Below are 72,089 nucleotides of genomic sequence, written 5' to 3'. Positions count from 1 at the left end.
GGGATCTGGTCTGGAAAAAAGGGGTTCCAAGGATTAAATTGGAGAAATTGCAATTGCCCAAAGACGAAGGGGGGGGGGGGGGTCGCGCTGCCGAATGCCTGGATATATTACCTGGCTGCCCAGTGCCAACAATTTAAGGGGTGGGAAGACACAGAGACTTGGGGTTCCAGTGCACGTTTATTGTCATATATGGGGGGAGGACACAACCCACTAGAGAGTCTGGAAGCGCATACCTTTAAGAGATTGGCGAGTGCTAAACCAACGTTACCCCTGATACATAAAGTATGGTGGCAATGCAAACAGATCCTAGGAGTGGGAATGTGCACCAAATATACTCCCCTATGGCATAATCCGGTCCTGTGGGAATTATACCAATTAGAGGGCATGCAAAAATGGGAGTTGGCAGGGGTTAGACGAATACAACACTTGTATGATGATAACGGGTTGAGATCATTTCAGCAGTTGAAAGACCTATTTCCACTAGAGCACAATATGTTTTATCAATATTTGCAGATCCGTCATGCCCTACAGGCGCAGGCGCATGTGGTGGACCTGACGGTTTGTGCTCTTGGGGTCCTGGAGTATGTGGGACGGGCTGACACGACCAAAGGCCTGATCTCAATGGCGTACAGGAGCTTGCTGTCCAAACACCTGGGAAACCCAATGGTGCTGGTAAAAGCGAAATGGGAACAGGATGTTGGTCCATTGACTGAGGAGGAGTGGGAGATATTAGCGTCCACATGTCACTTATCACTCAGTCTGGCGCAGAGGAGATCCCAACTCTCTTTCTGATACATAGAGTGTACCGCACCCCGTGGGTATTAAAACAGATGGGTATTAGAGCGGATGCTAAATGTCCTAGGTGCACGGAAGAGAAGGCGGACATTCTGCATATGTTTTGGTCATGTGAGGCTCTGAGGACCCTATGGTGGGAAATATTGGATCTGATAAAGCAGGTGTATGGTCGGGAATTGGCGGCAGACCCTAAAGTTATGTTGTTGGGAGCGGTGGGAGAAGTGGAGAGTGACAGAATGGCAAGCCTGGCAATTGCCAAGATATTATACCAAATGAGGAAATGCATTGCTAAACACTGGCTGGATGAGGAACCACCAGGGATGAGGGAAATTGTAGGAATGTTGAACTATAATATCCTGATGGAGCATAAGATATTTTCTAAAAGGGGCACGGAAAAAAAATTTGAGAAACAATGGAGCAGATGGATGGCCTGCCCTGAGGTGCTGACACCTGAACTGAGCAGAATAAGGGCGAGAGTCGTATGAGGAACTGGAGGTGATAGAGTCTGGAGCAAAAAAAGGGGTGGTGGGAAACTTTGATAAGACAAATGTGCTCTGACCAGGAATGGTACTAGAAACAAAGGGCGGAGATATAGTGGGGGGCCGTGCGGGGAGGGGGGAAAGGGGGGAAGTTGGGGATTTTCTGATATGCTGTCACTATTGTATACGATGTTGGTAAATTGTAATGTGAATGTTATTATGTTATTTCTTTTCTGTGTTCGTAGCAATAAAATTGGTTTGATTTAAAAAAAAAAAAAAAATCACATCCCAAAACCACATGCGTTTTTTTTTTACCACGACTTGGGTGTATTTTTTTGATGTGGTTGCGTTTTTTTTTCACTGCATCAAATAGCGGTGAAAACAGTTTTCTGATGCATTTCTATCCACAACATGTGAATGGCCGCTAAGGCTTCATGCATATGGCAGCTGCATGTTGAGTCCCCAGCCACAGGGACTCAGTGTGTTGCAATATGGTGCGCTGTCGCGTTTCGTATGTTAGAGATATTATTTCTTAAAAGCAATGCAGATAGGGAAGAATATCTCTGAAGTACTGCGTCCATTGGAACATGGCGTTTTTTTTTTTTATTTGTCGGATTTGAATTTAACCCGACATATGCCTCTGTATCATTGGCTCCACAGTGATTATATGTGCATTATGATTGCACATGTGATATTGCTCGCAATGTAAGTCTATAGGATTGAATGACATCACGTGTGCATGCAGTCACGAGTCTGCGATTTCACAATAGCAACCATGTTGCATTTTTTTTGCACTTATCGCACAAACCTAATTGAAGTCCCAACCCCTGTTAACTACTATTGCGAGTAGCATATCACATGCAAGTTTGCCCTGTGATTGCAAGCAATATGTCTCTATGGAGCCCCAGTTTAAAGAGGCTCTGTCACCAGATTTTGCAACCCCTATCTGCTATTGCAGCAGATCGGCGCTGCAATGTAGATTACAGTAACGTTTTTATTTTTAAAAAATGAGCATTTTTGGCCAAGTTATGACCATTTTCGTATTTATGCAAATGAGGCTTGCAAAAGTACAACTGGGCGTGTTGAAAAGTAAAAGTACAACTGGGCGTGTATTATGTGCGTACATCGGGGCATGTTTACTACTTTTACTAGCTGGGCGTTGTGTATTGAAGTATCATCCACTTCTCTTCAGAACGCCCAGCTTCTGGCAGTGCAGACACAGCCGTGTTCTCAAGAGATCACGCTGTGTCGTCACTCACAGGTCCTGCATCGTGTCAGACGAGCGAGGACACATCGGCACCAGATGATTCTGCAGCAGCATCGGCGTTTGCAGGTAAGTCGATGTAGCTACTTACCTGCAAATGCTGATGCTGCTGCAGAATCAACTGAAGCCTCTGGTGCCGACACGATGCAGGACCTGTGAGTGACGTCACAGTGCTGCACTGCCAGAAGCTGGGCGTTGTGAAGAGAAGTGGATGATACTTCTATACACAACGCTCAGCTAGTAAAAGTAGTAAACACGCCCCGATGTACGCACATAATACACGCCCAGTTGTACTTTTACTTTTCGACACGCCCAGTTGTATTTTTGCAAGCCTCATTTGCATAAATACGAAAATGGTCATAACTTGGCCAAAAATGCTCGTTTTTTATAAATAAAAACGTTACTGTAATCAACATTGCAGCGCCGATCTGCTGCAATAGCAGATAGGGGTTGCAAAATCTGGTGACAAAGCCTCTTTAAGACAAATCCTTATAGTAGAGATATTTATAATGTACCAGCAATTGTTCCTGTGACCTTACAGATAAATGTGTCTCACGTAGTGTTTTTTCCTCCCGTTGGAGGTATACATCGGGATGAGTCCCTAAGTATACCTCCAAATGAAGATAACTACATATCCCACTGTATAGGCATAGTGTCGGATACGTTACCCAAACACCAGAGGTAGAGCACTACTTGAAGAACTGTGCCCAGGTAAGCTCCTGACGTCACTGTCCGTGTATAGACCGTGATGTCAAGAGCTACAATGCTGGAGTCCCCTGGCCAGAGCATCGCCCAATGTATACCTCCAACGGAAGGTTGCAAAGTAGCCCACTGTATAGAAATACAGTGGTATATGTCACCCGAACCCCCCAGGCAGAGCGCTACCTGAAGCGTGGTGCCTGGGCAAGCTCCTGACATCACTGTCCATATAGTAATGTCAAGAGCATTAGAGAGTCAGAGTCCCCAGCCAGAGCACTGGAAGTGCTCTGGCTGGGGACTTCAGATATCACCCGCAGCCCTATATCCCGTGACCAGAAGTACTTTATAGCAGCCGGAGTCCCCAGCTGCTATCTCTGCCCGGCAAAGCTACAACACTGGAGCTTCCCTGGGGTAACCCCTAGTGACAAACTGGCTACTCCCAGGGAAGTTCCAGTGATGTAGCTTTTCCAGGCAGATATAGCAGCAGTTGACTCCGGCTGTAAAGATCTTGGAGTAGTGGGGGATAGGGCCGTCGTGCGGGCAGCCTCTGTAGCATCAGGAAACTCCAGCGCTTACTATCCATATATGGACAGTCCCCTCACTGGAGCTTCCCGGCGCCTTAATTTAACAGAGACCTGTGATTGATGCAATATAAAGGCATCAGTTACATATAGGCCCCCCCATGTTAAAAACACATATACCGCATGGTATGCGTTTATTTGCATGATGGAAAAGCGTAGTCTACAATGTTATTCCATTCTTCTTCAAAAATAAAAATGAGAGAGTACATTGACGTATACCAGCCCAAAACACTGTTTTGACCTCCATCGGGCTATTGGAGCCCTAAGGACACTTTTAGCGCGTATGTCGGGAGCTTTAAAATCGATGTACATGTTAAACGTTGGGCCAAAACGCTATATAAACTAAGCCTAAGCTTGGTCACAAAATGCTACAACAAAAGGTAGTGTGTGGACCATCAAAAGTAAATTCCCAACAAATGCTTTAGGACATTAAAGATTTATTTTGATATAATCACAGATAAGTAATTTAGCACAGCGTACAAACCCACACCAATCATTAACCCATTCTCTGACCAAATAAACCTCATCCAGAACAGGTTTCTGAGTGTCTGTTATAGGGATGTCACAATACCAGAATTTGGACTTTGATACCGATACTTCGTTTACTATTGCGATTTCTATACCAAAACGATACTTTGGCAACAGTAATAAAAAAAAAAAAAGTTCTTCCATTTTCTGATGTGAGGCGTGTGGTGTGATGATGAATTTAACCTCCATGTGCCTCACATTAATAGTAATTAACCCCATCATGTTTCTGTTATAATGAGTTAATGTGTGAGGTACATGATGGGGTTAATTACTATTAGGCATCATTTACACGAGCGTAATATACACGCGTGCTTTTCACGCGTGTCGTATGCACCTATATTAGGCTATGGGGCAGTGCAGACAGTCAGTGAGTTTTGCGTAGCGTGAGTGCGCTGCGTAAAACTCACGACAAGTTCTATATTTCTGCGTTTTTTGTGCATCACGCACCCATTGAAGTCAATGGGTGCGTGAAAACCACGCAGGTCGCACGGAAGCACTTCCGTGCGAACTGCGTGGTTCACGCAACAGCTGTCATTCTCTGAATGTAAACAGAAAAGCACCACGTGCTTTTCTGTTTACAAACATCCAAACGGAGTGTCAAAATGATGGCGGCTGCGAGAAAATCTCGCAGCCGCGCATCATACACTGATGACACACGCAGCTGTTAAGTGCCTTTTGCGCACGCAAAACGCAGCGTATTTTGCGTGCGCAAAACGCACACGCTCGTGTAAATCAGGCCTTAATGTGAGGCACATAGAGGTTAAATTCATCACACCACAATAAATGATAGAAAGCAGTTTTTATTTTATTTTTTTACAGCGTACACATCATAAATGACGCAAAAAAATGGTTGTGCAGGTTATTACAGCCGCGCCAATACCGAATGTGTGTATATTTTATGTATTGAGACTTATTTTAATGTTTATTGTAAAAAAAAAAAAGGCGTATGTGTATTTTTTAAAATGTAATATTACTTTAATGTACTGGCATATATCAGTTATATGCCAGTATATTAGCCTGTGTATGTATAGTACACGGGCCGTTGTTAGGACATACCTAAGTATTCCCTAACAGGAAATATGGTAAGACAGCCCTGAAGTCCTTCAATAGACACTGGGCTGTCTGCCCATATATGGTATGGCCCTCGTTCGCATCACAGGAATCCCCCCTTCTCATTTTCCCCTGAATGCTGCAGTGCGCTTTAATCACAGCATTCAGGGGAATAACGGCGGAGATGAGAGGTTTCTCTGATCTCTGCCGTTATAGAGCGGGGCTGTGGCTGTGTAATACAGTCATTGCCTCGCTCCTGACATAAGGTGCGCGCGGTCAGCATGAGGTGATGCAGCCGGCGCTGCGCTACTGAGCGGCGGTTCAGGAACAGAACACGGAGGTGTTTTGCAGTGCGCCCGCCATGTTCTGTTTTCAGTGCCGCCGCTCATTAGTGCAGCGCTGGCCGCATCGCATCATCCTGACCCTGCGCACTTGTTATCAGGACTCAGGAGCGCGGCCATATTACAGAGCCGCAGCCCCGCTCTCATACATTCATGTGTTACAATACTGAGCTGTGCAAAATACATGAAACAACGGTATAGAACCGTTTGGGGATGCAGAGTATCGAAACAGTATCGAAGTTTCGATGCATCGTGCATCCCTAGTCGGTTATAGCAGTCATTAGGCCTCATGCACATGGCCGTGCCCGTAATCACGGCCCGCTATTGCGGGTATGGCCGGCCGCCGCATTTTCGGGCCGTGCTCCCATACAAAGTATGGGAGCACGGCCCGTAAAATACGAAAAGTAGGACATGCTCCATAATTCCCGGCACGGACACCTGTCCGTAGCGATATCCTGGCGAGTCCGTAATTGCAGAGATTTTTTACGGTCGTGTGCATGGGGCCTTAATAAGTGCAGCATTGCATAGCTGCAGCAGAAGTACAATCGGGCCAGGTTCACACAGTATAGTTTTTCAATGCACAATTGCGATTGGATCTCTCAATAGAAGAGAAGTAGAAGTCTTTCCTCAATACTTCTCTGTAGGAACTAGTCGTAGTTAGGGAAAAAGTGATGCATCGAAAACTGCCCTGTGTTAACTTGGCCTGTGTATAGAAAAAAAACAAAAACATCTCACCAAGGCAAAGTACAGCACAAACCGGTGGTGGACTCCTACACGTCCAGTGCTCTGAATAAAAAAAAATACTCAGCAATTTAGTTATACTTTTCAATAGAAAAATAAAAGAATCATCCTATTTCCACTCAAAGGATTTGGGAAAGAGCTGCTCAGAAGAAAAGTGGAAATAACAGAAAGAATTTGATCCCACAGATTGTCAGAACAACAAAGATTTAGAAACTTGTGACGATTAAGTGAAACCAAACAGACGCGTAGAGTCATAAAAAGTTTTTTTACGAATTACAAAATCCTTCCTGTGCACATACCACATCTTGACATCTTCATAGTTTTGTGGCCAATCCTGAATAGATCAACATATAGCACTTCAGAGCGGCTGGTCATCTTTATTGCCATTAGCTTACATAAAATATACAAATTGTGCTCCATTATTGGGCCTAATACTTGAGCAATGTGCTCTACAAGAAAGTTCGTAATGCCCTTAACCCCCCCCCTTGTAATTTCAATAAAATCTGATTTTAGCACTGTAGCTCAATATTCTTCATGAAAGAATTCTATATCTAGACTCTCTTATGCAGAGTTCACACAGTAAATAGTAAATACAATACTATTAAAACCTCATAATTAGTGCGACGAGGGACCGGAATGTATATGTACTCACATACTGCAGGGTGTATACTTTTCGGTCCCAACATATCCCCTTTAAGGCCAAGATCACACAGTTTTTGGCTCTGTTTTTTTTTTAGCCAAAGGACAGGAGTGGATGCAAAAGAAACGAGATGCATCAGTCTGTTTTTATAGCTTTCCTTCCCTCTGGATCCACTTCTGGCTTTAGCTAAAAAAAAACAAACTCAACACTAAGGGAATGTTCACATGCCCTATTTACGGACGTAATTCGAGCGTAAAAAGACGCCCGCGTCAAAACAGTGCATGTCACTTCTTGAGACGTAATTGGAGCCGGTTTTCATTGGCTCGAAAAACACGAGTACGAGCAATTACGTCTGAAATTCAGGAGCTGTTTTCTCCTGAAAACAGCGCTGTAATTTCAGCCGTAACGGACGTGCACGTGTGAACATACCCTTAAAAGTGCATCATGACGTGGTGTGTGAATCCAGCCTTAAAAAGACCCTTCAAAGCCTGAAGTTATCTAGCAGTTTTACTTTTCACTCGCCCATTTACAGATTTATTATAACGCATAATACATAAAAAAAGCGTTCATATGCTGCCAAAATTAGAACTATATACAGCCAAGCTGACAGAAGTCAAATAAATTCAATCAACATAGCTGGAAAGCAAGGTGCAAGTCTAAGGCCTCACGCACACAACTGTTTTTGCGTCCGCATATCATCCGCAAAAATGCGGATGAGTTGCGGGCCCATTCATTTCTATGGGCCCATGCACACGACTCTTGTTTCCACGGTCCGTGCATTGGCCGGGAGCCCAGACCGCAAGAAAATAGAAAAGGCCTTTTACGGGCAGCATTTTCGGTCCGGGCTCACTGAAATCAATGTGTGCACGGTCCGCGAATTGCGGACAGCCGCATAGGACACACCTCGGCTGTCCATGCCGTAATCACGGGCTGTGCACACTGCTACGGTCGTGTGCATGAGGCCTAAACGTAAGCACATCGGGAGATGGTGCCAACCTTGGGCTGTTTTGTGGCATATAAAATTACTTTTCAATAGGGACTTTGAGGTTTATTAGAAGGCTTGTGCTATTTTCACCTCCCCTAATTTTACATCAATGTCTTACTGTACTGCGACTCCGTTTTTTTCAGCATAGGCATTTGTTGTTCAATCCAACAGCAATATATGGCACATATGCTTAGGGCACCATAACTGCACAACAAGAGACCACATATTTACCACATTGTGCAATTGGGATTCTTAAAAATCACTCTATTCACTACAAAGGCACATTTGGTGTAAATTAACCCTGTGGTAAAGAAACGGAGGGTGTGAAAGTAAGCTCAGACTGAGGAGAACGTTTGTAGCCGCAACAGTGCTTCAGCGAAACGTGGCGAAAACAACCACAAAAGACATGCGATTTGTTTTTGATGGACTGAGGCTTATGTTTATCAATAGCACACAGTTCAGGGCAGTTCTTTTTTCTGTGTCTCCTTTAGGCTCCGTTCACATCTGCATTGCCATTTCCGTTGCTCTGCTCAGTCATAGGAGCAAAACAATGAAAATAACAGGAGTGACCGATACCTCGCATGACAGACACGAACGGAGCCTGAAGAAGTCCTTTGACTTTATTGGGTTCTGTCGTTTTACCAGAAAATATAGCGATGCATGTTGCGCTATTTTTTTCAGAAGTTTTGACCGGAACTGCGACAAAGTTTTCTAATGGAGCCTACAAGCCTAACACAACGTTATTCAAACATGGATCAAATTAAGAAACTGGGTTTTCTTTAGGCTTTTGACTTCTATATGGAAAACAAAACCAATACAGATGACCGCATGCTGCATATTGAAACGCAGACATGATAAAAACACACCTAAATAAATAGCAGCATTGTCTAACATTAAAGGGGTATTCCCATCTCGGACATTAATGGCATATCGACAGGATAAGCCATAAATGACTGATAGATGTGGGTCCCACCTCTGAGACCTCTATCTGTATCTCTAGAATAGGGTCCCATTAACCCCGTCCTACCTTCTCCCACTGTTGCTGAGCTCAGCTAGATCCATACTCCCGGCCACATCGTAACTCAGTGGCTGTTGACTAGCGACAAAAGGTAGGACGGGGTATATGGAGCCTCATTCTAGGGATAGGTGCGGGTCCTGCATCTATCAGACATTTATGGCATATCCTGTGGAGAAGCCATATCCTGTGGAGAAGCCATAAATGTCAGAGATGACATTTCCCCTTTAATAAAGTATTCGGGACCTACCAAATATGGAAATACATTTGTGTGATTGAGGTCTAATTTTTCCCATATACCATCCTTTAACTGTTTTTTTTTTCTTTTTTTAATCAAATACACTCATTGATGTTCATGGTTTGTGATAATTAAGATAAAAAGAAAAACCATGAATCCCTTCCCGTAACTCATAGGGTGGCAAAAAGTATTAATACTTGTGTATTCCCTAAAGACGAACAATATGTCCAGGATAACCCCTTAGGACTTTTCTATGAAATATCGTCGCTACCGTCTCCCCTAATTTGACTGTCACCACTGATAGAAGTCAGAAATACTTCTATTTATAGGATGGAAGAGAAGGTTGGGTGAACCGCAGGCAGCATGGCAAGGCAGCAGTGTATGTTAGAATGGGAAATGTAAGGGTTTGTATACACATTTACCCGATAGGCTCATTCACATAAAGTGCTAAAAACAAGAAACGCTCCCAGAGGGGGAAGGTTTTTTTGGGGAATGGACTTTAAATTCACCTGTGTGAAAGAACCTTGAAAGTGTATTGACCAGCATGTTACAGTTTATGGCTTTCTGCACACATAGATTTGTTGCAGATTTTATGTGCAGATTTGTGGGCGAACAATCTGCAGCAGTATTTTAAAATCTCATCCGCCCGCTGCTTTACATTTCCCACATGGAAATCCGAGCATTCTCATTCTGTTCACCCTTTTCAATGAAGGGGTGAAATTCGCAACAAAATCCACGCATAACATTTGAGAATTTTGCTGCATAAACGCTGCAGAAAATGCTATGGAAACACTGCAGAAAACTGCAACAAATCTGCTGTGTGTGGGTACCCTGAATACATAATATGTATATCACAAGTGGAGCACCTTTAATTATCTTGTACTGAGCCCAAATTGTACTCCAGAGCTGCATGCACAGTTTTCCGGTTTTCAAACCTGAAATCTCCCAGTATTACTGGCATGTCCGCACAGAGCTTGTACTGGTGTCTTGCATTTTGGTATATAGAAAGTAGGGAAGGGACAGTGGGAAAGTCGTGTGGTTGAATAAAATGTAAAAAAATAGACGTTTTATTGAGAATTCTATAATTAAAAAGAACAATGTTCGATGAATAATTAGTGCCGATGTCCCCTCACTCAGCACTGGAGACAGATTAGGGTCTTATAATAAACATACTCTGTGTATGTAAATAAATCTTTGACGGGTTGCTCCGCTGCTGGGCTACATATTACAGCCCGGTGGAGGAAGCTCATGTGCATGGAGCAAATCAGAGGATTATGCCATGTTCTACAAATATATTGGGCACAGTGCTTAATCCTCGATTTGGTAATATAGGTATACGAATAGCCCACAATTCCAACTTGGCATCAAAGGGTTCATATTGACCCTTGCCTTCAGGCATATACCTGCCACGCGTAGATTCAATAGACATTATGCCAACATTTTTACTTGACCTCATTGTCTAGTACAATCCGAGGTGGTCAGGATTTACCTACTGAGGACATTAAGAATTTGTCATACATCAGTTACAGGCATCTAATATTTATTTACATACACAGAGTATGTTTATTATAAGACCTTAATCTGTCTCCAGTGCTGAGTGAGGGGACATCGGCACTAATTATTCATTTAATTGTTATGTAACGTCTATTTTTTACATTTTATATAACCACACGACTTTCCCACTGTCCCTTCCCTACTTTCTATATACATATTTACCTTGGTGGTGTACACCTAGTGTGGTTCGCTCTGCTCTAAATATTAAAATTAATTGTAAGAGGTCATTCAACTATTACAGATCTCTGATGTGTCTTGCATTTTGGGAAATGTAGTCTTTATACCAGGCCCTGTACAATCATCTGATGTAGGAGAAGCCTTTACTACTGGATTATAGCTCAGATAAGCTTTAGGGAAACAGCCAAACTGTGACTGCAGCTCTGGGCTGTAAGAGTGCAGTCACACGTGCAGATTTGCCTTTTATTTCCGCAGGGTAAAAATATGCTGCGAAAAAGCTTACTGTATCTAAGCCTATGGGAAAAATATTTAGCAATGCAAAATTGAGAAATTTTGCAGAATATTTTTCCCATAGGACATTGTACAAGTTTTACACTGCAGAAATACAAAGCAAATACGCCAACACCACTCTTAGGCCGGATTCAGACAAGCGTGTTCGGTTTGCGATATAGGGTCCGTATGTCGGCCCGGACTGAACACACTGCAGGGAGCCGGGCTCCTAGCGTCATACTTATCTATGACGCTAGGAGTCACTGCCTGTCCGCGGATCTAATGTCCTGTACTGTAATCATGTTTTCAGTACGGGACAGTAGTTCCACGGAGAGGCAGGGACTCCTAGCATCGTACATAAATATGATGCTAGGAGCCCGGCCCCCTGCAGTGTGTTCAGTCTTGGAAATGTGGCCGACATACGGACCGGACACGCTCGTGTGAATCCGGCCTTATACTGTTACTAAGGGCTCATTCATACTTCTGTATATTGAATCTATGTTAATTCCATTTCAGTGAATTAAAAAAAATGTAGCAAATACATTAAAAATAGTTTTTTTCACATTTTAGTTTTTTTTTTTTATACGTGCGTTTTAAGCGCATGCTGTTTTTGTTCAATATGCAGCATGTTCAAAGAGATCCGTATTGGTACAGTTTTTTAGGCCATAGAAGTCAATAGGTTAATTTAAAAATAGCATGTTCCGTTTTTGCATAGTTTAGCTGTGCGTATTTGTTCAGGCTTTTTTACATCCATATTTGAGCAACAGTCCAAAAAAACAACCAAAAACCAGAACAATTACCAATAAAAAAAAAAAAGCAACCCGACAACTTAAACAAAATAAAAACGGATATAATACAGAAACGGAACAAGTTGTAAAAAAAAATATGATCTGTATTGCGCATCTGTATATAATCCGTATTTTCATACGCAAGTGTGATGGAGGCTTAAGGATCAGCACAAGTTAAGTAATACAATGTACAAAGTTAGGCGCCATGCACACAAACGTGCCTTTGTGGCCGCAAATCTGTGGGTGAATTGCTGCCCCATCCATTTCTGTGGGCCCATGCACACGACTGTGGTTTCCACGGTCCGTGCATTGCCCGGACCGCAAAAAGATAGGTCATGTCTTATTACAGCCTCATTTTGCGGTCTGGGCTCATTGAAATGAACGTACACGGCCCATGATTTGATGGTGGCCCGCGGATGACACTCCGCGGCCGACCAAGCCGCAAATCACGGGCCGTGCACACCACTACGGTTGTGTGCATGAGCCCTAACTAAACGGTTTATATAGATTATATCTATACATAAACTGAATTGGTGTTCAAACATGTACATACACATTAAACCTAAAATGACACTGAACAAAGCCGAGCTAGCACTGCATATGGGTTAGGCTGTATTCAGATGTTGTGGTTTGATGTGTGATTAAAACTGCATAAAAAAAAGGGCATCTGAAAACCACACGCGTTTTTACCTTGATTTAATGCGCTTTTTCCAATGCGGTTGTGGTTTTTGCACATCCAAAAATGCATCCAATCGTGGGAAAAACACATTCGGTTTTAACATCTGAATACATGCCAAGTGTCAGTTCACACTGATTTTTTTGCTGCTGATTTGGATGTGGAAACAGTGTCAGAATCAGCGCCAAAAAAACTTCCAAAATGGCCCCCCCCCCCCCCCCATTGATTTCAAGAGGCATTTTTCTTCAGACGGCTTTTGCCTGCTTAGGGGTGGAAAAAAGCGGCATGTCCATTCTTGCCGTGATGTCCGACTTTGACCTCCTGTTGAGATCAGTGGGAGGCAGGAAAAATCTGCGCTGCTTGTATCGGAGAGGTTTTCACAGCGGTTTTTTGCATTAGCTTCAATGGCCGTTGGTGAAAAATGCGGCAAAAAAGCGCAGAAATAAAGCGCCGGCAGTTTAAAAATTCCTGAAATGAATTCTGATGCAGATTTTTTCTGCCTGCAAAAAACTGTGTACAGGGCCTAAGGCCTTGTTCACACAGTACACAATTGCTGCAGATTTTGCATGTATTTTTTTTTAAAACCGAAAACCTGGAACGGAACCTAAATAGAAGAAATATATAAAAGAAGGTCTAATAGGTCTGCTCTCCTGGATAGAATTCTGGTTTGGGCTTAAAAAATGCAGGAAAAAACTGAAGCAAAACTGCACTGCGTGACCAAGGTCTTATACGGACTTCGATAATCACAGCACACGGCTCAGCTAGATGCACAACATAAGCCATTAGTTTCTCTGCACACTTCTGATGTGTTCATCTTAGAATTCAATAAGCAATCGTCAAACGTAATCTTCACTAAGGCCACTTTTACACGGGCATATTTTGCATCAGTATTTGTAAGCCGAAACCAGGAGTGGGTCCAAAACACAGAAGAGTTACAAATCTTTCCATCATACCTTTTCTCTGTTCCACTCCTGGTTTTGGCTTACAAATACTGAAGCGAAATATTGACCAAAGTAAGCCTTATAGTGTAAGAGGCCTAAGCTTCAAGTAATGATCAGGGCAATATATACAAGCTCTCACAAAACCCTTCATTATGTGCAAATACTTAATGAGAAGAGGGAGAAGAAGCTATGCTAACATAAAATTAACCCCACATCTCCTGCTGCCCCATCATAGCCTTCTGCAAGGGGCAACAACAGCATTTCATCCTCTTCTTCAACTCCTTCCAGTCTTTCAGCATCCTCCCCAAACCTCTCGCTTCTCCTCCCATTCGAAAGATCCTCCACACCAAGGGGATGCAAGACCCTTTCCCGCACCACTTGCATCATCCCCATCATAAGTCCAGTCCTATCCTCCACTTGGGAGGTGTGCTGAGAAGAAGCGGAAGGCTCAGTCATGGAAAAAGAATGACCAGGGGAATCCAAAGGAGTCTTCATTGGTAATAGTGGAGCAGAGGTATGATCACTGCTTTCTGTTGCCAGCTGCGATGGTCCAGTGCTTGGATTCTGAGGTGGTTCAGTTTGGGTCCCCTGAGTTCGGGGAGGAAGAAGACCCCATCTGCGAAGTCTTCGGAGAAGGCGCCTAACAGGGCGTGGTGGGCGGCGCCTAGGAGGTAGTTCATTTAGCCCACCAGCAGGAAGGGGTGGTGTCTGATGTAAAAACTGCAGCAGACTGCGAAGGTTTCCCATGAATGAGCCCTATGATAAGAACAGAATGGAACATTCATGATTACCGAATAGTATTAATTCATTTATATTAAATGAAATAAAATTGGGGATAACAGAACAAGAGAAGGACCTGTATTTTCTGGTTAAACATAAGCTAAGCAGCAGTACTCAATGTCAAGCAGCAGGTGCAAAAGCAAATAGGAGCTTGGGGTGTATAAAAGGAGAACCGGTGATGCAAATGTTAAATTACCACTTTATAAATCCCTTGTAAGGCCACATCTTGAATATGGAATTCAGATTTGGGCTCCACATTGTAAAAATGATATAGGAAAGCTGGAGTGGGTTCAGAGGCGGGCGACTAGATCATTAAATGGGATGGGAGGCGTCCCTTAGGGTATGTGCACACACACTAATTACGTCCGTAATTGACGGACGTATTTCGCCCGGAAGTCCCGGACCGAACACAGTGCAGGGAGCCGGGCTCCTAGCATCATACTTATGTACGATGCTAGGAGTCCCTGCCTCTCCGTGGAACTACTGTCCCGTACTGAAAACATGATTACAGTACGGGACAGTTGTCCTGCAGAGAGGCAGGGACTCCTAGCATCGTATATAACTATGATGTTAGGAGCCCGGCTCCCTGCACTGTGTTCGGTCCGGTACTTGCGGCCGAAATACGTCCGTCAATTACGGACGTAATTAGTGTGTGTGCACATACCCTTACAATGAAAGACTAGAAAAATTGGGCTTGTTGAGCTTGGAAAAAAAAAAAAAAGACATCATAGAGGGGATCTTATTAATATGTAGAAATATATGTGTGGTCAATACAAGGAACTAGCACATAATCTGTTCTTTCCAAGGACTTTACAGAGAACATCCATTGCGTGTGAAAGACTTTTCAGACATCAATATACGAAAGGGTTCTTTACAGTTAGAGTAGTCAAACTATGGAATGCCCTATCCCAAGAGGCAGTAAAAAAGGGCTAAATGTTTATTTATGGACGAATGGCATTGAGGGTTAGAACTAATCTAGTATTGTAAGACGTCTAATTGACTGAGAAAGGTTGAACTTAGATGGACCGGTGTCTTTTTTCAACCTATTCCATCTTTTAATCCCTCCCGTCAAAACAACGGACACCACAAAGGAACCTGACGGACCTCATTGTACGTGTGGTTCGTTGGGAGTCGGGGGTATCCGTTGTACGACATACGACACTTGTTGCTTTCTATATAAACCGAAACCAAGAGGCAGATGTGAACAAAACCGGTAAGCTATCCAGCTTTATATGTTACAGGATGTGACAGGTCCAATTTAACCCCTTCCCTCATTTCCACCTACATGCACGTCGGGAAATGCAGCCTGTTTGGGCATTCCCTCGTGCGTGTACGTGATGGCAATTGCGTGGGCACAGAAGCTGTGCCCGCACGATCACAGAAGGAGCCCAACTGTGACTGACAGCCGGGCTCCCGCTGCAACGGCCGAGATTGAAGAAACCTTCAATCTCAGCCGTTTAACCCATTAAATGCCGCGGTCAATAGCGACCGCAGCATTTAAATCTTTTGACAGAGGGAGCTCCCTCTGTCACCCATCGGCAGTCCGCGAACGCCAACAGGTTGCCATGGCAGTCTAACAAAAGCCCCCAGGCCTGCCCTGGCTATATGCCTATTAGGCCATGCCAGAGACACAGCCTAATTGATTGGCTGTCAGTTTTAGGCTTGGTTCACACGACCTATTTACGAATGTAATTCGGGCGTTTTATCCTCGAATTACGTCCGAAAATACGGCTCCAATGCGCCGGCAAACATCTGCCCATTCATTTGAATGGGCTTTACGATGTTCTGTGCCGACGGGCATTTTTTTTTTACGTGCCGCTTTCAAAAGACGGCGCATAAAAAAGACGCCCGCGTCAAAGAAGTGCCCGTCACTTCTTGGGACGTAATTGGAGCCATTTTCCATTGACTCCATAGAAAAACAGCTCCAATTACGTCCGTAATGGACGCAGCGGAAAGCGCCTGCAACATGCCATTACGTCCGAAATTCCGGAGCGGTTTTCTCATGAAAACAGCTCTGTAATTTGAGCCGTAATCGACGCTGCCGTGTGAAGATACCCTTACACTGACAGTATACCAAAGCATTATATCTGCGATCAGAAGATCGCATGGTGAAGTCCCCTAGTGGGACTTAAAAAAAAAAAAAAAATGATTAAAAAAGTTAAATTAAGTTTTGGTACTGCTGCGATAGTAACTACACAAAGAATAAAGTTAATACATTAATTTAACTGTATAGTGGACACCGCACAAAAAAAACCATAATAAAAGTTAATCAATAAGTCCCGTGCACCCCAAAATAGTAGCGATGAAAACTACACCTTGCCCCGCAAAAAACAAGCCCTCATATGGCGATATCAACGGAAAAATAATAAAGTTACGGCTTTTGGAATGCGGTTATGCAAAAATGTATTTTTGTTTAAAAGGTTTTTTTATTGTGCAAGTGTAGTAAAACATAAAAACCCGAAACATATGTGGTATCGTTGTAATCATACCGACCCATAGAATAAAGGTAACATGGTATTTATGCCACATGGTGAACGGCATAAAATTTAAAACGCGAAAAACAACGCAGGAATAGTTTTTTTTCAAATCCATCCCCCCCAAAAAGTTAATCAATGTAACATATGAACCAAAAAACGGTGCCATTGAAAAACACAACTCGTCCTGCAAAAAACAAGCCTTTATACGCCTATCTTGATGGAAAAATACAAAAGTAATAACTCTTGGAATGTGAAGATGAGAAAAAGAAATAAAGAATGCTTGGTCATTCACATTATAAGTGCCCTCCTACATAAGGAGATGGGCGCTGTAATGTAGGTGACAGTAATGCTTTTTATTTTAAAAAAACAATCTTTTTTCACAACGTTAGGAGCGATTTAAGTTTATGCTAATGAGCTTTCTTAATGCCCAAGTGGGCGTACTTTTACTTTCGACCGAGTGGGCGTTGTACAGAGGAGTGCATGACTGACCAATCAGCATCATGCACTCCTCTCCATTCATTTACACTGCACTAGCGATATAGTTATATCACTATGTGCAGCCTCATACACAAAACCTAAAATTACTACAGTGTCCTGATAATGAATACACATGAAATCCAGCCTGGATGTCATGTGTACTCAGAATTCTGACACCTCTGACTCTTTTCTGTGAGATTTACAGCAACGGATACGAAATCTCGTTTATCTCGTAATCTCGCGAGATCTTACGAGTGGCTTGCCGGAATCTCACAAAGAAAGAGTCAGAAGTGTCAGGATTCTGAGTACACACGTGCAGTGTAAATGAATGGAGAGTAGTGCATGATGCTGATTGGTCAGCGTCATGCACTCCTCTGTACAACGCCCACTTGGTCGAAAGTAAAAGTACGCCCACTTGGGCATTAAGAAAGCTCATTAGCATAAACCAAAATCGCTCCTAACGTTGTGAAAAAAGATCGTTTTTTTAAATAAAAAGCATTACTGTCACCTACATTACAGCGCCCATCTCCTTATATAGGAGACAGGGCACTTATAATGTGGTGACAGAGCCTCTTTAAAGGCCAAAATCGGTCTGGTCGAGAAGGGGTTAATGATCTTCTAATTCATTCATTCATTCACTTCTTCCGCCACACACCGGACACAGAAGAGCTGTGGTACCGAGGTGCACATCATGTTTGGCTGTTTGTTAATGAGGGAACAAAAATACTGGCATCTTTGCAAAGCGACTACAACCTTACTAAAGAGCATTAAAAACGTGCAAGTCATTTCAACATAGGGGAGATGCTCTTTAAAGTATATATATAAACTGTTCTTTTTGGCTAGTCCTAAATCACACCTAAGATAAAGAGCTGGTAAATTCAGGGCAAGAACATATCCAGCGACCACTAGATGGAGAATGGAAAAGATTCATTATGAGAGACACAACATGTTCCAGGAAACCCGGCTTCTCTTCCATTACAGGTATAATTGGCAGTTATTAGGATGATTGGTAGTGTCAGTGTGGGACACTCGCTGAGAATGACTGGCTGCGTGCTCGTCTTTCTTTTTATCCTCCGGTGTGGGTTTCTATTCTGAACAACTCTCGTAGGTGTTCATATTTATGCCTCCACAAAGTGAGCAATCACTCTGCGCCCCATCCTTCTGTTATTTCCTGTCCATCGCGCTGCCCACTTTACATTTTACTGCTGTTTTTAACCCCTTCCCTCTTTGGCCACTTTTGACCTTCCTGACAGAGCCTCATTTTTCAAATCTGACATGTTTCACTTTATGTGGTAATAACTCCGGAATGCTTTTACCTATCCAAGCGATTCTGAGATTGTTTTCTCGTGACACATTGGACTTTATGTTACTGGCAAAATTTGCCCGATACATTCAGTATTTAATTGTGAAAAACACCAAAATTTAGCGAAAAAATTGCAAAAATTTGCATTTTTCTCAATTTAAATGTATCTGCTTGTAACACAGGCAGTTATACCACACAAAAATGTTGCTAACTAACATCCCCCATATGTCTACTTTATATTGGCATCGTATTTTGATCATCATTTTATTTTTCTAGGACGTTACAAGGCTTAGAACTTTAGCAGCAATTTCTCACATTTTCAAGAAAATTTCAAAATGCTATTTTTACAGGGGCCAGTTTAGTTGTGAAGTGGCTTTAAGGTCCTTAGATATTAGAAACCCCCAATAAGTCACCCCATTTTAAAAAACTGCACCCATCAAAGTATTCAAAACAGCATTTAGAAAGTTTCTTAACCCTTTAGACATTGCGCAGGAATTAAGGCAAAGTAGAGGTGAAATTTACAAAGTTCATTATTTTTTTCCAGAAATTAATTTTGAATCCATTTTTTTTGTATCACGGAATGTTTTACCCAAGAAATGCAACTCAATATTTATTGCCCAGGTTCTGCAGTTTTAGGAAATATCCCACATATGGCCCTAGTGCGCTAATAGACTGAAGCACCGGCCTCCGAAGCAAAGGAACACCTAGTGGATTTTGGGCCTCCTTTTTATTAGAATATATTTTAGGCACCATATCCGCTTTGAACAGGTCTAGTGGAACTAAAACAGTGGAAACCCCCCAAAAGTGACTCCATTTTGGAAACTACACCCCTCGAGTAATTTATCTAGGGGTATAGTGAGCATTTTGACCGGCCAGTTTTTTTGCAAAAATTTTTGGAACTAGGCCATGAAAATGAAAATCTACATTTTTTAAAATAAAATGTAGGTTTAGCTAATTTTTTTTCATTTCCAAAAGAACTAAAGTAGAAAAAGCACCACAACATCTGTAGAGCAATTTCTCCCGAGTAAAACACTACCCCACATGTGGTAATAAACGATTGTTTGGACACACGGCAGGGCTTAGAATGGAAAGTGCGCCATTTGGCTCTTGGAGCTCAAATTTAGCAGGAATGGTTTGCGGAGGCCATGTCGCATTTGCAAAGCCCCTGAGGTGACAAAACAGTGGAAACCCCCAACAAGTGACCCCATTTTGGAAACTATACCCCTTGTGGAAATTATCTAGGGGTATAGTGAGCATTTTGACCCCACAGGTTTTTTGAAGAAATTATTGCAAGTAGGCTGTGAAAATGAAAATCTACATTTTTTCAAAGAAAATGTAGGTTTAGGTATTTTTTTTCATTTCCACAAGGACTGAAGGAGAAAAAGCACCGCAACATTTGTAAAGCAACTTCTCCCGAGTAAAACTATACCCCACATGTGGTCACAAACATCTGTTTGGACACACGGTAGGGCTCAGAATGGAAGGAGCACCATTTGGATTTTGGAATGGTTTCTGGGTGTCATGTCATATTTGCTGAGCCCCTGTAGTACTAGTACAGTGGAAACACCCCAAAAGTGACTCCATTTGGGAAACTGCACCCCCTGAGGAATCATCTAGGGGTATAGTGAACATTTTGATCCCAAAGGTTTTTTGCTGAATTAATTAGAATTAAGCCATGAAAATGAAAAATAATTTTTTTTTCAAACAAGATGTCGTTTTAGATACACATTTTTCATTTTTGCAAGGAAGAAAAAGCACCCCAACATTTGTAAAGTAATTTCTCCCGAGTACGGTAACGCCCCATATGTGGTTATAATCAGCTGTTTACGTATACGGGAGCATTCAGAAGAAAAGGAGCGGTATTTATCTTTTGGAGCGTAGATTTTGCTGGAATGGTTTGCGGACGCCATGTTGCATTTGCAAAACCACTGATGTACCAAACAAAAGTGACCCCGTTTTAGAAACTACACCCCTAAAGGCATTTATCAAGGGATGTAGTGAGAATTTAGACTCCACAGGTGTTTTTCAGAAATAAATACGCAGTGGATTGTGCAAAGTGAAAATTGCAATTTCTCCACTGATCTGCCCATTCACCGCACAAGATGTTGTGCCCCTAGAGAATCTTACCCCATAAAATTGTTAAGCGGGTTCTCCCGGGTATGGTAATGCCTTACTTGTGGCCATAAATTGCTGTTTGGGCACACTGTAGGGCTAAGAAGGGAAAGACCGCCATTTTGAGCATGGATTTTGCTTGGTAATAGTTCTGTTTGGGGTTTTGCTGGTATTTCCGTTTATAATGTGGGGGCATATGTAATCTGTGCGGAGTATATCAGGGGTATATGTAATCTGTGCGGAGAACATCAGGGTATATGTAATCTGTGCGGAATATATCAGGGCATAATAAGAGGGTATAATAATGGGGTAAATAATACAATTATCCATAGATGTGTGGTACGCTGTGAAGCGATCCGTTATGCGCAGGCCGGCGTCACACTGATAAACGGTTTTCTTTCTTATCCCCCTTTTGTAACACTCTTTACACTGCACCTTTTGGGGACTTTCTCTCCTTCGTAGTTTGGGAAATATTACAGGGAAAGTTTTGCGCTGGTATAATACGGGCGCCCTCGCTTCCAGCGGATGTCCCTTCCCTTTCCTAGTTCCTAAATCCTGGGGCCCTGAAACTGAAGGAATGTTCCCCTCCGGCCTGCGCATTGAGATGTTTTTTCGTCACCGCATTACTAGTGCCATAACTTTTTTATTTTTCAGTTGATTGAGCGGTGTGCGGGCTTGTTTTTTGCGAGACGGGCTGTATATTTTATTGGTACCATTTTAGAACACATACGACTTTTTGATCACTTTTTATTTCATTTTTTGGTAAAGGAAATTACCAAAAACAAGCAATTCTGGAATAGTTTTTTATTGGTTTTTTTATCGGCATCCACAGTGCGCCCTAAATTACATGTTAGCTTTATTCTGCGGGTCGATACGATTACGGCGATACCAAATTTATATAGTTTTTTTTATGTATTGCAGCTTTTGCACAATAAAATCACTTTTTTTATAAAATCATTTGTTTTCTGTCTCGCCATATTCTAAGACCCAGAACTTTTTTATTTTTGCGTGCACGAAACGGTGTCAGGGATTATTTTTTGCGGGACGGATTGTCATTTTTTATTAGTACTATTTTGGAGTAAATGTGACTTTTTGATCACTTTTTATAGCATTTTTTGGAAGGAGACGTGACCTAAAAACAAAGATTCTGGCGCTGTTTTTCATGTGTTTTTTTTACCGCCTTCACCGTGCGGGATAAATGACATAATAGTTTTGTAGTTTGGGTCGTTACGGACGCGGCGATACCAATTATGTATAGTTTTTTTGATTTTTAAGGTTTTTCCCATAATAAAAGACTTACTATGGGAAAAAAGTCAGTTTAGCTTTATTTTTATTTGAAATGTGTGTGTTTTTATTGTTTTACCACATTTTTATTAACTTTTTTTTACTTGTCCCACTAGGGGACATGAGGGCCTGATGCCCCGATCGCTACTCTAATACACTGCACTACATACGTAGTGCAGTGTATTAGCGCTGTCAGTTATTCACTGACAGCAAGCCTATGAGGACACGCCGCAGGCGGGTCCTCATCGGCTCCCGTACAAGGCAGACTCAGACGCCATTTTCTGGCGTCCGATTGCCACAGCAACCCAGCGATTGCATCACTGGGTCGCCGATCGCAGCATCTGAGGGGTTAATCTGCCGGATCGGAGAATAGCTCCGGTCCTGGCAGTTACAGGAGGGTGCCAGCTGTATAATACAGCTGTCACCCCGCGGTGATGGTGCCGGCCCTGCTCCTGAGCCCGCACCATCACTGCGCCGTATATATACGGCGCTTTGCGGGAAGCACCTCCCGACAGCGCCGTATATATACGGCGGATGTCGGGAAGGGGTTAAAGGTCTCTAGTTTGTTTTGACCCCTGGCAAGGCCAGCAAATGTGAACTTCAATTATAAATATTACAAAAACTTTCAAGTTAGAATATACACTTTGTTTGGGGGGGGGGGGGGGGGGAGGGGGGGGGGGGCTGTAAACTTGTTGGATTAGAAGAAGCACTCCGACTTTTTTTTTTTATCCCATTAGGCATCATTCACATTGGCATTAGAGGCTATGTTAGGGGCCTCCGTCAAATATCCACCAGAGAAAATAGCGCAGCATGCTCCGCTACGGTCTCTGGTAAAACGATTGACACCCCGACGGAACCAATTAAAGTTAATTAAAGCCGGTGGCATCCGTTGTGCAACAGAAACATTGCCTCCATTTTTCCCTTGTTCTGCTCCTCTGAGGCCCCATGCACACGATTGCGGTCCGCAAAAACGGAGCCATTCACTTTCATTGAACACTGACACCTTTCCGTAGCACTACGGAAGGGTGTCAGTGCCGTGGAAATGTTCCGGGAATTATGGAACATGTCCGTTCTTTCGCATTTTGCGAGCCGTGCTCCCATACTTTGTATGGGAGCACGGCCCGAAAATGCCGCTGTCAGTCAGCGGCCGGCCGTGCCCGCAATCGCGGGCACGGTCGTGTGCATGGGGCCTGACTGAGCAGAACAACGGAGCACACCGACGCAGGTGTGAACAAAGCCTTAACGCCCTCCTGAGTCACTGTAAGACGCTAACTGCTTACTTAACCCGTTAGTGACCAGCCCATCGTGTTTCTACGTCGGTCACTTACGGGCCTTATTCCGATGCCATAGACTTTTTACGTCGCAGCATCGGAATAAGTAAACAGAGCAGGGAGCGGTCAAATCTCCCTGCTCTCAGCTGCCAGAGGCAGCTGAGGGCTGGGGGCGTCCCTGCTCTGCCTGGTGAGATCGATATTAGTATCGATCTCACCCGTTTAACCCCTCAGATGCGGTGCTCAATAGCGAGCACCGCATCTGAGTGGTTTTGGAGAGAGGGAGGGAGCTCCCTCTCTTCCACCGACACCCGGCGATACGATCGCCGAGTGTCTGTGTCTCCAATGGCAGTCGGGGGCCTAATAAAGGCCCCCAGGTCTGCCTGGAGTGAATGCCTGCTAGATCATGCCGCAGGCATTACCTAGCAGATGCCTGTCCGTGTTAAACGGACAGGCAGTAATACACTGCAATACAAAAGTATTGCATTGTATTATAAATGCGATCGCAGAATCGCATATTAAAGTCCCCTAATGGGACTAGTGAAAAAAAGTTTAATAAAGTTAATAAAAAAAAAAAATGTGAAAAAAAAATGAAAAACCCAGCTTTTCCCCTTACAAAATGCTTTACTATTAAAAAAACAAAATAAAGTTAAAAAGTGACACATATTTGGTATCGCCGCGTCCGTAACGACCCCGACTATAAATCTATTACATTATTTAACCCGCATGGTGAACGCCGTAAAAAATGTAATAAAAAACTATGGAAAAATTGCTGTTTTCTGTGAATCCTGACTTTAAAAAAATTTGATAAAAAGTGATCAAAAAGTCGCATCTACTCCAAAATGGTACCGATAAAAACTACAAGTCTTCCCGCAAAAAAAAAGCCCTCATACAACCGCATCGGCGAAAAAATAAAAACGTTACGGCTCTTTAAATATGGAGACACAAAAACAAATCATTTTGAAAAAAAAAAAAAAGCGTTTTTACTGTGTAAAAGTAGTAAAACATACAAAAACTATACAAATTTGGTATCGTTGCAATCGTAACAACCCGCTGAATAAAGTTATTGTGTTATTTATATCACACGGTAAACGGCGTAGATTTAAGACGCGAAAAAGAGTGGCGAAATTTCAGGTTTTTTTCTATTTCCCCCCAAATAAAAGTTAATCAATAAATAATATGTCCCCCAAAATGGTGCTATTAAAAAATACAACTTGTCCCGCAAAAAACAAGACCTTATACAGCTATGTTGACGTAAAAATAAAAAGGTTAAAGCTCTTAGAATGCGACGATGGAAAAACGTAAAAAATGGCTTGGTCATTAAGGTTTAAAATAGGCTGGTCATTAAGGGGTTAAAGTTACTTTTCAACAGACGATCCTTTACGATCCGTCATTGGATAGCTCTCCTGCATTGGAAGCAGTCTAATCAGCGTGACAACTTAGCCTCACGCCGTGGGGAACCAGGGGGCCAAGTCTCACGGCGCTTCTACATGCTGCAAGGGAGGGTGAAGTGCAGCAGGAGGCAGGGAATAGGGAGGTCATGCTGAGGGCCTGTTCACATCAGCGCTGGCTTCCGTTCAGCCTTTCTGTCAGAGGAATGCATGAACAGAAAGCATAGCTTCTGTTTGCATTACCATTGATTTCAATGGAATTATTTTTCCAAAACCCCTAGTGGAACGGAGACAAACCAATACCAACTGAAAGAAAAAATACCATTGAAATCAATGGTAATGCAAGCGGAAGCAATATTTTTCGTTTGGCTTTCAGCTTATCGGTTCCTCTGATGGAAAGGTTGAACGGAACAGATGAACCGAAACCAGCCCTAACACAGTGACGTCAGATTGTATTTCTGTGAAAGTACTGCAAAACTGACCTCCGGTCTAACCATAAACCCATAAAGCTGTTAGACTAAAATCACGGGACTTGCGTCTCAGATTATAATTGTGGCTGAAAGAGGATGAAGACCTTAGTAAAGTACTGTACATGATTGTGCACACATCTCAGATGGGCGAGTAGTTGAGCACTAAACAAGATAACAAAAAATTTAAATGGCTGGAGTGCTTATTTAACTATATTGTAGATCGGTTTTCACATTGTGGTCTATAGAATTATGATGGGGAGTGTAGTTTTCTTACATGTTGAGGCCCCCTGCACAGGGCCGTAGTCGTGTGCATGGTCCGTGATCACAGACACGGACGGCCGCGGACTGTCACCCGTGCTCCCATTTTAAAATTATAGGAGCACGGTCTGTAAAATAAAAAGATAGGACATGTCCTATTTTTTGCGTGTCATTTCTATGGGAAGGTGTCCGTGGGCCATAGAAATGAATGGATCATTATTTTGATCCACAATTGCCCACGCGGTCACCATCACATACATGCACGTTATAATGTGGGAAGGTGCCACTTCCCATGACGTGCATGAAAATGCGGGAAGGGGTCAAATATCTGTCAGCAGAGCAGACACTGTTTCACACTGCAATGTCAGTGGCTGACCTTGACCAAGTTCACACTTGCGTTGTATAATGCGTTACTCTGATCCGTTTTTAGATCAGAATAACGGATCCGTTAAAAATCCCATTGAAATCAATGGGACTTTTAATTGCATCCGTTAGCGTCCGTTATGTTAGTCATCTGTTTTTTGGACAACGATAAAAAAAAAAAAAAAAAAGTGTAGAGTGGAGGACACTTTTCTACATTCAAAAAACGGATGTCTAATGGATGGGTTATTTTTATCATTGGATTGTAATCGGTTTGCATCCATTATCTTGATTTCAATGGGATTTTTAACGGATTTGTTTTTATCCTTATTAAAAACGGATCAGAGTAACGGATTATACAACGCAAGTGTGAATTTAGCCTAAGCAGCCACCCAGCGGTCCCACTCTCTTCAGCGGACGACAGATACATAATTCATCAGCACATAGTTATTTTCCTGTGTGCTGGTTGCTGCTGATAATGACGTGTATGTGTATTTGTTCATCGGGGAGACAGCCACCTAGAACCAGCTAATGGGTGCAGGCGGCAGCCTCCCCGGGCCATCTTCAACGCAATTGCTAATAGCAGCTGCGGTCACGTGATCCCGGGGGGAGTTCCCGCGAGAGTGTGGGAACTCAGAATTTTTCAGGTGGCGATGGGAGAGGAAGTATGCTCTTTAGCAGCCTTCTTATCTGTGGGAGATGTCTCCACAGATAGAAGATTGGGAGGAAAAGGGGCATTTGGAACCCATTTCTTTTAATTAATACTCTGAGGAAGATATTTATACTTCTGTATTGCAGTGTATTACTGCCTGTCAGTGTAAAACGGACAGTCACCTGTTAGGCCATGCCTAAACATGGCCTAACAGGCATTTACTTAAAGGCAGACCTGGGGCCTTTGTTAGGCTCCCTGGCTGCCATACAAACCATCGGCGCCTCGTGATTGCATCGCAGCATGCCGATGGGGTGAGAGAGGGAGCCCCCTCCCTCTAAAACCACTCAGATGCGGCAGTCGCTATTGACCGCCGCATCTGAGGGGTTAAACATGATTGGAGGACACAGTAATTTTTCTCCGAACGTTGCCCTAAAGCCAGAGGCTTCAGAAGTACCCTGAACGGCCGCCGTAAAAACACTATGCGGCGGTCTTTAAGGGGTTAACAGCATCTATAATCAATTATGTACTGGGTGCACCAACATTCCTCTCTGCCCATCCCCACCTTAGCTGGACTCCGACTGCAGGCGACACCAGTCCAGTTCCGAACGGGAACTTTGGGGAGAGATTACATTATAGTGTCTGAAGTCTGAGCAGGACACTACAGTACCAGCCCCACGATGGTGTTTTAAATAAACATTAAGGTCGGATTCACACGACTATGACTGGGCCGTAAAAAACGGTCCGTGTGTCAGCCGGATTTCAGGGCTTTTTTTGTCAACCCCCCTGAAAACACCACAGTGCCCACATATAAAGTGACAAGGTGCCCACACAGATCGTGCCTCACAGTGCCCATGTAGATAGTGCCACAGCACCTTCTAGAAGCGGAGGAGAGGGAGTCCCTGAGGGCTCTGTCCATATATGGGCAGCGACGTCAGGAGCTCCCTCTAAGAACGGAATACCCTGCTAGAGCGTCGGTAACGCTCTGGCCGGGGATTCTGCTCCAGGAGTAGCCCCTGACATCAAACTGTGCTCTTCAAAACTCCATGTCAAACTTTCAAAACCATAAGGGGAGGGTAGCCCCCGTTATCAGAAAATACGTGAGCAGAGAACTTTAGGCCCCTTTCTGCCTAGACCGCCACCTTAGGAAGATCATATGAATGAGTGAATTGAGGATTATGCCATAGAGGTGTCCTTGGTGAGGGCCGGAAACCCACCCTTTGCATTAACCTCCATCGTTTTTAGGGGTGGTAGTATGGCTGTAGTAGATTTAAAGTGGTAAAGTCAGTTTGTTAAACTTTCATATGAGCCCATTAATGCCCCTGCAAGTGCTACGGCTGCATTGCTAAAGTCAATGTCTATTCACCAATGAGCATACACCAATTGCGTGGCTAGTTAAATAGCATATATGTTTGGGGCTGTCAGTCCTCCGCAGGGCTTGGGCACCTGGAGAGTGTTTAGACTAAAATGTTGTGTTTGTCCTGGTCAATAAAAAGGATCTAAGGACATGGTTCAGTAGTTTAAAAAAATTCTTAGGGGCCATCACAGGATATATATGAGAAAGGTAAGAAGAAAAAACTTTGGGCAGGTAAATTATTTTAGACGAAATGATACGACCCAAGTGGCAGATGGTGCCATGATTGCCAAAAGTGGTTCTACTCTAAGGCTAATGAATTTGGTTTGGAGAAGCCATGACCCCAAGGTAATCCATTTGGGTAATGGATTGGAAGAACACTGGCAGTGGTGACCATTGGGGTTAGGTTGTGCTGAGAGGTAACAGTGCTGACTTGCCCCAATTTACCTTAACGCCTGGTAAGGTACCGAACTCCTTCTCTAAGTGAAGCAAGGAATTGCCTGCGTAGAGCGAGACTTATTCCACAAGTGTACCTCTAAATATAACTTTTATAGTGGTGGATTGTCAAAGCAATAGGCTCAATAGCTAGAGCAAATAAAAGGGGGGGGGGGGGGGGGGGGGAGAGAGAACAACCGAGCCACGTTCCCCCTTCAAGGGAGTCGAGACATCCAGATTTGTTCTAATTGTAGGTGAATCTATCTCCTAAAGCAAGGACCAAAATAGCTTAACCCGTTAGTGACTGCCAATACGTCTTTTCACGTCAGTCACTAACGGGCTTTATTCTGATGCATATGCCTTTTTACGGCACTGCATCAGGATAAAGTAAACAGACAAAACAGATAAAACCAAGGGGACATATATACAAAAACACCAAAAAAGGCCATATTTACAAATGGACACAGCCAGGTCAGAAACGCTGATGAAGGATAGCGAGCAGGTGCTTTAAATAATAATAGCCACTATTCATTTATTATTTCTTACTACACATCCCATGCACCACACACCACTCCCCTCAAGACTAGTGGGAGTGGCTATTATTTAAAGCACCTGCTCGCTATCCTTCATCAGCGTTTCTGACCTGGCTGTGTCCATTTGTAAGTATGGCCTTTTTTGGTGTTTTTGTATATATGTCCCCTTGGTTTTATCTGTTTTGTCTGTGCATCAGGAGCTTTTCGTTCCAGTTAGGTAGTTAGGGACTTGCAAGTCTGGGGATCCTTGTCGTGGATTGCGAGCTTGCGTCCTTTTGGCCAAAATGATCACTAATACCCCAGGTATTTTTCATTATTACTTATATTTGCTTCTTTTGGACACAGCCGGGTCTTTGATGCTGGGAGAGCATGGTGTGTTGTTGTTTGGCTTAGCAAGCAAGGTAGCCCGCTCTATGAACTATCAAGGTGTCACAAATAGGCTTCTACCTGGCTATACACGTTGCGCCTCATGACTTACACACTATCCCTCCATGTTTCACACACTTGCACCCCATTATTCATTTATTTGTATTGAGGCACTTTACTCATTACTGCCCCCTATATTTCACTTATATTATTACACTTGCACATACACCATTTATTATTTCTTACTACACATCCCATGCACCACACACACCACTCCCATAAAGTAAACAGAGCAGGGAGCTGTCAAATCTCCCTGCTCTCAGCTGCCAGAAGCAGCTGAGGGCTGGGAGCGTCCCTGCTCTGCCGTGTGAGATCGATATAAGTATCGATCTCACCCGCTTAACCCCTCAGATGCGGTGCACAATAGCGTGCACCGCATCCGAGTGGTTTTGGAGAGAGGGAGGGAGCTCCCTCTCTCTCCCACCGACACCCGGCGATACGATCGCCGAGTGTCTGTGTCTCCAATGGCAGCCGGGGGCCTAATAAAGGCCCCCAGGTCTGCCTGTAGCGAATGCCTGCTAGATCATGCCGGAGGCATGACCTAGCAGATGCCTGTCCGTTTTAAATGGACAGGCAGTAATACACTGCAATACAAAAGTATTGCAGTGTATTATAATAGCGATCAGAGAATCGCATATTAACCCCTTAATGACCGGGCCTGAAAAGACCTTTAAAAAATTTTCTGTTTTTGCCTCTCTGCGTTTCAGCAGCCATAACGTTTTTATTTTTTCATTGACGTAGCTGTATGAGGCCTTGTTTTATGCGAGAGAAATAGTATTTTTTTTTACCACAGTTTGGGGGTAAAAAATATTTTTTTTACGGCGGGAATATAGGAAAAAGCGATTCTCGGAATCGTTTTTTTTTGTTTATTTTTTATCCCGTTCACGTTTCACGCTAAATAACCCATTAGATTAATTCCTCAGGTTATTACGGTCGTGTAGATACCTAATATGCATAGGTTTTTTGTTTTTATTTAGTGTAGGGGCAATAAAATGTATTTAATTCAAAATAAAGACTCTTTGTGACTTTTTTTATTTATTTATTTGTTTTGTTACTTTTTTTTTTTTTAATCCCATCAGGGGATAACTTGATTTTTTACTTGTAATGTATTAGCATACTTCTGTACGCCAATACATTACACTGTGTCACTATGACACAGGCTGCTGATCGGGCAGCACATAGTGTGCCCGAACAGCAGGCACATGGAACAGACAGCCCTGGGGTCCTTTGTAGGTCCCCAGGGCTGACTGCAGAGGGATTCCCCGGTGTTTGATCGCATCACTGGAATCCCGGTGATGCGATCAAAGAGGGGAATTCCCTTTGATCTTGCCGCGGTCACGGACCGCGGTAATCAAAGGGTTAAACAGCTGGGGTCCGAATGTGTGCCGACCCCAGCTGTGTTCAGGAGGCTGCTCTAAGATCAGGAGCTGTTAGTAACAGCTCCTGCTTAGAGGATGAGTGCTCTCACGAGCGCTCATCAGCCTAATCTACAGCGACGCCAAAAGACGTCTCTGTAGACTAAGCACCCGCACCGTCTGACGTCTAAAGACAGTGGGCGGTCGGGAAGGTGTTAAAGTCCCCTAGTGGGACTAGTAAAAAAGCAAAAAAAAAAGTTTAATAAAGTTAATTTAAAAAATTTTTGAAAAAAAATGAAAAACCCACCTTTTCCCCTTACAAAATGCTTTACTATTAAAAAACCAAAATAAAGTAAAAAAGTTACACATATTTGGTATCGCCGCGTCCGTAACGACCACGACTATAAATCTATTACATTTAACAAGCACGGTGAACGCTGTAAAAAAATGTAATAAAAAACTATCGAAAAATTGCTGTTTTCTGTGAATCCTGACTTGTGATAAAAAGTGATCAAAAAGTCGCATCTACTCCAAAATGGTACCAATAAAAACTACAAGTCTTCCCGCAAAAAAAAAGCCCTCATACAACTGCATCGGCGGAACAATAAAAAAAGTTATGGCTCTTCAAATATGGAGACAAAAAACAAATAATTTTGAAAAAAAAAAAAAAGTGTTTTTACTGTGTAAAAGTAGTAAAACATACAAAAACGATACAAATTTGGTATCGTTGCAATCGTAACAACCCGCTGAATAAAGTTAGTGTTTTATTTATATTACACCCCCCCCCCCAAAAAGTTAATCAATAAATAATATGTACCTCAAAATGGTACTATTAAAAAATACAACTTGTCCCGCAAAAAACAAGACCTTATACAGCTATGTCGATGCAAAAATAAAAAGGTTATAGCTCTTGGAATGAGACGATGGAAAAAACTTAAAAAATGGCTTGGTCATTAAGGTTTAAAATAGGCTGGTCATTAAGGGCGATTATTTTTATTACTTTAAAACTTTTATTTATTTTTCTAAAACATTTATTAATTTTTTTACACTTACTATGGGACCTGAAGGCCTGATCTTCTGATTCCCTGTACAATACATTGCACTACTTATGTATATTAATTTTTGAACTGCTTTGGACAGGACCTAATCGGCTTCCATACATGGCCTATCAGGAAGTCATTGCTAGGCTTCCTGGCTGCCATAGCAACCATCGACACCCCGCGATCGTTCGCAGGGGGGCAATGGGGTACAGAGGGAGCACTTAAGGGGTTAAACGGTGGCGAAAGGAGGTAACTGATCGCCGTCGTTGCAGTGAGAGGTCAGCTGTATATTGCAGCCATTACTCGCTGCAGATGGCGTGGGCACAAGTTCTGTGCCCGCTTCATCTTCAGGACGTGACTGTACGCCCATTTGCAGTAACTTCTCCTTAACCCCTTGCGTACCTTCGACGTAATAGTACGTCGCTGGCCGCTTATTCCAGCGTACCTTCGACGTACTATTACGGCGCAGGAATAAACTGTCACTATGTGAAATCACATAGTGACAGAACAGCGGCGGCAGCTGTCATCGACAGCTAACCGTCTCTGCTACCGGCCTGGGGACCAATTAGCAGTCCCCAATGCCGGCGATTGCTGTGATTGGTCAGTCTCTGAAGACTGACCAATCACAGCCGTCTGTGACGTCGTCTGCAGGAGAAAGCTCCTGTCACTTTCTCTGATCTCCTCACTTCTGTGAGATACGTGAGGAGATCAGAGAAAGCGGTGTAAAAAAAACAAAACACTATTTTTATTAACCATTTCCCGAAAATGTGCGTATAGTAACGCCCTGAGGATGAAGCGGGCACAGGAGCTGTGCTCGCTCCATCTTCATCGGATGTCGGCTGTAATATACAGCCGACATCCCACTGCAACTACAGCGATCACGGTCCTCTCCGATCGCTGTAGTTTAACCCCTTAAATGCCGCTGTCAATAGCGACAGCGGCATTTAAGTTATTGATACAGAGGGAGGGGGCTCCCTCTGCACCCCATTGCCCCCCCCCCCGCGAAAAATCGCGGGGTTCTGATGGTTGCAATGGCAACCAGGAAGCCTAGCAACCAGGTACGGGAGCCTATATCATATTATTTATCCCGCACGGTGAACACCGTAAAAAAAATACCATAAAAAACAATGGCAGAATTTCCTTTTTTGGTCACGTTGTTTCCAAAAAAATGGAATAAAAAGTGATCAAAAAGTCGCGCGTAGCCAAACATGGTACCAATAAAAACGACAGTGTGTCACGCCAAAAATGTATGTACTTCGCACAGATTACATATGCCCCCACATTATAAAACTGAAACACCAGTAAAACACTAAACAAAACTACTACCAAGCAAAATCTGCGCTCCAAAAGCCAAATGGCGCTCCTTCTGGGCCTGGCAGTGTGCCCAAACAGCGGTTTATGACCACATATGGGGTATTACCGTACTCTGGAGAACCGCTTAACAATTTATGGGGCGTATGTCTCCAGTGGTACAAGCTGGGCCCAACACATTGGGCACTGAAATAGCATATATGTGGAAAATGTCAATTTTCAATCTGCAACATCCACTGTGCACTAATTTCTGCAAAACCTTTGGGGGTCAAAATGCTCACTACACTTCTAGATGAATTCCTTGAGGGGTGTAGTTTCCTAAATGGGGTCACTTCTCGGGAGTTTTCACTGTACTGGTACCTCAGCGCAATGTAACATGGCGTCAAAAACAAATTTTGTAAAATCTCCACTCCAAAAACGAAATTGCACTTTTTCCGTTTAGACCCTTGCCGTATGTCCAAATAGCCGTTTACAACCACATATGGGGTATTTCCGTAATCAGGAGAAATTGTGTAACACATTTTGTGGTGTCCTTTCTCCTGTATTCCTTGTGGAAATGAAAAATTCTGAGCTAAATCTACAGGTTATTGGAAAAAAAAAATGTTTTCATTTTCACGGACCAATTCTAATAAAATCTATTAAACACCTGAGGGCTCAAAATGCTCACTACACCTCTAATTTAATTCTTTCAGGGGTATAGTCTCCAAATTAGGATCAAATCTGGGGAATTTACTGTACTGGTACTTCAGGGACTCTGCAAATGCGACATGGCCCCCAGAAACCAATTCAGCAAAATCTGAGCTGCAAAATCCAAATGGTGCTCCGTCCCTTCTGAGCCCTGCCATGGGTCCAAACAGCAGTTTATTACCACATAATGGGGTATTTCCGTAATCAGGAGAAATTGCTTTACAAATGTTGAGGTGCTTTTTCTCCTTTATTCCTTATAAAAATGAGAAAATTCTGTGTTTTTTCCAAAAAAAAGTCTCTTTTCATCTTCACAGACTAATTCCAATAAATTCAGCAAAAAACCTGTGGGGTCAAAATGCTAACTATACCACTAGAAAAATTCCTTGAGGGGTATAGTTTCCAAAATGGGGTCACTTTTGGGGGGATTCCACTGTTTAGGTCCCTCCAGGGCGTTGCAAACGTGACACGGCACTGAAACCCATTCCAGTAAAATCAGAGCTCCAAAATCCAAATGGGGGTCCTTCCCTTCTGAGCCCTGCTGTGGGTCCAAACAGCAGTTTATTACCACATATGGGTTATTTCCGTAATCGCGAGAAATTGCTTTACAAATGTTGGGGTGCTTTCTCTCCTTTATTTCTTGCAAAAATTAGAAATTTTTACGTTTTTCCAGAAAAAAAGTAGATTTTCATTTTCACAGACTAACTCCAGAAAATATAGCAAAATACCTGTGGGGTCAAAATGCTAACTATACCCCTAGATAAATTCCATGAGGGGTGTAGTTTAAAAAATGGGGGTCACTTTTGGGGGTTTCCACTGTTTTGGCACCACAAGACCTCTTCAAACCTGACATGGTGCCTAAAATATATTCTGAAAAAAGGAGGCCCCAAAATCCAAGAGGTGCTCCTTTGCTTCTGAGGCCTGTGTTTCAGTCCATTAGCGCACTAGGGCCACATTTGGGATATTTCTAAAAACTGCAGAATCTGGGCAATAAATATTGAGTTGCGTTTCTCAGGTAAAACCTTCTGTGGTACAGAAGAAAATGTATTACATATGAATTTTGTAAAAAAAAAAATGAAATTTGAAAATTTCAGCTCTACTTTCCTTCAATTCCTGTAAAACACCGAAAGGGTTGAAACACTTTCTGAATGCTGTTTTGGATACTTTGAGGGGTGCAGTTTTCAAAATGGGGTGTTTTATGGGGGTTTCTAATATATAGGGCACTCAAAACCACTTCAGAACTGAACTCGTCCCTGAAAAAAAAAAAAAAAAAAAAAAAAAAAAAAAAAAAAAAAAAAATCGCTTTTTGAAATTTTCTTAAAAATATGAGAAATTGCTGCTAAAGTTCTAAGTCTTGTAACGTCCTAGAAAAATAAAAGGATGTTCAAAAAACGATGCAAACATAAAGTAGACATATGGGAGATGTTAATTAGTAACTATTTTGTGTGGTATTACTATCTGTTTTACAAGCAGATGCATTAAAAATTGGAAAAATCATAATTTCTTCATATTTTCGCTAAATGTTGGTGTTTTTCACAAATAAGCAATGAATTTATCGACCAAATTTTTGCACTAAACTAAAGTACAATATGTCACGAGAAAACAATCTCAGAATCAATTGGATAGGTAAAAGCATTCCGGAGTTATTACCACATAAAGTGATACATTTCAGATTTGAAAAAATGGGTCTGGTCCTCAAGGCCAAAATGAGCTGGGTACTCAAGGGGTTAAGATGGACGTACAGTCACATCCATTTGCGGGAAGGGGTTAAAGATTTTAAAGCAGACTGGGGCTTCAAGATGTGTGGTCCAAGCTATATTGAATTAGAACAAAGAAACGGGCAACGTTAAGGACTGTAGACGCAGTGGTTGGCCAAGGAAACTTGCAGATCAAAGACACATCATGCTTACTTCTAAATCGGAAGATGTCCAGCAGCGCAATCAGCTCACAGCTGAAAGAAACCAGTGGGACCCAGGTACACCCATCTGCTGTCAGCTCAGTATTGTAACACATGAATGTATGCGAGCGGGGCTGCGGATGTAATACAGTCATTGCTGCGCTCCTGAGTCCTGTTAAGTGCGCGCCGTCAGGATGATGCTATGTGGCCAGCACTGCACTAATGAGTGGCGGAACTGAAAACAGAACATGGCGGGCGCACTGCAAAACACCCCCATGTTCTGTCCTCAGTGCCTGAAGCGCCGCTCATTAGTGCAGCGCCGGCCAATTCACCTCATGCTGACTGCGAACGCACTTCCTGTCAGGAGCGGGGCAATGACTATTACAGAGCCGCAGCCCCGTGGGCGGAGATCAGAGAAATCTCATCTCCGCCGCTATTCCCATGAATGCTGCGATCACAGCGGACTGCAGCATTCAGGAGAAAATGAGAAGGGGGGGGGATGCCCCTTGGATCACGTCACAGGGAATTCCTGTGACGCGATTGAGGGACATACCATATATGGGCAGACAGCCCAGGGTCCATTGAAGGACCCCAGGGCTGTCTTACCATATTTCCTGTTAGGGCATACTTAGGTATGTCCTAACAACTGCCTGTGTACGATCAGTACACAGGCTAATGTACTGTAATATAGATATAGGTCAGTACATTAAAGTTTAAAAAATAAAGTAAAAACAAAGTAATGTTAAATAAAAAAAAAAATACACATACACCTTTTTTTACAATAAGCATTAAAATTAGTCTCAATACATAAAATATACACACTCAGTATTGGCGCGGCCGTAATAACCTGCACAACAAATTGTTTTGCATCATTTATGATGTGTACGCTGTAAATAAAATAAAAAAACTGCTTTCTATCACTTACTGTGGGGCACGAGGTGTGATGAATTTAACTTCCATGTGCCTCACATTAATAGTAATTAACCCCATCATGTACCTTACACATTAACCCATTATGACTGAGAAACATGATGGGGTTAATTACTATTAATGTGAGGCACGTGGAGGTTAAATTCATCATCATCACACCACGCGCCTCACATCAGAAAATGGAAGAATTTTTTATTTTATTTTTATTACTGTTGGCAAAGTATCGAATTGGTATCGAAATCGCAATACTACACAAAGTATCGGTATCAAAGTCCAAAATCTAGTATCGTGACATCCCTAATCTCAACGTCATTAGTCTGTGTGGGATTACATGAAGAGACAGAAAGATGTGAGGAAGTTACATTCACAGAAGATCTGTGGTTACTTCTCCAAGATGTTTGGAACAACCTCCCTGCAGAGTTCCTTCAAAAACTGTGTGAAAGTGTACATAAAATAATTTATGCGGTTTTGAAGAAAAGGGTGGTCACACCAAATATTGATATGATTTTGATTTTTCTTCTGCTCATTCACTTTGCATTTTGCTAATGATAAAAAACACTTCTACTTTTGAAAGCATTCTCACTTTGAAGCATCTTTCACAACTGCCTAAAGCTTTTGCACAGTACGGTGGAGATATATATATATATATCCAGGAGAACCCCTTTAATTGTAGATAGGCATATTACAACAAGCAGATACACGGCATGTACACTCACATCACTAGGACTCTCTGTAGGGAAGTCATCAACGGGTGGTATAGCTCCTTGAGCAATCAACTGTCCATAGGATGGTGGTGCTTGCTGTTGGATCAGTTCTGCATCAATCCGGGATAAAGGTGCAAAGACGCTGTGAAAATAAAGAAATAGATAGATTTGCTGTGTAGGCTTTATTTTATTATGATTATCCATACATTACAATTGATACTCACCTATACTCACGTGCTCTTGAAGTATAGAGTCGGCATGTACATCCTAATGCTACGACAAGTAAAGTGGCACAGATCAAGCTTCCTATGACAGCAGCAGCAATCACTTTACGGGGAAGTGTGTAGCCACAGTTTTTCTCATCACTTCCATCTCGACAATCAGCTTGGCCATCACATACCCATGCTTCATACACGCAGCGCTCCAAATCACAATGGAAGCCACCAGGCTGACATCCACGGCAACCCTTTTCATCTGTACCATCCTGGCATGAAGTTTGGTAATTACACCGCTCAGTAATGGGGTAACAACCATGGCTTGTAGTACATGGAAAGTGCCCCTCAGGACAATTTGTACAATTAACTTCATCTCTGCCATTGGCACAATCCCATGTTCCATCGCAACGCTGTGAGTCTGAGAAACATCCTCCACCAACTTCCACTCCGTCATCCCATAAAAGGCCTGGACTGGAGCCACAGGGTTGGTCCCAAGGAAGGCAGTAGCCTTGCACACGGTAAGTAGCATTAAACCCCCGGGGCCGAAACGATGGAAACCATCCACTGTGCATGTTAAAGCCAGGGAAATTAAATCGAGAAGGTGGTGATCCCATATGGTCAGTAAAACGAGGACCAGGGTCTTGGTTCTCATTGCTGGGAAATCTAAAGTCAGAGTCATATGTTACAGAAGAATCAGTATTTGTATAATGGGGAATATTTGTGTTGTATTGATATATAATAGTGACTCTACCCCCAACAGACTCTACTGTGACAGATTTGCCATTGCTCTGGTGGTACAAAGCACGGAGAAGACGTGGAAAATCCCCAACACCATTTTCATAAACTACAAGAGAATCGAGCTCAGAAAGCTGGAGTGCAGAAAACTGCAAAGCAAGTCCACGGCTATCTTCTGAGTCAATAAACCAACGGCAATGAGATGGCAGAGGAGAGGGTGGAGAACCCGGATATCCAGGAGGAGAGAAGACTCCATAAAAATCTTGGAGTGTAAAGTTGCAATATGATAAACATGACTTTTCATCAGACTTATCCTCACAGTCATAAGAACCATCACAGACCGAAAACAGGGGAAGGCAGCCAGAGTTGCAATGGAAGAAACCTGGTAGGCAGGGCGAGGAATCTGCAAGATAGGAAAGAAGGAGAACAGGTTAGCATTAGTACTCAGTCTCCTAAGGCACACCAAAGTCAATTGGGGGGGGATTATGCGCACTCAGATTTTTGGCGTAAAAAAGTTGCAAATGCCCCAAAAGTTGCAATTCGCACAAAAAAATGCAAATTTTGAGGCATTTGAACCGCTAACACTAGACTAATAAAAAGTGACCAGGCTAAGCGGAAGGGACATGGCTTCTGTAGAGGCTGCCCCAGTGCCCTCTGTAGAGGCTGCCCCAGTGCCCTCTGTAGAGGCTGCCCCAGTGCCCTCTGTAGAGGCTGCCCCAGTGCCCTCTGTAGAGGCTGCCCCAGTGCCCTCTGTAGAGGCTGCCCCAGTGATGTCAGGAGCTTGCCCAGAGCTGGAGTCCCGGAGCAGAGCCGCTTCTGGCACTCTGCCTGGGATTCCAGCTCTGCTCCTGACATCACTGTCCATATATGGACAGAGATGTTAGGGGCAACCCCAGAGCTGGAGTCCCAGGCAGAGCGCTAGTAGGCTCTTCCTGGAACTCCAGCTGTGCTCCTGACATCACTGGGACTCCTGCTCTGGGGAAGCCCCTGACATCATTGTCGATGTATGGACAGCGATGTCAGAGGCTTACCCAGAGTCCCGGAGCAGAGCCGATAATAGCGCTCTGCCCGGGACTCCGCTTTGGGGAAGACCCTGACACTGTCCATATATGGGCAGCGATGTCAGGGAATTCCACAGAGTCCCGGAGCAGAGCCGACACCAGCGCTCTGCTCGGGTCTCCGGCTCTGGGGAAGCCCCAGACATCGCTGTTCAAATGTGGACAGCGATGTCAGGGAATTCCACAGAGTCCAGAAGCAGAGCCGACACCAGCGCTCTGCTCCGATCTGGGCAAGACCCTGACACACTGTCCATATATGGGCAGCGATGTCAGGGAATTCCACAGAGTCCCGGAGCAGAGCCGACACCAGCGCTCTGCCCGGGACTCCGGCTCTGTGGAAGCCCCAGACATCGCTGTTCATATGTGGACAGCGATGTCAGGGAATTCCAGAGTCTCGGAGCAGAGCCGATACTAGCGGCTCTGTGTCCCGCGGGCTGCAGATGACAGCCCCAGGGGCCGCATGCTTGAGACCCCTGGCTTAGATCATACAACGCTATCCAAACTGCAAAATAAAATGATTTTCCTAGAACTCATTGTAAAGTCTGGCAGAATATGCCGGTACTGTATAAATAACAACATTAATACGCAGTAAGCGATAGAGAAGCATGTTGCATGTCATAACACCACCACTTTGACCCCCTCTGCTCTAAATTCAGAGCCAATTTGCACTTGGGCTGAAAATCTGAACACGGAGTTGAAATCTTTACGAAGGATGGGCTTCTAAAAGGGGTTGTCGTATCAGAAACAGCCCCTTTCAGTTTGCAGCTGTTGCAGCAATCAGCTGATCACTGCAGGTGCAACTCCTGCCACCGCCGCCAAACAGCAGATTTTGCAAAGGAAGAGGCAGCCAGCCAGACATTTCGGCCACTGCAGGGGAAATGTAGTATTAAATGGGGGCCAATGATACATGAATGTTTCAAGTTCGCCAGAGTAGCTCTTCGTTGTGGTTGATAGAGAGTGCCCCAAGCGGGGTACCCCCCTCTAATACGTTCAGATGTCCTAATGGGGAATATCGACAGGGGTGGACTTCATGAGATAACCTCTTTAAAAACTCCATAAAGAAAGTTGCAGATGTCAACCCCCTCTGGTTTTTGGCCACTTGACATTCCTGACAGAGCCTCATTTTTCAAATCTGACATGTGTCACTTTATGTGGTAATAACTTCGGCATGCTTTTACCCATCCAAGCGATTCTCAGTTTATTTTCTTGTGACACATTGGAGTTTAGGTTACTGTTAAAATTTGCTCAATACATTTAGTATTTAATTGTGAAAAACACCAAAATGTAGTGAAAAATTGCAAAAACTTGCATGTTTCTAGATTTAAATGTATCTGCTTATAAGACAGGCAGTTAAAACAGGCACACAAAATAGTTACTAATTAACATCCCCCACATGTCTACTTTATATTTGCATAGTTTTTTGAACATCCTTTTATTTTTCTAGGACGTTACGAGGCTTAGAACTTTAGCAGCAATTTCTCCTATTTTCAAGAAAATTTCAAAAGGCTAGTTCAGTTGTGAAGTGGTTTTGAGGGCCTTATATATTAGAAACCCCCAATATGTCATCCCATTTTAAAAACTTCAAAGTATTCAAAATAACATTTAGAAAGTTTCTTAACCCTTTAGACATTTCACAGGCATTAAACCAAAGTAAAGCTGAAATTTACAAATGTCATTTTTTTTTGCAGAAATTCATTTTTAATCCATTTTTTTCTCTAACACAGAAAGTTTTACCAGAGAAACGCAACTCAATATGTATTGCCCAGGTTCTGCAGTTTTAGGAAATATCCCACATGTGGCTCTAGTGTGTTACTGGACTGAAGCACTGGCCTCAGAAGAAAAGGAGCACCTAGTGGATTTTGGGGCCTCCTTTGTATTAGAATATATTTTAGGCACCATGTCAGGTTTGAAGAGGTCTTGTGGTGCCAAAACAGTGGAAATCCCCCAAAAGTGACCCCATGTGGGATTTATAAATTACATGTTAACTTTATTCTGCGGGTCCGTACGATTCCAGCAATACCTAATTTATAGTACTTTTTTATGTTTTACAACTTTTTTCACAATAAAATTATTTTTGTAAAAAGAATGTATTTTTTCTGTCGCCAAGTTGTGAGAACCATAACGTTTACATTTTTTTGTTGACGGAGCTGCATGAGTGCTTGTTTTCTACGAGACGAGCTATAGTTTTTATAGGTACCATTTTTAGATACATGCGACTTTTTGATCACTTTTTATTTAAATTTCTGTAGGGCAAAGTGACCAAAAAACAGAAATTCTGGCATCATTTTTTACGCCGTTCACCACGTGGAATAAATAACATATTTTTATAGTTTAGGCCGTTACGGTCGCGGTGATACCAAATATGTATGGTTTATTTTTTTTCAATAATAAAGGACTTGATAAGGGAAAAAGGGCGATTGTGTTTTATTTTATTACTTGAAACTTTTATTATTTTTTCCAACTTTTTTTTTCTCTTTTCTTTAGTGCCACTAGGGGGCTTGAAGGCCCAACTGTCAGTTTTTTTTTCTATGTAGTGCAATGTATTGGATATGTCAGTCATTCACTGACAGCAAGCCAATTAGGCTTCGCCTCCCCGCTGCTAACTTCGGTCCCCGCCATTACAGCAGGGTGTCAGCTGTAAGATACAGCTGACATCCGGGGATGATGGCAGCGACTCAGCTTCTGAGCCGGTGCCATCCATTTGTTGTACGTATACAACATTTTGCGGAAAGCACTGGCTTTCCATGACATATACTTACAACTAATGTCGGGAAGGGGTTAAACACATATCTATAGACACCGGTCTGTCTCACATGAGCGAGATTTCTGGTGACAGCAAATCAACTTGGTAGTAGTGGACCCATGTCAGCCTGTGTCATTAAACAGTACTGTAAAGTGGAGAACCTCTGTAAATGTTAGGTATATAGACAGGATGTCAATACATTACTTAAAAGTTTACATTTCACATCTGAGTCTTGAACAATAGCTGTTAAATTGCGTTACTCTGTCTCAGTTCTCCATCTTCTTTATGAAGTTTTAAACTTACCATAAATGGAATTTCCTTTTATGAATACTAGATGTCCTAGGAGGAAAGGAAAATGAGAAGTTAGGTGTTAGGTAAGGTGGAGTCACTTCAGACAAGGTACTTAGCACAGTAAGGGTATGTTCACACGCACACTCAAAAACCGCTGAAAATCACAGAGCTATTTTCAGGGAAAACACCATCTGATTTTCAGCCGTTTTTGAAGCTGAAAACTTTTGGTAGCGGTTTTTCTATTGACATTATAAAAAACAGTTTAAAAAAAACGTCTCAAGAAGTTACATGCTGCTTTTTACAGGGCATTTTTTTTTTACGTGCCGTTTTTTAAAACTGCGGCGTAAAAAAACGGCCCGTCTGAACGAAACGCCGATTTTTCCATTTAAATCAATAGTCAGGTGTTTGTAGGGGTTTAGCTACCATTTTTTCGCCTGAAATACGCCTTTAAACTCTGCGTGTGAACATACCCTAAGGCTTTGTTTACATTGGTAATTTTGTTTTCTGCCAGAGGACCCGGTATTTTTGATGGCAAGAACAGTTCTATTCTTGCCACCATAAATTTCCGGAACCCTGATGGACTACATTGGAACCGTCAGCAAGCAAGAAATTTGATAAAGCTGTTAGCTACATTAACATGGTTTAACTGCGGCAAGATTTATCATTTACTAATACACTAGCCAAATGCCTCTGTAAGCTGGTCACATGACCATGTTCCTAGTGTTTATCTCCTGCTTGTGCGAGTACCCAGTTACACATCACATGCCATCTCCTCTGCTCCCCCTCCCGGTCTCTGGAGGGAGTATGTTTCTCATGCTGGGCAGTTAGGTATACGCAACATATACCAGCCCAATTAAGGCCAAAAGGACCTCTGTTGGGCTGAGCTCTATAGACACGTTTAGAATGTACATTGGGAGATTTCTCAACATGCACGTGAAACGTAGCGCTAAAATGCAATGTAAAGTCTTTCCTGATCTCCCAGGACGGGATCCGATGCCATGCTTATCTCTAAATACATGGCTCGTGCACAGTACTGGAAAAGTTGGTTCACACTTTGTTCACAGCAGAAAGGGTGTATGGTGCAACTGAATTTGCATCCCAAAAATTACAGTTTTTAAAAACCACTGCGTTTTTGCGGCAATTTTTGCGCAAAATCACAGCAAAACGCAACAAAGCACAGTAGGTGTGAATGGGGTTTCAGAGGCTGAAAATTGATTTGTTGCATAAATTTTTGTCACTGACAATACATTCCATGCATCTAAACAAGGCGTAAATTTGCAGTAGGTGCAGGGATTTTTTACAAACCCCATTCAGTTGTAGGGAACAGGAAGAGTTGAGGAAATTTGGACAAACCTGACGTCTATATCAATCCTTGTTAGGTTCAATTCACACTACGGAAAATGTGTTCTCTCAGACTAAGGCCTTATTCACACGAGTGTGTGCGTTTTGCGCGTTGCAGTTCCGTGTGTCATAAGTGTTTGCTGCGCGATTTTCACGCATATGCCATCTTTATGACAGGCGGTTTTGAGGTTTAGAAAAAGAAATGAAGGAGGTGGTTTTATTTTTTCCTTCATTTCTTGATCTACTGTTGCACGTATCACGCTTCCATGTGCTGCGTGTGATTTGCATGCACCCATTGACTTCAATGGGTGCATGATGCGCGAAAAATGCCCATGTATAGGACATGTCATGAGTTTTACGCAGCGGACACGCTGCGTGAAAATCACAGAATGTCTGAACGGCCCTATTGACTAACATAGGTCCGTGCGACACGTGTTAAACACGTTCGTATGAATAAGGCCTAAGGCTTCGTTCACGTCTGCGTCAGGGCTCCGTTCCGACGGAGCTTTCTGTCGGAACAGAGCTCTGACTGATATAGGTTTCCGTTTCCATCACCATTGATTTCAACGGTGATAGATCCGTTGCCAAAATGGTTTCCGTTTGTCTCCGTTGTGCAAGGGTTCCGTAGTCAGACGGAATCAATAGTGTAGGCCACTACGCTATTGATTCCGCCAAAACCCTAGCACAACAAAACCATTGGCACCGGATCCATCACCATTGAGACCAACGGTGATGGAAACGGAAACCTATGGTTTCTGTTTGTGTCAGTCAGGGCTCCGTTCCGAGGCAAAGTCGGAACGGAGCCCTGACGCAGGTGTGAATGAAGCCTTATCTTGGGGTTTGTGGTATTTTTTTCCTCCCAAAGCACCATGTAAAAAAAACGCAATCACGGTTTCCCACAGAAGTTGCTCTAAGAATTTTTCCGCAGACCGCCTCTTTAAAAATCGTGACAAATACTAAATATATTCGTAAAGACAAAACCACAGGAGAACGCTTTTTGGCTCAATCTGACCATTGTCGCGGGGGGAGACCGGAGACCATTATGGTATCAAGTACCAGGCTAAGGGGAATCTGTGAGACATTTATCAAAACTAGTGCGAGCAGTTGCCAATAGCAGCCAATCAGATTCCAGCTGTTGCAGACTCTTTGTAAAATGAAAGCACCAACCTAATAGGTTCCTATGAGCACCTGATCTACTTTTCTCTTTGCACTATGTTTTGATAGCTCTACCTTGACACTAATGTGTGGTCCGGCTGTGTATCTACAGTAAAGGGGTTTAGTATTACCAGGACAAGCAGCCCAGGGCTCAGCAGCTGTCAGCCCAATATAAAGTGTCGCTTTAACACAACAGCAAACAGGGCGACAAGTGTCCACATAACACTAGCTGAGTGGGGGAGGTGAACTCTTACCATATAGAAGCAGTGTGAGGAGGCGAGACATGCTGCTTGTCGGCGGAGGGTCACTTCCTTACAGTCTCGAGTCTGTCGAACCATTTAAAGACTCCAAGGACTTCTTAGCCAACTTTTTCCCGAGTGTTTCTGCGCTGCCTCTTGCCTCTACACTCCCTCAGTCTCTTCCTGTTTCTTATTTTTCTCTCCACTTCCTCCTTCCAAAACACAAGTCTCTTCCGTCTCTTTGGCTCCCCCTGCTGGCGCTCCTGGTCTATACACTTTCCAGCTAACTAATTTCATAGTTTATTTCTTTCACGGGGTTTCCAGGCACCCGCCCCGATGTGCTAACACTTCAATATTCTCTCATTGTTCTGATGGTCGAGGAATAAATAACTAAACTATAAAGAACTGTGTAAGGAGAAACTTATAATGAAGGGCTTTTCCACTATAGACATTTGTGACATATAGGTAAGATCAGGGCCGGCAGGGGGAGCCAAAGAGACGGAAGAGACGTGTTTTGGAAGGAGGAAGTGGAGAGAAAAATAAGAAACAGGAAGAGACTGAGGGAGTGTAGAGGCAAGAGGCAGCGCAGAAACACTCGGGAAAAAGTTGGCTAAGAAGTCCTTGGAGTCTATTATATATCTATGGTGTCCTGTGAAATTTTCTTTCAGCGCTCCGCCCTATCATAAAAAAATATACCCTATAAAAGTGTATAATGCCCTTTTTAGTACCCCCACACGGTATAATCCCCCCACACAGTATAATGCCCCATAGCTGCCCCCACAGTATAATTAATGCCCCTTTAGTGCCTCACACACAATATAATGCCACCTTTACTGCCCCCACAGTATAATACCCCCTTATGCCCCCACACACAGTATGATGCCCCCTTTAGTGCCCCACACACAGTATATTTCCCTCTTTAGTGCCCACCACGCAGTATAATGCCCCTTTACTGCCCCCACAGTATAATGCCCTCATAGCTGCCCCCCAGTATCATGCCCCCTTTATATGCCCTCACACAGTATAATGCCTCTTATTGCCCTCCTCCACAGTATAATGTCCCCTTTAGTGCCCCACACACAGTATATTTCCCTCTTTAGTGCCCACCACGCAGTATAATGCCCCTTTACTGCCCCCACAGTATAATGCCCTCATAGCTGTCCCCCAGTATCATGCCCCCTTTAATGCCCTCACACAGTATAATGCCTCTTATTGCCCTCCTCCACAGTATAATGTCCTCTTTAGTGCCCCACACACAGTATAATGTCCCCCAAGTGTTCCCACAAAGTATAAATAATGCCTTGGAGGCCCGGGGAGTGAGCGTTGGTTTTCACTCACCACTGGGTGCTCTGCTGGGTGTCTGACATATATTGCATTGTAATGTCACATGACAGTTTCAGTGCAGCACCAGGGCAGAGAAGAACCGCCTGGACAGAAAGGCAGCTGCAGAGTCACCGAGCCCGGGCTCCAGGGCCAGTTCTAGACAAAGTGTGGCACTGGGCAAAGTTAAAAGTGGGGACCCAAATGTTGAATTATTGTATCAATAATGCAGTCAATTCAAACGGCGATGTGCAGAGAAATGCATCGTTGATTTCTACCGCGTCTAGGAGTGTTGCAAGCCCGAAAGCATATGCCCCCCCTCTCACGCAAAAATAAATAAATATATGTATATATATATATATCTATATATATATATATATATATATATATATATATATATATATAATAAACCTATAAAAGATTAAATATTACCTGCATACTGTTACTGTACACAACTCACTATTGACATAATACCATAACCACATAGTGACTGAATAATACCCCCACACCATAACCACATAATGACTGAATAATACCCCCACACCATAACCACATAATGACTGAATAATACCCCCAGACTGTTACTGAATAATACCACCACACCATAACCACATAGTGACTGAGTAATACCCCCATACCATAACCACATAGTGACTGAATAATACCCACACACCATAACCACATAGTGACTGAATAATACCCCCATACCATAACCACATAGTGACTGAATAATACCCCATACCATAACCACATAGTGACTGAATAATACCCCCATACCATAACCACATAATGACTGAATAATACCCCCACACCATAACCACATAATGACTGAATAATACCCCCATACCATAACCACATAATGACTGAATAATACCCCCACACCATAACCACATAATGACTGAATAATACCCCCAGACTGTTACTGAATAATACCACCACACCATAACCACATAGTGACTGACTAATAACCCCGTACTATTACTGAATAATACCCCCACACCATAACCACATAGTGACTGAATAATACCCCCCATACTGCTACTGAATAATACCCCAACACCATAACCACATAGTGACTGAATAATACTGCCATACTGTTACTGAATAATACCTTCACACCATAACCACATAGTGACTGAATAATACCCACATACTGTTACTGAATAATACCTCCACACCATAACCACATAGTGACTGAATAATACCCCCATACTGTTACTGAATAATACCGCCACATCATGTAGTGACTGAATAATACCCCCATACTGTTACTGAATAATACCTCCACACCATAACAACATAGTGACGGAATAATACCCCCATACTATCACTGAATAATACCTCCACACCATAACCACATAGTGACTGAATAATACTGCCATACTGTTACTGAATAATACCTTCACACCATAACCACATAGTGACTGAATAATACCCACATACTGTTACTGAATAATACCTCCACACCATAACCACATAGTGACTGAATAATACCGCCATACTGTTACTGAATAATACCGCCACATCATATAGTGACTGAATAATACCCCCATACTGTTACTGAATAATACCTCCACACCATAACCACATAGGGATTGAATAATACACCCATACTGTTACTGAATAATACCTCCAGACCATAACCACATAGTTACTGAATAATACCTCCATACTGTTAATGAATAATACCCCCATACTGATACTGAATAATACCACATCATAACCACATAGTGACTGAATAATACCCCCCATACAGTTACTGAATAAAAACCACTATACAAAGACCAATATTACCACCATATTGTGACCATATAGCAGTGGATGCCAGTTATACACATGAACTCTGCAGACTATGTAATTTTAATACCATATAGTGGTAGATGCCAGTTATACACAGGAGCTCTGCAGACCATATAAGTGATTACAGCACATTTATCTCTAGTGACTCACAGGTGATGTTTTCTCTGATTAGAGTCGTTCACTTATTTTCTCCATCCGGCCCAGACCACAGGGACTGTCTCTGTAGAATTTGACACACAGACATGTTGGTTTCTTGCTTTTCCAGCACCCTCCACACCTATACCCCATCCTCTTAACAACCTCATAATCCACAGTGCCCCAGATGGTAATAATGATCCCTCAGTGCTCGACAGAATAAAAGTGCCCCATAAGTAACCGTAAATTCAGACTTCACCTGTAATCAAAAGTGCACATTAAATGGTGGTTGATTAGAGCACTTCCTGGAGATCAAACCAGACAAGACAAAACAAGGGGGGGGGGGGGGGGGACGACAATAAGGGGGGAAACAGTAGATGGGAGGAGGACAGAGGCCTTCAAGAGGTCAGTCAAGAGTCTAACTCATAGGTAGCGGCAGGCAGTAATTGTCCCAAGGGTCCCAAATTATTTTAAATCTATCTAACTCATTGCCAAGTGAAGCAGTCATATATTCCATAGTCGGATTTCCCTAATCCTAGTCAGCAAGTCAGCATTGGAGGGAGGTGTAGTTTGTTTCCAATTCCAGGCAATCAGGGTTTTAGCCGCTGTGAGAAGGTGATGGAATAACCTTCCCTAGTGACCGAGGAGGGACATTTAGTAAATTAACAAAGAACCTCATGTTCATGTTTATAAATTATGCCTAGCAGCTCAGATCAACGTATATATTGTGGATTGTGCGGTCCATGTCTAGTTTCTCACAATGCTGATATCGTATATTCTATCCTCCTCAATTCTTTTGTTTTACTTGGAACCAGCACTCCATGCATTTGAAAAAAAACCAGCTGATTTTAATTCAGGAATGACCTCATAAGTGTTTCTGCTCTTGCTTGTTCTCTCAGTTGGCCACTGGGGGCACATGGTAAGGTGAGCTCATTCCATCTGTTCACATGTTGTGGTGCTGTGGGGTGGCGTCTGTTGCTGTAGTGCTGCACTTGTGAGGGCCCAGAGTCAAGGAGGCTTAGCACGGTCTTATAGCATGGGTGCTTTTGGACCCCTGGTGCTGCGGCGGCCGCCATGCGGTGCCACAACCGATAGAGTAGGGACCCACTTTAAAGAGGTCGCCGTGAAGTGGCAAGTGGGCTTATACAGTTTGATCAAAATGTTAACAAAGAACCTCATGTTCATGTTTTTAAATTATGCCTAGCGGCTCAGATCAATGTATATATTGTGGATCGTGCGGTCCATGTCTATTTTCTCACAATGCTGACATTTAGTAAATAATGTAGAGGGTCCAGAGGAACATCCTGTTGCAATACTGCGGTTGTTAAAGTCTTAACCTCCAACCAGAACTGTTGTACAAGGGGGCAGTTCCAAAATATATGGAACAAGTCTCCCCTCTGACCTTGGCATCTCCAGCAATCTGATGAGATTCAGTCCCCCTCTTGTAGATGCCACACAGCCCTCCCCTGTATAGTGCCACACAGCCCACTTTGTAGATAGTGCCACACAGCCCCTCCCTTGTAGATAGTGCCACACAGCCCCTCCCTTGTAGATAGTGCCACACAGCCCCTCCCTTGTAGATAGTGCCACACCCGCCCCTTGTAGATAGTGCCATACAGCCCCCCCAGATAGTGCCAAACAGCCCTCCCCCTGTATAGTGTCACACAGCCTCACCTAGTAGATAGTGCCACACAGCCCTCCCGCTGTATATTTCCACACAGCCCTCCCCCTGTATAGTGCCACACAGCCCCCCCTTTGTAGATAGTGCCACACTGCCCCCCCTTTGTAGATAGTGCCACACAGCCCCTCCCTTGTAGATAGTGCCACACAGCCCCTCCCTTGTAGATAGTGCCACACCCGCCCCTTGTAGATAGTGCCATACAGCCCCCCCAGATAGTGCCAAACAGCCCTCCCCCTGTATAGTGCCACACAGCCCCCCCTGTATAGTGCCACACAGCCCTCGATCCTGTATAGTGTCACACAGCCTCACCTAGTAGATAGTGCCACACCCGCCCCTTGTAGATAGTGCCATACAGCCCCTCCAGATAGTGCCAAACAGCCCTCCCCCTGTATATTTCCACACAGCCCTCCCCCTGTATAGTGCCACACAGGCCTTCCCTGTACAGTGCCACACAGCCCTCCCCGTGTATAGTACCACATAGCCTTTCCCCTGTATAGTGCCACAAACCCCTTTTGTACATAAGCCGCAAAGCCCTCCTCCCAGTATAGTCCCACACAGCCCCCCCTTGTAGATGGTGCCACACATCAATCCCTCCCATTTTAGATACACAGCCCCCCCTTGTAGATGGTGCCACACAGCAATCCCCCTCATTTTAGATACACAGCCCCACTTGTAAATAGTTCCACACAGCAATCCCACCCGTTTTAGATACACAGCCCCCTAAAAAATACAAATAAATTTACTTACCTAGCCTTGTTCTCGCGACAGACGGAGTTCTCCACGGCCTCCAGACAGGACACATGCGTAGGCCAGCATGATGCAGTGATGTCGTCATGCCGGCCTGCACAGGAACTCTGTTCCAGTGTCTTATCGCCTGCAGGCCTAACGTGGCCTGCAGCCTATACTATTCAATCGTATCTGCGTCCTCAGGACGCAGATACAAGTAAATGTGGTAGTCAATAGCCTAGCACCGGGCCCCCATAAATGTTATGTGGCGGGCTAGGAGGCGCCTTCATGCCGCGGGACCCATAGCAGCTGCACCGGACTTTGATGAACATCAGGCCGTGAGTACCCTGGACTATAAGGGGTCCAGCCCCCTGCTTTGATGCCTGAGCGTTGTTGTTTCCCTAGTTTGTCTATGTGATGGCCTCCTAGTGTGTATACCACACCTGACCTGTTTCACCTCACCTGACGTCTACCTGCTGCCTAGTCGCAGTCGAGCCTGCCTTGCTACTGTCCGAGCTGCCACAAGTACCTATACGAACTATAGACATTGACCTGCACCCTGTTGTGGACAGTAAAGTCAGGGATTTCTCCTGGAGCGGAGTTCCCAACCACAGCTTCTGCAATGCTGTGGCCGGGGATTAGGGATTCCCCTCCTGCAGGGAGCAAAAAAATCTCCTCCTCAAATGCACTTCCCACTGTGAGGAGGAGGAGAAGAGAGCAAACGAGTGGCAGAAAGCACGGTCGTCACTCGGATCACATCCAAGTGGCAGCCATGTTTTACTCAGTCCCATAGACTTCTATCGGAGCCATGCAGCCGGGAGAACAGCCCAAAATAGGGTCCACGCCCCCCCCATATGCCCGGTGGCGCCGCTAGCAGCCGTTATGGCTGCTACAGCGGTAGCGCCGCTACTATGGGGTACGCGCCGCCGAGCCTCCAACAGGTATGGGCCAGGCGACACAGGCCCTCTCACGCCTGTAGGCATTGGGACACCGGAGGGGGCCCCGGTGATTGTGACTGCCAAATACATGCATTAGCGCTGAATGGCCGACCATCCAGCGCTTTACAATGACACTGATTGGCTAGCGGCGCGATGACGTCATTCTGCCCCGCCAATCAACGTCATTGGACGATGCTCGTTCAGCTCCTGCAGACCCGCTCAGAAGAGAGCAGATCTGCCAGTGAACAGTAACGGGATCATGTGAGTATGTAAAGTTTTTTGTTTTTTTTCTCATAAAACTGTGAGCAGCATTATCTATAGCGGGGGCTCTATCTACAGGGGGGTCGTCTATATGTGGGCCACTATATACAGGGGGGTCTATATGTGGGGATGTGGGGCACTTGCTACAGGGGGGTCTGTATGTGGGGATGTGGGCCACTATATACAGGGGGCTCTATATGTGGGGATGTGGGGCACTATCTACAGGGGGGTCTACATGTGCGACTATACAGGGGTGGGCTATATGTACAGCACTATCTATAGGGGAGCTATTTTTTAGGGTACTTTCCATAGGGGTGGGCTATATGTGGGACACTATATACAGGGGTGGGTTACCTGTGGGGCACTAGCAATAGGGTGGCTATATGTAGTGCACAGTCTACAGGGGTGGGCTATATGTGGGACACTATATACAGGGGGAGCTATATGTGAGACACTATCTACAGAGGTGGACTATACGTGGAGCACTATCTATAGGGGAAGCTATATGTAGGGCAGCATGGTGGCTCAGTGGTTAGCACTATTGCCTTGCAGCTCTGGAGTCCATATGTGAGCACTACCTACAGGGGCTTCTATGTAGGACACTATCTACAAGGCTCTATGGGGGTCACTATCTACAGGGGGCACGGTGTGTGTGTGTGTGTGTGTGTATGTGTGTGTGTGTGTGTGTGTGTGTGGGACAGTGTATGGTACTATTATAATCAGGGACACAGTGTATGGCACTATTAAAGTTAGAGGTGCAGTGTATGGTGCTTTATTATATTTAGAGGTGTTGAGAATTGTAACTTTGTTTATAGGTGCTGAAATGTTTTCAAAGTGAGAAGCTGAAGAAATCTGAGCGGAAAACTGCATAAATGGGTCATGGCCGGTAGAAATCCATCATAGATGTCTGGACCGGAGGGAGAAGAAAAGAACTAGAATCTGAGACGTCACCCGTGAGTCACTTAATGTAAATGTTTATTCTGCCTCTAACCAGTATTGTAGTCACTGTGTGATCTGCAGCGAGATGATGGGTGGTATGATATTTTTTGTGAAACAGCATCTCCCAGCATATCCCCACCATTGTTCGGGCCATGCTGGGAGCTGTAGTTTTATGCCGTACAAACGTATACGGCAGGGGTTGCACTAAATTGAGCTGTATTTGTTCTGGTGCTGCATATATGTACTGATCTTTGTTCTGATGCTGTATGTAAGTACTGAGCTTGGTTCTGGTGCTGTATATACATATGAGATTGGTTTTGGTGCTATATATACACTACCGTTCAAAAGTTTGGGGTCACCCAGACAATTTTTTGTTTTTCATGAAAACTCACACTTATATTTATCAAATGAGTTGCAAAATGACTAGAAAATATAGTCAACACATTGACAAGGTTAGACATAATGATTTTTATTTCAAATAATAATTTTCTCCTTCAAACTTTGCTTTCGTCAAAGAATGCTCCATTTGCAGCAATTACAGCATTGCAGACCTTTGGCATTCTAGCTGTTAATTTGCTGAGGTAATCGGGAGAAATTTCACCCCATGCTTCCAGAAGCCCCTCCCACAAGTTGGATTGGCTTGATGGGCACTTCTTGCGTACCATACGGTCAAGCTGCTCCCACAACAGCTCTATGGGGTTGAGATCTGGTGACTGCGCTGGCCACTCCATTACAGATAGAATACCAGATGCCTGCTTCTTCCCTAAATAGTTCTTGCATAATTTGGAGGTGTGCTTTGGGTCATTGTCCTGTTGTAGGATGAAATTGGCTCCAATCAAGCACTGTCCACAGGGTATGGCATGGCGTTGCAAACTGGAGTGATAGCCTTCCTTATTCAAAATCCCTTTTACCTTGTACAAATCTCCCACTTTACCAGCACCAAAGCAACCCCAGACCATCACATTACCTCCACCATGCTTGACAGATGGCGTCAGGCACTCTTCAAGCATCTTTTCAGTTGTTCTGCGTCTCACAAATGTTCTTCTGTGTGATTCAAACACTTCAAACTTCGATTTGTCTGTCCATAACACTTTTTTCCAATCTTCCTCTGTCTGTGTGCTTTTGCCAATATTAATCTTTTCCTTTTATTAGCCAGTCTCAGATATGGCTTTTTCTTTGCCACTCTGCCCTGAAGACCAGCATCCCGGAGTCGCCTCTTCACTGTAGACATTGACACTGGCGTTTTGCGGGTACTATTTAATGAAGCTGCCAGTTAAGGACCTGTGAGGCGTCTATTTCTCAAACTAGAGACTCTAATGTACTTGTCTTGTTGCTCAGTTGTGCAGCGGGGCCTCCCACTTCTCTTTCTACTCTGGTTAGAGCCTGTGTGTGCTGTCCTCTGAAGGAAGTAGTACACACCGTTGTAGGAAATCTTCAGTTTCTTGGCAATTTCTCGCATTGAATAGCCTTCATTTCAAAGAACAAGAATAGACTGTCGAGTTTCACATGAAAGCTCTCTTTTTCTAGCCATTTTGAGAGTTTAATTGAACCCACAAATGTAATGCTCCAGATTCTCAACTAGCTCAAAGGAAGGTCAGTTTTATAGCTCCTCTAAACAGCAAAACTGTTTACAGCGGTGCTAACATAATTGCACAAGGGTTTTCAAGTTTTTTCTAATCATCCATTAGCCTTCTAACACAGTTAGCAAACACAATGTACCATTAGAACACTGGAGTGATGGTTGCTGGAAATGGGCCTCTATACACCGATGTAGATATTGCATTCAAAACCAGACGTTTGCAGCTAGAATAGTCATTTAGCACATTAACAATGTATAGAGTGTATTTCTGATTAATTTAATGTTATCTTCATTGAAAAAAACTGTTTTTCTTGCAAAAATAAGGAAATTTCTAAGTGACCCTAAACTTTTGAACGGTAGTGTATATGTAATGAGTTTTGTTCTGGTGCTGTATATATGTACTGAGCTTGGTACTGGGGATGTATTTATGTACTGAGGTTGGTTCTGGTGCTGTATTTATGTACTGAGGTTGGTTCTGGAGCTGTATATATGTATGAGCTTGGTTCTAGTGCTGTATATATGTACTGAGCTTTGTTCTGGTGCTGTATATATGTATAAGCTTGGTTCTAGTGCTGTATTTATGTACAGATCTTGGTTGTGGTACTGTATTTATATACTGAGCTTGGTTGTGGTACTGTATATATGTCAGAGCTTGGTTCTGGATCTGTAGTTATATAGGATAATATTTATAATAACAAAATTGCAGGGCAGATGGAATGGTTCTCAATTAATTGTATATTTCATGGGAACCTGTCTGGTAGTTCTAACCCCTTGAACCACGACCATGCGGTAATACATGACCTGACAATATTTCCAAACATTCCCTTGTATGTTTTTTTTAGATGCAGCAAAATCCTTAAAATCCACTTTTAAAACGGCGCACACTATATGCTAATTATTCATTAGAGGGTCATGGGGCGGTGCCGCTATCCTGAAGCGTCACATAGTCCCGCCTCCAAACCCACCTTTCCATGTTTGAGTGACATCTCCCTGGCTGATACAACTTTCTCGGATGCGCCATTGCCTTGTGGCACTGTACACAAGGGGGGGGCTGTGTGGCACTATACACAGGGGGGGGCTGTGTGGCACTATACACAAGGGGGGGGGCTGTGTGGCACTATACTCAAGGGGGAGCTGTGTGGCACTATATTCAAGGTGGAGCTGTGTGGCACTATACACAAGGGGGAGCTGTGTGGCACTATACACATGGGGGAACTGTATGGCACTTTTTACAAGGGGGAGTGCTGTGGCTCTACAGGGGGCTGAGTGTGGGGCAATCTACAGGGGTCTGTGTGTGGCACTTTCTACTAAGGGGGGCTGTGCTGCACTTTCTACTAAGGGGGGCTGTGTGGCACAGTATACAAGGGAGGGGGCTGTGTGGCACTATATACAGTGGGAGCTGTATACCGCTATATACAGTGGGGGCTTTATGGGGATATCTACAGGGGGCTGTATGGCTGAATCTACAAGGGGGAGGTGGCGGCGCTATCTACAAATGGGGTGTGACACTGTCTATAGGCGGGGCTATATAGCACTGTCTACAGGGGGGGCTGTATGGCACATTCTACAGGGGGCACTATTTATAAGGGGGGCTGCTTGTAGCACCCGGGGTGGCCCGGTCAAGAGTTTGCTATGGGGCCCAGTCTTTCCTAGTTACGCCCGTGGGCTTGAGGTTAACCAATCAGAGGCAATGTGACAATATTTCTTATTCAGCCAATAGCAGACCATAAAAATATTTCAAATACATAATTAGAATTCTTCATTAAAATGCTGACATCAGGTAACACCTGGAGACAAGCATATAAAGGGGGTGGTGTTAACTGTTCTTTACCATGAGGGAGATAGTGACAAACCGTTGCATTTTATGTCTGGGCGTTCAGCCAACCCGCTAGCCATGGATGTATGAAGACCACACGATAAACACATAAAGATAACACATTTCTTTGAGACTCGAGCAGAACTATGTAGAGGAAAGGTCATTAAAATAATGGAGAATACATGTCTTCGTAATTCGGCATCCTACTTGATAATTCATAATGTAATTTAATACAGAGAATATAAGCAAGTAGACCATCCTTCACATAGGAAAAGAATAGTTTATCTGCTGATCGGCTTACAGTGCAGAGACTGCCATGTGTGTGGATGTACATTCAAGCCTCATGCGCATGGCCATATTACATTTGTGTATACAAAAATAGGACACCCATAGAGGGGCAAGGGGCCTAAGGCTGTGTTCACACAGAGTTTTTTTGCAGGAGGAAAATTCCTCCTGCAAAAACTGCTCCAGACGTTTTTGCACAGTGGTTTGACAAAAACTCGTCAAGGTGTTTTTTAACCTTTCTGACTGATTGAAATGGGGTTTTGGAGGCGGAAACCGCCTCAAGATGGGTCATGTCGCTTATTTTTACCGCGACGCGTTTTTTTTACTTGCGGTAAAAAAAACTTGTCCAGCTCCCATTGAAATCAATGGGAGGCATTTTTGGGCGGTTTTTTCCGAGTTTTGTGGAGCGGTTTCCGCGCCCAAAAACTCGTCAAAAACTCTGTGTGAACAGGGCCTTACTGTACCTCTGTATGCCACAGATTCTTACAGATTTGGGGATGGGAAGCATGCCAAAACTGGACTGTGAAGGGATTAATGTGATCTGTCACATAGCCTGCTAACCGACAGTATTTTCAGATTTGGTACAGTTTCCTAGTGTTCTCAGCAAAATAGGTCCAATTGAAGCACCACTTGATATTCAATGATATTTACTGCAAACCTTAGCATTCTAGCTAAAATCCATGCAACTAGTGCTGTCCCAGCTGCAGAAATGCCAGTGAAGAATGAGATGGAAAGTTCTAATGTCATCATTATTACACTCCATTTACATATCCTGCTATAGTGTCCATTTACCACAGGATGTCAGTGCAGCATATGTATACGTCTGGGGCTGTTCAGTCAGGCTCCAAGTGGAGGAGGGAAAATCATTGCTTTGTTAAAGCCGCTCTAGGGTGCAGTCACACTCAGCAGATTTTGTTGCAAAAATTTCTGTGACTGAAAATCAGTTCCATTTATCTGAATGGGGTTGTTTCTACAGCAGATGGGTGGATTTCGGCAAGTTCATTTCACATAAATGGAACTGAATTTCAGTTGCAGAAATTTCTGCAACAAAATCTGCCACGTGTGACTGCACCCTTATGAGATAATAAAGTCGCCTAAATAGTTTTTTCTTTTATATTCTTTGTTTCCCCCCAAAAAAATAAAACACAATGTAGGCAGTCTGAATTTTTCCACATTTCAAGCACTCTAGTCCAGGACTTATGATCTGGACTAGATGTTCCAGAATGTCCTGAGCTATTTCATACACGTACAGTCCAGTATACAGCAGTAGTACATTTGGAAGTATCCACAACAGACTAGCGCTGCATGGTGTAGTATTTCTTGGATCTAAAATGATGATAGAAGAATAGTCTGAGGAACCAGAAATTGCAGAATATGATCTTGCTGTTTTATCAAGTGTATGCAGAATCCGATTATCAAAAGTCTGAGATCATAAAAAAGTATATAGAATTTATATGTAAGGACAAAGAAACTTGTTAACATCAATATTCTGCACTAACTTTTTAATTTAATTGCTTCTCTTTGCTTCTGGTCTTGTGAAATTCCACATTAAGGCCTAATACACACGACCCTGTTTTTTTTTTCCCCGTATGCTATCCGTAATTTTATGGATAGCACATGGACCCATTAATTTATATGGCACCCACGCACACGACCGGGCCGCAAAAACTCAGGACATGTCAATTAACTGTCCGTATTTGATCGTGTGACCTACTCAGGGGGGTTAAGACAACCTGGTGACATCAATTCTAGCCTGTCTTTTTTTTTTTTTTTTTGCGGATCCATACTGGTGACACACGGATGCACTACGGAAGTTTTTTTGCAGACAAATTGACCGCAAATACAAACAATGGATCCATGGTTTTGCGGAACGCAAAATCACTATGATCGTGTGCATTAGGCCTAAATTGTATTTCTGAGCTGAAAACAAGTCTTGAATTAGCAACACCTCTGGATTATTGGAATAGAGGAATTTCACTTGATCCAGAACACACCCTGCATTGCACTTGTCTTGTAGCAGTACACTTTTTATACCTAGTCCTTTTTTGTTACTACTTTTTGTTATATGCCATAGCATCACAGCAGAAACAAACAGCTAATGCACACATCAGTATTCTGGTCAGTATTTTGCTTGAGTGTTTGGAAGCCAAAACCAGGAGTGGGTCCAAATCACGGAAGAGGTGAAAATATTTCCATTATAGGTTTTCTCAGTTTATGTTCCACTACTGGTTTTGGCTTCTAAATACTGAAGCAAAATACTGACCAGAATACTGACATGTGCATGAGGCTCCCATCATTAGGAATACCTAGACACCAGAAACATCTGACCCTGCAGTCCGATAATAAGCAGAAAAAGAGACAGGTTTCTTAAGGTAACATAAAGTCACCGGACTTCTTTTAACTCGCTTTAGTCGCCAAAGGGAGTGGTATTGTGATAAAACTAGACCATTAAAATGCTATTTGAGTGATTCACTATTCATTTGTCCGGTAACATATATATATATATCTCAGGCTGGTGGGACTTTGAACCAATTTATAAACAAAATCCTGGGGGAGGCCTATCACTGATTCATAGCCTCTGGAATTACAGCAGCCTCTGTATATCATAGACGGCAAAGATGACTAGAACAGATAAAAGGACATGCAGAGGCTTTTGTATTACTGGTGGATGTTTGGAGTGTTTGTCATCTGCCATAGTCCGACTGTACTTATAGCATTACAAGCATTTACAACCCTACAGATGCAGTTAAAAAGGACTTATCACGAAGAAGAAAACAGCCCCAGGGTTCAGTGCTGGGACCACTATTATTCAACTTATTTATTAATGATATAGAGGATGGGATTAATAGCACTATTTCTATTTTTGCAGATGACACCAAGCTATGTAATATAGTTCAGACTATGGAAGATGTTCATGAATTACAGGCAGATTTAAACAAACTAAGTGTTTGGGCGTCCACTTGGCAGATGAAGTTTAATGTAGATAAATGTAAAGTTATGCATCTGGGTACCAACAACCTGCATGCATCATATGTCCTAGGGGGAGCTACACTGGCGGATTCACTTGTTGAGAAGGATCTGGGTGTTCTTGTAAATCATAAACTAAATAACAGCATGCAATGTCAATCAACTGCTTCAAAGGCCAGCAAAATATTGTCGTGTATCAAAAGAGGCATGGACTCGCGGGACAGGGAGGTAATATTACCACTTTACAAAGCATTAGTGAGGCCCCATCTAGAATATGCAGTTCAGTTCTGGGCTCCAGTTCATAGAAAGGATGCCCTGGAGTTGGAAAAAATACAAAGAAGAGCAACGAAGCTAATAAGGGGCATGGAGAATTTAAGTTATGAGAAAAGATTGAAAGAATTAAACCTATTTAGCCTTGAAAAAAGACGACTAAGGGGGGACATGATTAACTTATATAAATATGTTAATGGCACATACAAAAAATATGGTGATATCCTGTTCCTTGTAAAACCCCCTCAAAAAACAAGGGGGCACTCCCTCCGTCTGGAGAAAAAAAGGTTCAAGCTGCAGAGGCGACAAGGCTTCTTTACAGTAAGAACGGTGAATTTATGGAATAGCCTACCGCAGGAGCTGGTCACAGCAGGGACAGTAGATGGCTTTAAAAAAGGGTTAGATAATTTCCTAGAACAAAAAAATATTAGCTCCTATGTGTAGAAATTTTTCCTTCCCTTTTCCCTTCCCTTGGTTGGACTTGATGGACATGTGTCTTTTTTCAGCCGTACTAACTATGTAACTATGTAACTATGTAACTATGTAATTATTAGGGCATGTTCAGATGTGGCAGAATTTTCCTGCTGCAAATGTTGCTGCAAATTCGCAGCAATTACGCAACAAATCTGCAGCAACATTTGCATATTTGACAGGTAATTAAGACGTTGCGGATATCACTGCAGACTTGCCGCAGATTTCAGTTTTTGCATTGCAAAGGCTGAAATCTGCAGTGAAATTCTGCTGCTTCTCCTCAAGAGAATGTGCATGCTGCGGAGGGAAAATTCTGCACTGCAGCCTTAAGCCTGATTCACACGAGCGTATTTCACGTCCGTGTTACGCGCAGTAAAACAATGGACGTCACACGGACTTATGCAAGTCAATGGGTACATTCAGACATTCAGTTTTATCACGCAGCGTGTCCGCTGTGTGAAACTCACTGCATGTCCTATACTTGTGCGTTTTTTGCGCATCACGGACAGCACACGGACGCATATCCGTGTGCCCTGCGTTTTTCAAGCAACAGTTGCTAAAGAAATGATGAGGGGAAAAAAACACCTCCTTCAGTTTTATTTTGCTGACGTAAAAATGTGTGATATACGGATGACATACACATGTAAAAAACGCAGACACACACTGTACACGGATGTCACACGGAACTGCAATGCAGGAAAAATGCTGCGTTTTTTTACGAGCGCAAAACGGACACGTTCGTGTGAATAAGGCCTAAATTACACACTTATTTTCCACAACGTTTGAACTAAGTTTCCTAAAAAGGTATAGAAAACAATGAAAAAAACGTCTGCTGCAGATTTCCACTGCGGGCTGTCCGCAGCGAAGTTTAACAGCAATTCCGCCACGTCTGAACATGCCCTTAGGGGGAGGGAAAGCAATTAATTAAATGCACTTAATTAAAACAAATGTATTTTTACTGGCAAACTAGTGAACACAACAGATCCAAGTTTCAACAGATTATAAGTTATGGGTTATTTGCATTAAAAAAAAAAGGGCATTAAAGACGAGGCTGGACGGCAGCACGGAGGGCTTAAAGGAACAGTGTCATCACAAATAATTTTTTTATATGTTAAAGATGTTAGTGCTTTATTAAAAACGTTTATATTCATTTGTGTGTTTGTGTTTTACTTTTTCTTATTTTTACACTTTTTCTTCCCTATGGGGGCTGCCATTTTTTGTTCCATTTCTGTATGTGTTGATTAACGACACATACAGACATGGAATACGGCAGCCAGTCCCATAGGGACTGCGAACGGCTCCCGTCCCATTGACTTCAGTGTACGGCGTCTGTGTGGGAACTGCGCATGTGCCGCTCCCACACAGTCCAATTCGAAATTGGCGCCGTCCGGCGCCATTTTCCTGTGGACCGGAAGTCGCGGCCGGACAGTAATATTACTACTTCCGGTCGCAGCTTCCGGATTTGTGCACTTGGACCAGCGGCAGCAAACGGAGCGGACGGGCCGGAGGGAGCCGCGGCGACAGGAGCAGGTAAGAGATTTCAATGTATGTTCGTGTTTGTGTGTGTTTACTACTGTATGTAAACCTACTACACTGTGTGTTAGCTCAAAAAATGGCGACACACAGTGTAGGAGGTTACACCGTTCAAACCCCTCGTTTATCCCGGCACTAGCCAGGATAAAGGAGGGGGGGATGCTGAGAGCTCACTAGAGCGAGGGCTTTTTACCCAATTTTGCAATGCTGCAATTTTGGGAATAGCTCCATCTAGTGACCAAAAATGGGTAGTATTATAAATTAGAATTAATTTATAATATTTCCTGACTCGTGAAAAAAATAAAAAAAATTTGAACAATGTTTAATCACCCACACACTAAATGTTTAATTTTAAAAAAAACAACATGTTTTTCTGGCAACACATTCCCTTTAAGGGAAAGCCTCCATGACTGCCATAGGAGGAAGAGGGAGCCAATAGGAAAGGAGATGTTAGTGGAGGGAAAGGAGGAGACGGAGAGGGGAGGGGACATGGGGGAGGAGGCAGCGGGAGGAATAACAGGTAGAGAACTTAGCTGTGCACTTACCTCTCACTGCCCGTAGTAAGATGTCTTCCCCGGCCGCGTTGCTCGAACAGCTGCAGGCTGCAGCTGTGTTCCACGATCCGGGCTGGCTGGAAGAGACAGTTGCAGCGCTAGCACGGATCCCTCAGGCAGGCCCGTCGCGCTCTGTGTCTGCAGGCGGCACAGAGGCGCTCCCTTCCCCCGCCCTCCTCACAGGCGTTAGCGATTTTGCAGCGGGGGGAGAGATGATCCCTGCGGCCCCGCTCCGATAAAGCAGAGGGCGTAGTCGGGAGCGGTGGCTCAGGCCCGGTCACCCCGCTGCTCCCGGCGGTCCCGTCCAACAGAGCGTCTGAGCCCAGACATGGCCCCGCGGGCCCGGCGTCGCAGGGGGAGCCCTTCTAAGGACGCTGCAGGCCAGGTTGCTGGGACGGGCACCTCCTCCCAGGGCCTGCGTCCTGGCAGGAATCCCCAGCCGCAACGGGGCTCAGCGGTTAACAAGGAGTCGCAGGCCGGGCTCCCTATCACACCCAGGCCTTCAGCCGCAGTATGCCGGGTGCAGTCCACGGCCGCCCTGCATGGTGATGTGCCGGCCAGGGGGCAGGCTTCCTCGAGATCATCGGGGAGGACGCCAAGATCAACGACGACGTCGAGGCATCAGGTCCGGTCGGAGGTTTGGGTCCCTACGGTCGGGCGGCAGGTGGCCGTCCCCTCGGTCAGCATATTGGGGTCCCCATGTCGGAGATGTCGGTGTGAGCACCAGTCGGCAGCGAGAGAGGATCTAGAAGATGGAGAGCTGGATGAGACGCAGCGCGGTCAGGATTTTCCGGCTGGCGGGAATACAGCGCCTGGGCAGCCTGGTGAGTGTGTAACTCCTACGTTACCGTATCCAGCAATTTTCATGTCGGGTTTTGAGGGTGGGGCAGCGAGCGCGGAGGTTGCGGCTGTTGATAGTGGCGTTGTCGGGCGCTATGGCTTATCGGATTTGGTGGGTTGTTTGCGCGAGTTAGTCGGGCGCTTAGATAGGGCAGCGGCTCCTGTAGTTCCGGCGGTGTCCCCGGCGGTGGTGTGGGAAGGTCATCGTGATGTATTGCCGCGGTCCGTGGGTAGTAATGTTTCGGGGGTGTCAAAAGAAGTGGTAGCAGTGTCGGTTCAAACTGAGGCGCAGAAGGATGGGGATAGAATTTGGCTGGATGATCGTGCTCGGGGCGAGGTTTACGTCTGTTTTGAGTGTCCGTTAGGGGCTCACCTGAAGCAGGAGGTTAGGGACCGGATTTGGAAGGATGAATACGTGGAAATTTTTTCTCTTCTGCCGCTTGCAAAGTTCAACTTGGATAAAGGCAAGTGGGATGAAAGTAAAAAAGAGGAAGAAGAACGCCGGCGGTATAGGCTTATTCCGCAGACGTTCGTTAACTGGTCGCAAGCTTTTGCTATTTTGATGAGCGTGATCGGGGAAAAGGCGCCGGAAAATTGCTCGGCGTTGTTCTGTTATTTCGATGCCATTGGGGAGGCCTATAGGGCGTATGGGGGGGCAGGCGTGGTTGCGGTATGATGAGCAATTTCGCCAGCGAAAAGCGGTACGGCCGGCGATTCGGTGGGATCAAAAACATATTGCGCTGTGGTTGAGGGTTACGGCCTCGGTTAAGCAGTCCTTTCCCGGGAGCGTTGGCCAAGGTGGTCAGTCGGGTCAGTCCGGACAGGGTTCCGGTTCAAAACTTGGGTTCTGCTGGCAGTTCAATGATGGCCAGTGTAAGTTCGGGGCCTCATGCAAATTTAAACATGTCTGTTTGGAGTGTAACGGCTCCTCTCATGGGGCTGCAAAATGTATGCGGAAAGGGAAGCGGTCAGGTTCTCAGTCCTCCTCCGTTGGCCAAGGGGCAGTCGCCGGTGAGGGTGGAAAGAATGGCACCGTATCTAATTGAATATCCGGATAGGGTTGCAGCCAAGTTAATTTTTGAGGGGTTTTCGTTTGGTTTTGTTATTCCCCCTCCTCCGTATGAGGTTCCGGTTACACGGCGTAATCTTAAGTCGACTTATTTGCACTCGACGGTTGTTTCGGAAAAACTTTTGAAAGAAGTTTCGTTGGGGCGCATGGCCGGTCCTTTTGTCGAGCCGCCTGTGGTAAATTTAGTTGCATCCCCCTTGGGAATTGTGCCGAAGCGGGAGCCCCATAAATTCCGTTTGATTCACCATTTGTCCTTTCCCAGGGGATCGTCGGTAAATGATGGGATAGATCACGATTTATACTCGGTGGTTTACACGTCATTTGATAAAGCGGTGGCGTTGGTGCGTGAGGCGGGACCCGGGGCGTTGTTGGCGAAGACAGACATTGAGGCGGCTTTTCGTTTGCTGCCGGTACATCCGGAGAGCCAACGGCTGTTGGGCTGCTTCTGGAACGGTGGGTTTTATGTCGATAGGTGTCTTCCAATGGGGTGTTCTCTTTCGTGCGCATACTTTGAGGCTTTTAGTAGCTTCGTGGAATGGGTAACGAAGGGTGTAGCTGGTGTGGACTCATTGATACATTATCTGGATGACTTTTTGTGTGTTGGCCCTAGCGGTTCCCCTGTTTGTGGTAACCTATTGTATTGCTTGCAGAAGGTTGCGTCGGATTTTGGAATTCCTTTGGCGCCGGGTAAAACTGAGGGCCCAGTCTCTATCATCTGTTTTTTAGGGATCGCAATTGATTCAGTCGCTATGGAGTGCAGGCTGCCTGAGGATAAATTACTACCCTTGCGGCATGAAGTGAGGCGGGCCTGCCGACTGAAGAAGATCACTTTGCGCGAACTCCAGTCGCTGCTGGGGAAGTTGAATTTTGCCTGTAGGATTATGCCAATGGGTAGAATTTTTAGTAGGCAATTGGCGACAGCAACGGCGGGTATCAGGGCATCCCATCATTTTGTGAGGCTTGGGCTGGAACACAGGGCAGATCTGCAGGTATGGGATGAGTTCCTCGGGAAATATAATGGTAAATAGTTGTGGATGTCCCCGGTTCAAGAAATGAGTGAGTTGGAGTTGTTTACTGATGCGGCGGGGTCTGGGGGTTTTGGCGCTTATGCGGGGGGTCAATGGTGTGCGGTATCAGCATCGTCTCCACCTAGTGTTGGTGTGCTTGTCGCTAAACGCGTGGGTAGTGGCGGTGCATGTGCCAGGGGTGTCCAACTGTATTGCTGATGCTCTTTCTCGCTCCCAGTGGGATCGTTTTCGTCAATTGGCACCGGGAGTGGATGCGATCGGCTTGGCTTGCCCGGAGCATCTCTGGGAGCTGGTTTCGGTCCCGTGGACAGGTTAATTGAACTGTCGCTGGCTAGGGCGACTTGGAACGCTTATTCGGCTTGTTGGCAGCAATGGGAGGATTGGGTAAGAGTATTGGGCAATGTCTGCACGGAACAAGACAGCTTGGTAGCATTGTTGTACTGGTTGGGTGATACGTGGGAGGCGGGGTTTTCTCTGGCTAAGGTGAATCGTTTCGTTGCTGGTTTGGTGTTTGGTTTCAAATTACGGGGTTTCCAGGATGTATCCAAGCATTTTCTAGTAAGGCAAGCATTGAAAGGTTTGCGTAGAGGCAGGGCTGAAGCAGATCAGAGGCGACCCGTGTCTTTTGCCCTCCTTGGTTTGCTGGGCGCATCACTGGGGGCTGTTTGTAATTCACCTTATGAGGTAGATTTGTTTCGGTTGGCGTTTTCCCTCGCGTTTTTTGGAGCACTCCGAATTGGGGAGTTGGTCTCTCCTAGTAAGGCGAGGGCTGGGGGTTTGCGACAGGCGGACGTGGGGCTTTACGGGGATAGACTCGAGTTGTTGGTGTGGCGGTCCAAGACTGATCAGTTGGGCCGTGGTAAGCGGATAGTGTTGTTTGCTCTCCCTGGGTCGACGATGTGTCCGGTCGCTTGCATGGTTGCGTTCAAGCCACGTGGTGAGGTGCCTGAGGCGCCATTGCTCCGCCATGAGAAAGGCGCGTTTCTGTCGAGGTATCAATTTGATGCAGTATTCAGAAAATGCTTGGCTGTGGTTGGTGTGGGGGACGGGTGTTACTCGTCTCACTCGTTCAGGATTGGCGCGGCTACAGAAGCTGGGCGTTGGGGGTTGGATGACGAGGGTGTGCGTCGCATTGGCCGCTGGAAGTCCAATAGGTTTAGGACTTACGTTCGCCCTCATTTGTTATGAGTTGTACGTTGTTTCTAATGGCCTTTCTTTGAGTTTGTTGTCCTTTAATTTCAGATCATCGCCCATGTTTAGACTGGCTGTTAGGACATTCTTTTGTGCACTGGGGGGCACTGCGGGCGGACGTGCGCCAGGATGGCCGCCAGCTTTGCATTCCGCGGCAAGATGCGGTTTTACATTGGTTGGGATTTCGAGGTATGTTATGGAGCCGGGTACTGGCCGAGTTTCAAACATATGCTCGTCTGGATAGAGTCCCAGAGGTTTTGGTGTTGCATGTTGGGAGGAACGATCTAGGGGTACGCCCCTTTCGTGAGCTAGTGCGGGATATAAAGCACGATTTGTTGTGTCTGTGGGCGTCTTATCCGTCCTTGGTGATCGTTTGGTCGGACATAGTTCCGAGGAAGTTTTGGCGCTTGGCAAGGTCGGTGGAGAGGGTCAATAAGGCCCGCATTAAGGTGAACCGGGCGGTGTCACGATTCGTTGCCAGGAACGGGGGCATTTGTGTTCGACACAAGGATCTGGAGTTTGGGGTTGGAAATTATTGGCGTAGTGATGGGGTACATTTGACCGAGGTTGGAATTGATCTGTGGAGCTTGGCCTTAGCAGAAGGAATTGAGAGGGCGGTTGTGGTATGGTGGAACTCACAGGCTTAAGGTAGTCAAGGCCTGTTTCGCTGTGGCGGGGGGAGTCCTTGAGGTTGGTCAGTACAAAATGGTGGGGGGGGGGGTCGCATCGGGGGTATGCGTCCCCCAAAAAAGTATATCATTTGAAGACTTCATAGGGTGTTATCCCTTTGAAGTGGTCTTCTGGTGGTTGGAGCCATCTGCAGAGGTGAGCGGTGCCTCCGAGCTGGTTTACGGCTGGAGGTAAAGAGTTGGTGGTGGTTTGCAGATGGCTAACTTAAAGGAAATCCAGTTTAAAATGGCTTCAAGGACTTCCCCTGCTCTGTTAAAGTATTAAAATGTTGATTATTATTTCTGATTCTGACCCATGTTGGGTCATGTGAATTAGAGGAGGAATTCTCCGGTCGAATTCCTAAAGGAGTTATCCGAATGTTTCGGATTAAATTGCATTTAAAATAATGTAAATAAATAAACAGCTGCTGTGGCCATTTCATATCCAACCTCGGTTGTCAAGTGTCATTATTGGGGGCCAGAAAAAAGGGGGGCATAAAAGTTAAAAGGTTTTAATAACACATGACTCTACTTAGGCCAGTCATGGCTAACAATTGTGAAGAATAGTTGAGAGGTGATGCTCAGGCTGACTTTTTTTTTTTTTTTTTTAGATCTATGACGAGGTTCAGTTTTTCCTGCAGTATTTTTTTAATAGCAATTTCTATATAGAGGTGCAACATATATGAATACTGACTCTGTGACAATATTGTAAGGGTAGGAACACACACAGCGTATACACTGTGGACTTTCCGCAACAGATTTATTTGAGGAAAATCTGCGGTGTACTCCGATAGCAGCAGAGTAAATAAGATTTGAACAAATCCACAGAGAAACCGTTCAAACATTGACATGCGGTGAGGTTTTTAAATCCGCAGCATCTCCATTTATGCTGCGCAATCGCTGCTCTTCTGTTGCGGGTTTTCCCCATTGAATTCAATAGGGAGATAAAACACGCAACAAAGAGCTATGTGTCGTGACTTTTGAGGCAGAGACGCTGTGATTTCGCTGCGAAAATCACAAATGAGGAAAAAAAATTTTTTTTCAAATTAATACGTTTATACTTACCCCCGGCCATAGTCATAGCGACACGATCCTCTGTTCTGAGAGCAGCCCGGCCTCCTGGGGTGACGTTTCATCCCATGTGACTGCTACAGTCAATCAAAGGCTGCAGCAGTCACAAGGACTACAGCATCATCCCAGGAGGTCGGGCTGCTCTCAGAACAGAGGGACACGTCGCCATGACAACACCCGCGTGGTAAGTATAAACTTTTTTTTTATTCCTGCAGTACTTCCGCATCAGACATGGCACCTGAAAAACTGCACCACAATTTTTTGGCGGTTTTTCGCGTGGAATTCCTTGCGGTTTCCAGGACGGATATGCTGTGTCCTTTTACGTACCATATCCGCCCTGTGTGTTGCTACCCTTAAAGGTGCCCTGGGAACCTCCAAACTCCACAACCAGTTGATAAGAGCTACCTCATCTCTTTTACATGTTGTGCAAGTATTACAGCTCTATGTGCTATACACACCCTTACTACTTTTACGTTCCGTTTAACCTCAGAACTAATCCTATAAATTAATCCATATGAAGACCTTGAAGACACGTGTTGATTCCCATTGTTTGCAAGGTTGATAGGCCCCATAACTTCTGCAAGGGTTTACATGAGTAGATACACACTTTTGTCATAATCTATATAATGTATAATCATAGGTTTCATTTAAAGCCCATTAGATGAACAGTATGGGGGCAGGGAGGGTATGATGATGGTAACCTGAAGAGGCTGCTTCATATATGCTATACATTCACATCCTACATCTGTGTATGATAGTTAAACATCAGGATTAATGTGCGATTTGATATTTCAAGGGCCAAATCCTATCATACCTGCTAAGCTGACCGATAATTGACCATTTTTCAAAGCTATATTCACTTGTGCTGCCTATGGCACATACACTCTATGTATGTTTCAACCATGTTATTATAGCTAAATACGCTATAATGTAGTTCAACCAAGTCTTCAACGGATGTCATTTGTTAAACCAAGTGTTGTCAGCAGGTCCTAATGTTTGTAGAGAAATCTGCCAAAATGTCAAATGTCTGTTGTCAGCCTCTCATGGGCGTTTGTTCTCATGGAAAAAAGTAAATCAGGCAGGTCGGACATTTCCTTGATGATTCTGTTGTTTTGTCCTGAGATAAGCAGGGCTGGGGGTGTCTGGCCGTGCTCACCACTGAAACCTCTAGAACAAAGGTGTGGCCTGAAACTCTCCGTCCACCCTGTAAACATCATGTTCCCCCACGCGCAATGTGTAGGATCTTTATATATTATAAAAGTACTGTTGATTGTATAATAACAATAATCTTTATTTAATATAGCGTCAAAATATCCTGCCGTGTTTTACAATTGGGCGGGTAACAAACAAGTCAAATGACAAGTAATCAAAACAAATGAACAAACAATAAGACAAAAGGAGAGAGGTCCCTGCCCGGAAGCTTACAGTCTAAATGGAATGGCAGAAGGGACTAGCCCCTTGTGCTGAAGAATATAATTAAAGCTGCATGAACCAGTCACCCAGCCAGTATCTGAGCCAACACAGATATAAAGGTCAGTGATGCGACAAGGGTAGTGGGTTGAGGACAGGGTGGAGTAGAGATATTTGTGACCAGGGCAGGTTGTGTATGGGCCATGACATAGGAATCCTTGAAGAAATGAGTTTCCAAGGCATGCTTAAAGTGTAGCTAAACGTTTGACAAACTTCTGACATGTCATAGAGACATGTCAGAAGTTTGGATTGGTGGGGGTCCGAGCACTGAGACCCCCCCACCAATCGCTAGAACGAAGCTGCAGAAGTGCTCGTGTGAGCGCTCAGCTGCTTCGTTTCTGTTCAGCTTTTTCCGGAAATAAATGTATCATGTACGGACTCAATAGAAAGTCTATGAGCCCATACACCGATACATCCGTTTTCCAGAAAAAGCCGAACAGACACGAAGCAGCTTCAATGAAGAACGGCTCAAATTACGTTGCAAAGAAGTGTCCTGCACTTCTTTGCCGAGGCAGTCATTTTACGCGTCGTCGTTTGACAGCTGTCAAACGACGACGCGTAAATGACAGGTCGTCTGCACAGTACGTCGGCAAACCCATTCAAATGAATTGGCAGATGTTTGCCGACGTATTGTAGCCCTATTTTCAGACGTAAAACGAGGCTAATACGCCTAGTTTACGTCTGAAAATAGGTCGTGTAAACCCAGCCTTAGGCCTGATTTACATGAGCGTGTGCGTTTTGCGCGTGCAAAAAACGCAGCGTTTTGCATGCGCAAAAGGCACTTGACAGCTCCGTGTGTCATCCGTGTATGATGCGCGGCTGCGTGATTTTCGCGCAGCCGCCATCATAGAGATGAGGCTAGTCGACGTCAGTCACTGTCCATGGTGCTGAAAGAGTTAACTGATCGGCAGTAACTCTTTCAGCACCCTCGACAGTGCATTCCGATCACCATATCGAGTAACCTGTTTAAAAAAAAAAAGGTTCGTACTTACCGAGAACTTCCCGGCCGTTGCCTTGGTGACGCGTCCTTGGTGACGCGCCTCTCTTGACATCTGGCCCCACCTCCCTGGATGACGCGGCAGTCCATGTGACCGCTGCAGCCTGTGCTTGGCTTGTGATTGGCTGCAGCTGTCAGTTGGACTGAATTGTCATCCCGGGAGGTCAGACTGGAGGAAGAAGCCAGGAGTTATCGGTAAGTCAGAACTTTTTTTTTTTTTTACACGTTCACGTATATTGGAATCGGAAGTCACTGTCCAGGGTGCTGAACCAGTTTAACTCTTTCAGCACCCTGCACAGTGACTGTCTCCTGCCGGGTTCGGTCAAAACGAGTTCGGCCGAACCCGGTAAAGGTCGGTTCGCTCATGTGTAAGACACTCCGTTCGGATGTTTGTAAACAGAAAAGCACATGGTGCTTTTCTGTTTACATTCAGTTTGACAGCTCTTGCGCGAATCACGCAGTTCGCACGGAAGTACTTCCGTGCGACCTTCGTGGTTTTCACGCACCCATTGACTTCAATGGGTGCGTGATGCGCGAAAAACTAAAAATTTTAGAACATGTCGTGAGTTTTACGCAACGCACTCGCGCTGCGCAAAATTCACGCATCGTCTGCACTGCCCCATAGAGTAATATAGGTGCGTACGACACGCGTGAAAAGCACGCGCGTCGCACGTGCGTATATTACGCTCGTGTAAATGAGGCCTTACAATGAATGAGTGCAGCATGGGAGAAGTACTGCATACATGTAAAGGATCTGCCAGACACAGATTCTGTGTCGACGCCCGTGGTTAATCAGTCTGCACCTGCTCCTAAGTCTGATAGAGTGACTCGATCTGCTACCACTCAGGCTGGTAGGTTCAGGAGTGGGAGAACCTATCACAGCCTGGCCAGACGGTTCTAGCTCCCGCCCTCGGTCTATTTATACCTTCATTTCCTGCTTGTCTCTGCCTGTGATTCTTTCCTGTTTCCTGGCTCTGCTGCTCCTGCTATCATTATTGACCTTGCTTCATTTTGACCCTGGCTTTACTGACTACGCTCCTGCTCTGCGTTTGGTACCTCGTACACTCCTGGTTTGACTAGGCTCGTTCACTACTCTTATTATAAACAAATGTCTCATGGGACTATAATGTCATGTGGGTTGAGCTACCAGCAAGTGCAAATTTCCAAGCTCCCCAATATTGAAATAGAAACTCCAAATACCATTAAATAGATACACGAGAAAAAAGGAGTCTAAACTATTGAACCAAAGAACGCCAATTATAGAAAATTACACATTTTATTGGACAATACAAAAATACATGGTTAAAATACAGACTACAAACCAAATCACTGCATATCTCCACAGTAGGAGACAATGTGGAGCCACAACAATACTTTATTTTTATTTTTATATACGTACATCGGGAAAGTTCCCAAAAAAGAGAGTTGTCATCAATAAGC

At 44.2% G+C, this 72,089-nt stretch overlaps 1 protein-coding gene across 1 annotated transcript; it reads right to left on the bottom strand.

The window, feature by feature from the left end:
• Window positions 1-13,184: 13,184 nt before the first annotated feature.
• LRP10 (LDL receptor related protein 10) lies at window positions 13,185-45,246 on the bottom strand. The gene is made up of 5 exons (XM_075852804.1): window positions 45,056-45,246; window positions 42,318-42,353; window positions 37,488-38,616; window positions 37,276-37,405; window positions 13,185-14,518 (listed from the first exon to the last, which is right to left on the bottom strand). The coding sequence occupies exons 1-5, from the start codon at window positions 45,084-45,086 to the stop codon at window positions 13,955-13,957; spliced, it is 1,890 nt and encodes a 629-aa protein (XP_075708919.1). The 5' UTR covers window positions 45,087-45,246; the 3' UTR covers window positions 13,185-13,954.
• Window positions 45,247-72,089: the final 26,843 nt, after the last annotated feature.

The sequence above is a fragment of the Rhinoderma darwinii genome, chromosome 1 (assembly GCF_050947455.1).
Source record: "Rhinoderma darwinii isolate aRhiDar2 chromosome 1, aRhiDar2.hap1, whole genome shotgun sequence".
Lineage (NCBI taxonomy): Eukaryota > Metazoa > Chordata > Amphibia > Anura > Rhinodermatidae > Rhinoderma > Rhinoderma darwinii.
This window is presented reverse-complemented; position numbering and strand designations above follow the sequence as displayed.

Excerpts from the sequence above, each read along its gene's own strand:
- LRP10 (XM_075852804.1), bottom strand. The coding sequence starts at position 45,086 with ATGTCTCGCCTCCTCACACTGCTTCTATATG. Across the intron at positions 42,354-45,055 it reads CCTCACACTGCTTCTATATG|GACATCTAGTATTCATAAAA; the intron begins GTAAGAGTTCAC and ends CTTTCCTCCTAG. Across the intron at positions 37,406-37,487 it reads TCAAGAGCACGTGAGTATAG|CGTCTTTGCACCTTTATCCC; the intron begins GTGAGTATCAAT and ends TTATTTTCACAG.